The sequence below is a fragment of the Capsicum annuum genome, chromosome 8 (assembly GCF_002878395.1).
Source record: "Capsicum annuum cultivar UCD-10X-F1 chromosome 8, UCD10Xv1.1, whole genome shotgun sequence".
Classification (NCBI taxonomy): domain Eukaryota; kingdom Viridiplantae; phylum Streptophyta; class Magnoliopsida; order Solanales; family Solanaceae; genus Capsicum; species Capsicum annuum.
In genome coordinates, this window is record NC_061118.1 from 141,511,409 (window position 1) to 141,583,497 (window position 72,089).

Below are 72,089 nucleotides of genomic sequence, written 5' to 3' on the forward strand. Positions count from 1 at the left end.
TAGGTAGTTGTGGTATATAATTTATTCTAGTCATGTAATATTTACCAAAAGCTTAACTTTTTTCAATGAAGTGGAAAATCAATTTAATATGCTAAAACTTTTTTCAATGAAGTGGAAAATCAATTTAATAGAAAAACAAGAAGAATAAGAAGTGATATAGGACATGAATAAGGGTCTAATGAGTTCAATTCTTTTTTTAGATCATTAGGTAAAATTCATGAAACTACCCCTTCTTATTCTCCTACATCTAACGATGTAACGGAAAGAAAGAATAGAACTTTGATTGAGTTATTTAATGACATGTTAATTGAGTCAAGTTCTCCGATAAATTTTTAGGTGTTGCTCTTTTGAGTATTTATTATGTGTTGAATCGTGTGCCTCATAAAAAGTCAAAATTAACACTTTTTGGATTGTGAAAAAGTCATAAGTCAAATTTGAAATATCTAAGAGTTTGGGATTATTTAGCCTATGTAAGGTTAATAGATACTAAAATCACTAACTTAGGTAAAAAAAAGTTACTACTTGTTCTTTTCTTGGCTAAGCACTTTAAAACAAATTAGTGTGATAAGTGCATATATCATAAGTCACGGCATAATTCACATTTTTTTTATTGTCCTATATCTTGATGGTTTATTAGTTTTGGCTCTATTTTAAATATTATTGGGGAAACTAAAAATATTCTCAAAAGTCATTTTGATATGAAAGATCTTGATGAGGCAAATTTTATTCTAAAAATAAAAATTACTAGAACATGTGATGGAATTTTCTTTGACCCATCACATTATGTTGAGAAAATTATAAAAAATATAATTCTCTTGATTACAAGAATTTTGTAACTCTTTTTAATTTTAATGTTCATTTGTATCTTGTTGAAAGTGAAAAAATGATATTATAAATTAAAAGGAATATGCTAGCATAATTAAAAAATTTAGATATGTGACTGACTACACTAGGTTTGATAATGCATATGCAGTAAGAGTACGTAGCAGGTTTACTAGCAATTCGGGTAATGGACATTGACATGCCATAACAAGAGTTACAAAATATTTGATAGGAACAAAAATTTGTGGTTTGTTCTATAAAAAAGAATCATGTTGTACTTCAAGGCTTTTGTAATGTAGATTGGAATACCTTATATGTGATTTTTTTATGTACTACTACTTTTATATTTACTTTGGGAGATGAAATTATTTGTTGAAAATCTAAAAAGCAAGCTATTATTGCTTACACTACCATGAATGCTGAACTAATTGTTTTAGCTTCAGCTAGTGAGGTAGAGAATTGATTGAGAAATTTGTTATTTCAAATATCTTATTTTGAAAAACTAATTTCTCCTATTTTAATTCATTATGATAGCACTGCTGCAATTAGTAGTTTTCAAAATCGCTATTACAATGGTACATTTAGAACTAAAAGAAGAAAATATAGTAATGTGAGATCATATTTGATAAATAATATATTATTGTTGATTATGTCAATTCTTGTGATAATCTTGTAGATCCATTGACTAAGGCATTAGCAAGAGAAAAGATCTAGAGCACGTCAAGGAGAATGAGATTGAAACCTATAAATTCATGAGCCATATGTGAGGAAATCCAACCTGGGGACTAGAGATCCTCTAACTAGGTTCTATGGGAAGAACGAATCACATGATTACTTGTTGTAAAAAATGCGGTATCTTTATCCCTCCCGATGATGTGAGTGCATTTTTTTGTAATATTTTATGAGATTGAGTTTAAATAACTCGTAATGAAAATTTGTAGCTCATATGAGTGAGTGCTAAAATTACAGGAGCACTCTTGATAGATTTTACCTATGTAAGTGTGGAAGTGGTCCACTTCTTACGAGAACTAGGCTCATTGTCAAAGACATTCATAAAATCAGGATAGCTTTAGGTCGTAATGTACTAACTATAGCATTTATGTTAACACCTTGACTATTATGTGTAGTTTAGTGATATTTTATTTTTCTTAAGAAATCATAGTTCAAGTTTGAGACTACTACGATTCTAGAGTAAAAATTATTATTTTATTAAGTAAAGGTTCAATGCAGAGTATACCTTAATTATGCATAGTAATCCTTCTTTAACTAGTAGACTCGTTTATTAATATTAAAATGAGTGGAAATTGATGGGATAGCATTTTAATAATATTAATTTGCTTCATTTTGTTATTGCCAAAGTGTAATGGCTTATTCTTCTCCTTTTTCCATTGAGAATTTTGAGCTTCAAAAATCATTTTTTTAATGCATAAGTTACATCTTTCTTGGTGTTACAGTAACTAACCAATTTAGTGGCTGTAGGTTACTATTCTTCTCCTCCGTTGCGTTGCAACAATGGAAGCACTAACTCTTATTTATAGTTATGCATTTCTTAGCTTTTATTCTTATTTTTCTGGTGCAATTATTCTTATAGTTAGTGGTAAAAATGTAATTATAAGTTTTTTTTTGTAACTCTTATAACTTTTACTATAATTCTATCCCATTACTTTTATAACTTGTATCACATTTGTCTTTCCACTTAGTCTTCTTATTCATTTCATGAAAGACTTTCTCACCTATAAATAAAGGTGATCTTACATTATTTTTCTAAGTACAAGAAAATATAGAGTACATAAAATTTAGTCAAAAAAGAGAGTACATTAGTTGAAAGAAGGTGTTTCTTTTTGTGGTGCTTTGAACTAACTCTTATTCAGAGTTTGTTGAGTTGTACTTTGTGAGAAGGTTGTTGTACTCTGGAGGGACAAATCAAGAAGATTACTATTGAATCAATGAAAGCATTTTCTACGTTGGGCTCAAATCTCCTTAAAGTGAGCAAGATATCTGTGCATCAATCAAGAAGAAGATTGCTTTATTTTCTTTACTTTTATGTATTTTCAATTATAATATTTCACCAATAATTTTATGCTTTTATTTAAAAGAAATTTCTTTTTTCAACCAATACCTTAATTTTGTTAATACAATAACGAACTCAATGAGTTAAAAGAAGCAGAAGCATCTGTGACAACCCAACTAGGAAAATAGAAAGTCCATACTAACTTGTCTAACAATGTAAAAGAAATTTTTCTATATTATGCACTATCATATTCCAAGATCTAGGAATATATGTAATTGAAACTTTTTAAAACAACCTCATAAGCTTTCAGATATCTTCGCAGGTGGTATCTATCTCCCATAAAGCTACAGTCTTCTTTAGAATCATATCCACTACATTCTTTGCGTATGATAAAAGTTGTACCTTTGTTCATTCATTTTCTTGAGCATTTTTCAATGCAATCCGATTTTCTAGTGCTTCTACAATGATTATCTTCCAAACAACTTGAATTAGGCTATCAAGGGCTTGAAGCAAATTTCCAAAGCTATTCATAGTTGTCGTTCCAATGCTTTCTATATTCTTCTCCTTTTGTAAACTAGCATCTGAATACATAATCACAAGATCTTGTGCTACAATAACTATATTATTAGTAGTATGATCAGGAACCAATGTGAGAAAAAACATAGTGAGTTACTTTCATATTCCTAAAAATAAAAAAATGCCTTGTTTACAATATCACTTGATTCAGGGATCACACCATGCAGATTATAAAGTACATCTTATAAAGTCAATATCCTTTCTGAACTAAAACTCAACTTGACATCTCCCTTTTCAAGAACTTGAGTAGTGTGAGAATCACCAAGCATGATGATTTCGGACTCCTCAAAGGAATATATTTTTTAAATCAATTTTTGTCGTAACAGAGATGATGGTTTGAACCAGAATCAGCCCATCATCCACTAACATTCTTAATCATGTTTATGTCTATTATCACCGTCATAAATAATTCTTCTATAATATTTACCTGAGGTGTAGATCCACATTTTTTAAATTTTCAAAATCTAGGAATATGCCCACTCTTATCATAAATAAAGCATAGTCCTTTTTCTTGAACTCGTTGACTTTCTTCTTGGTTATTTCACAATTATTTTTCTTGAATTTTTTCTTCTTACGCTTCAAAAAAGTATTTTTATTAGTATCAGGTGCAACATTATTTGAAGTAGTTAAATTTATCTTCTGTGTAATGTTGTTCTCTTCTATTTGCAAAAGTGCATCTTGGCCCCTTGTATCTTTTTCCATGCGTATTCGCATTATCAACGTCTCAAGAGAAGTTCCTTTTTGTTTGTGGTGCATAGTTTTTTGAAATTTCTTCCAAGAAAATAAAAGTTTATCTATTATGCCATAAATAATAAGGTTATCTCCAATTTTGACTTCCTCGGACTTGAGCTCTCCAAATATCATTATAAAGTCCCGAGTTTAGTGCACCATTTATTTATTATCCACCATTTAAAAATGAAAAATCAGCTAGCAACATATTTTTCACTCCAGCCTCCTCGGATTCATACTTACTCTGCAATGTTTTTCAATTTTTTTTGCATTACAGTAAGTTATATCATAATAATCATAAAACTTATTAGATAGACAATTAAGTAGAAAATTACGAACACCTATAGGAGTTACCAACAAACTTTTCAACTTTCTTCTAACAAGAAATAAGTTCATCACCATTCATAGAAGAGTTATCTAGTTTATTTAAATTCTTTTCTCTTAACAAATATAAGAAACACAGAGCAGGCTTAAGTAGAAAAGTACTTTACTCTTATATCTCTTGAAATGAGTATTGTTGAATCAAAATGGCTTTTTAACATATCTCGTCTTGACTTCTGTAGATTTTTCAATTGTTGTCATTGAGGTATCAAATTAAGTTAAGTGCAACACCTTAACTCTTGCAGCTTTAGCCAATTACTACTTCTGTTACATTTCCACAATGTGTAAATGGGATACTACACATTAGTAGTTTAATTATGCATTATTGTTGGTTTTTAACTTTGAAATTTAAGAAATAATAGAGAATGACTTGGAGAGAAAAAAAATACTGCAATTGTATTGACAAAGAAAATTATTTTATTAATAACTCAAAACATATATTTATAGCTAAATTACTAACTAGAATTCAAGTCAAATTCAAATTCAAATAAAAAAACGATAACCAAGTCCTAAGTCTAAGCCACATAGAATTCTCATAATTTAAAACTACTAATAGTTATCTACTTCTACTTTATTTCTGAGACATAATTTCAACACTCCTCCTTGGATCAGAAATTGTAGATTGCAGGCTCAGATGAATTTGACCTGTTGAATAAATTTATCGATTTATTTTTGGTCTTGCAAGGCTTGTGTACATCTTCTGTTGAATTAAATAAGAAACTTTTGCTCTCATATCAACTTGTAAAATCTCATCATTAAGAATCAACGATTCGATAATATTTATCTCCAAATAATAATTTAAATCCTTCTTTCATTAGTTGGTCAATACTGAATAAACTTTTATCAATATCGAGCACGTAAAGGACATTTGAAATTATTTTTGTACCTGAAATAGCTTCGATTACAACATTCTCTTTTCCTTCTACTAGATATAATCACCATTTCCAATTCTGATTTTCTTATTTTTTAAAGGCAGAAACTCTTTAAAAAGAGTTTTGGCATATGTCATGTGGTTTGTACAACTACTGTCAATTATCTAAAAATCAGATTTCTTGGTTGAAGAATATGTTGCCACAAATAAGTGATCTTCTTATTTTTCTTTGATGACTTGGGCATCTGTTTTATATTTTTGAGATTTATTTTTACAAATCATAGCTTCATGGCCAAGCTGATTTCAGATCTTGCATTATGCATCTAGTCTCTTCCAACATTTAAATAGAGGATGACCTATTTTGCCACAGTGCTGTCAAGGTGGGTAGTTTTTTCTTGAATTATTACCCTTGCTTTGAGTCTTGTGGTTGGTTGTCAAATATCCGTCAACAATAACATCTTTCCTTATAAGCCTTCTTTACAGTTGTGCCCGCAATGCATATAACAATTCTGCTAAGGTAACCTTGGACAAGTCATTTTTGTTTTCCAAGATAGTTATTGATAATTTGTATTTTACAAGAATTGTAATAAGAATTTTTTTTAACAATTCTTGAATCTTTAAATTTTGTGTCAAACAATCATACCTTGTTAATAATGCCAAGAAGTCGGTCTGAGTACTCTTTGACGGTCTCGGATTCTTTCATCTTTTGCAATTCAAATTTTCTTATTAGATTCAATATCTTCATGCCTCGTATTATTTCATCTCCTATGTATTATTCCTTCAGATAATCCCAAATTTCTTTTGCTGATTTAAGGGCTATTATTCTCGTGAAAATTATTGGAGACACTAGCAAACAAAGTTGCTTTTGCCTTTGATTTTCTAATTTTTTTCTCCTTTTGACTTTTGATTAGGGACATCATGGGATTATCGGGCAGTGGAAGAACATCATAATCCTCCTCTACGACCTCCCAAAGATTTAAAACCTCAAGATAAGTCTCCATTCTTACTGCCAGAGTTGGTTATTCTCACCATCAAAGACAGGAGGAGCTATTTGCGAAAAGTTGTTTTCAGAATTCATCTCACCCATAGATCTCTCAAAAAAATTAGCTCTGATACCAATTGTTGGTTTTTAACTTTGAAATTTAAGAAATAACAGAGAAAAACTTGGATAGAAAAAAATATTGTAATTGAATTGTTAAAGGGAATTGTTTTATTAATAACTCAAAACATATATTTATAGCTAAATTTCTAACTAGACTTCAATTCAAATTCAAATTCAAATAACAAAGGAATAACTAATTCTTAAGTCTAAGCCACATAAAACTCTAATAATTTAAAACTACTAATAGTTATCTACTTCTACTTTATTTCTGAGATATAAAAGAAATAAGTCCATCATCATTAGTGGAAGAGTTATCTACTTTATTTGAATTCTTCTTTGTTAACACATAAGAAATATTGATAAGACTTAAGTAGAAAAGTATTTTACCCTTTCACCTCTTTAAATAAGTATCATTGAACCAAAATGATTTGTTAAGATCTATCATCTTGACATCTGCATATTTTTTAATTATTGCCATTGAATTATCAAATTAAGTTAAAAGAAGTGCAACACCTTAACTCAGAAATTAGCCAATTACTCTTTTTGCATTTCCACTATGTGTAAATATGATGTTGCATATTAGTGATGTTCCACTCTATGCATCCTTTATTTTCTCAACTTACCATTACTGTCATCCTTTTTATTGTCTTTAGTTGATTGCTTTGTCTAATGTCACACTACCCGAGATTCTCTATCCTAACATAGAGCTTGAGCTCACTGCCCCTTAATTATTTCCTCAAATAAAAACTTCTCATAGCAGGTTTGTTTTAACTCTTAAGTGCATACAATTGGAAGAATGTATGAACAAACTCAATATTAAGTTCAACAATGATAAATTTTGGTTAGTTACATACAAACTTTAGCCACAAATTCTTGGATATTGATTGCAGATGAGCCGCGTTCTGCCACGGCCTCCTTAGCTTTCTTCTTCCAATTAAGTGCGTTTTCTTTCATCTCCGTTACCATTGAATCATTGCTAATGGCTTTGCTTAAGTAGTTCTCGATATCTTCCCTTGTAATTATGTTACTCTCTATCACGCCTCCGCTTAATCTAATGGCCATTTTAAATACATCAACCAAATACTTCGCATTCGTGACTTGATCACCCCATTGAGGGAAAGCCACGTTGGGGATTCCACTTGAAATTGCCTCCATAGATGAATTCCAACCATGAGTGAGAAAAAAGGCAATAGAAGGGTGAGACAAGACTAGTTCTTGTAGACAGCATTTTACTATTTTTCCCTTGTCACCAGCTTTCTCCAAAAATCCTTCTGGTAACACAACAAGCTAAAAAATAGATCCTTCACGGGGTGGCTTCATAACCCACAAGAAAGATATCCCCGAATTTAATAGCCTGGATGCAATCTCATCTACTTGTTTTTGCTAAGGAACTACAATACTACCAAATGAAATGTAAACAACTGAAGATGGTGGTTTCGAGTTGAGTCACTCAATGCAATCCTTCTCAATTTTCATGCAATCACCACGGACATAAACATCCATGAGGCTAGCAATTTCAGGGTTATATCAAATAAAATGGGACCAATAGTTCTAATGGGGTAAAATTTTTACATATGAACTATCACCTCATCTTCAAGTTCTTGGAATGAGTCTACCAGTATGCAAAAATGTTTGGACAAGTTGTAGAATTGAGCCAAAATAATCCATTTGAACATTTTGAAAGGGCTTGATGAGAGTAGGACCATAGGCAGTTCATCTATTTCAAAACAGGCATGCTAGGTAGGACGATGTCCTTTTTAGGTTCGAATTCACTTGGGAAAGGCACCTCATTGAAATAATAATGATAATAAATTGATAAGCTCGCACATAATTGAACCCAAAGCTAGAGGTGTGCATCGGTCGGTTCAATTCGATTTTACGTGTTATTGGTTTGATTTATCGGTTTTCGATTTTTAAATATGTAAAATCAATAACCAACCAATAAGATATTTTCTTATCGGTTTTGGTTTATCAGTTTTTGGTCCTTAACGATTCGATTTTTGGTTTAACCAATAAAAAAATACTTATAAAATAAAAATAGTAACAACTAACATAAAAATGAAATCTTAATTACCGCCAAAACCTATGCAATGCATTTTAATTTACAAAAATCTTCAATCTTGAACTGAATGTTAGATAGGAAAAAAATTGAATCCTAATTGTAGGAAGATATAAATGCTTCAAACTTTTTATTATGATAATAGTCGAACTTTATATTGTGCCTTTGTTTCCATGAATAGGTTAATACTTTGTGAATCACTGAATTATGAGTTAGTAGTGCATATAATCTATATACATACACATCTCTCTCTATATATATATATAGATAGATAGATAGATAGATAGATAGATAGATAGATAGATAGATAGATAGGTAGGTAGGTAGGTAGAGATAGGTAGAGGTAGGTAGGTAGGTAGAGATAGGTAGAAGTAGGTAGGTAGGTAGTTAGAGATAAGTAGAGATAGGTAGAGGTAGGTAGAGGTAGGTAGGTAGGTAGAGATAGGTAGAGGTAGGTAGGTAGGTAGAGATAGGTAGAGGTAGGTAGAGGTAGATAGACTGACTGACTGATTGACTGACTGACTGACAGACAGATAGATGGGGATTTGGGCCACAGGTGACAAAAGAGTTTTAAAATGAGGTGTAGGTGACACAAGTCTTAATAATTGTGTAAGGGTGACAATTACTTAATTATGGTTTAAGAAAGTTTTAAAAATTTTAAAATAATCCACAAGTTTTTAAATTTGCACTTTGATCCAAATGTTAGTTAATATATAACAGGGAACGAAGGGAAAAAAGACACTTTTTTCTCTCTCCTCATTCGTTGTTATTTTCTCTCGCTTCGCGATATTTGTTGTTCATTGTTGTTGTTGCTTTTTTCATCATCTTCTGATTCATTATCATCATCTTACACTTCATTATCATCTTCATATTCTTCTTGTTGACCATTGTTGTTGTTGTTGTTGTTACCCCAACTACTACTCTTTGACCAAATTCTTATGTCAAATTTTATTTCGTCAATCACTTTCAACTTTGGAATTTACTTGAGAGGAGACTTTGGTAAGTCAGATTATGCTTTTTAGTTGAATCTGGGTAACTGCTAGTGTATTTTTTTTCAACAATAGCTTGCACGCGAACATGAATGCAATACAAGAGCAATCTATTTAAATAGATCCATTATATGCGGCACCAGATAAATGTTCTGTTGTAACAGTAGACTCATATTGGAATCATGTTTAAGGGTTCTAGGTGCCCATAATATGAATCGAACAGATGGATATTCTGTTGCACCAGATTTATAATCTGTTTCAGCAGATAAATAATCTGTTTCATCAGATTACTAATATGTTTCGAACAATAAAATACAGCTCCTGTCACACACAAAACCTAACAGATAACTCATATGTTCTTGCTATGGATACTGGAATCAAATTATTCCTTAATTGTAGACATGTCATTCGTTAAGAAAGAGAAATAGACAGTACAAAAATTAAATAAGAAATAAAAAGTCAAGTGCATCAAACATAATTTTTTATAAAACAAACAAAAAAAATACATAGATAAAAGAAAAAAAAAATCTTAATTATTATTATCATCATTGTTAACATCATTAATATTTGTATGACTAGCCGACCAATCTTCAACGGGCAGCAGCAGCTCCCTCCTCAGCCAGCGGATCTCCTGCAGCATCCTTACTCTGATGGCGGCCAACTCCCAATGCAAGTCATGAACCTCTTTCTGCAGTTTCCGCATCCCACACAGGAACAACCATATCTAGAAAATGCATAAGTTGACAAAACACACATAAAAACAAAAGTAAAGAAAAGAAAGAATTCAAATGTAATGTAATATACAATGAATATTTACACAAAAATCAAGAAAAAAACTTACTAGAGATATGAAAAATCTATCAAGTCCTTGAAGAGAAAGTAGTTGAAGGTGTAACAAGAGCAAGGACTAAATAGTGTGTAGTAGATCGAACGACTGAGTAAGGAGGGACCTATTTATAGAGGATTGAACTTGAATGAGTTAGGCAAAAAATAGAAAACTATTCACTTTCATTTATTAATGACATTCTTGATTACTATAAAAAGTTATGACTTAATTAAATTAATCAATATTATAATAAGTCATGACTTTTCAGCTTTATTATTAATAATAATTAGTTCTTTCTAGACACCATTTTTTAACACTGAGTTGGACAACAGATAACATATCTATTGCATCAAATAAATCATTTGTTACAACAGATATATCATCATTTGCAACAAATAGATAACATGTTGCATCAGATAATATATCTTTTGCAACATATAATATATATATTCTTTAAAAAAAAAATTATCTTCATGACATTCAAATTTTCTGAGATTTTAATTATATAAATTAATAAAGCAGATTTAAAGGCACAACTATTCACCTTCATTTATTAATGACATTCTTGATTACTATAAGAAGTTATGACTTAATTAAATTAAACAATATTGTGATAAGTCATGAATTTTCAGATTAATTATTATTAAAATAATTAGTTCTTTACAGGAACCATTTTTTATTTGCACTGAGTTGGACAACAAATTATATATCTATTGCATCAGAAAAATAATTTTTTACAACAGATATATCATCCATTGTAACAAATAGATAACCTGTTGCATAAGATAATATATCTATTGCAACATATAATATATAAAGTTTTTTTAAAAAATAAAATATCTTCATGACATCTAAATTTTTTGATTTTCTTAATTATATAAATTAATAAAGAAGATTTAAAGGCACAATTGTTCACCTCCATTTATTAATGACATTCTTGATTACTGTAAAAAGTTATGACTTAATTAAATTAATTAATATTGTGATAAGTTATGTCTTTTCAGCTTTATTATTATTAATAATTAGTTCTTTCCAGGAACCATTTTTTTACACTGAGTTGGATAACAGATAATATATCTGTTGTATCAGATAAATCATCTGTTACAACAGATATATCATCATTTGCAATAAATAGATAACCTGTTGCATCAGATAATATATCTGTTACAACATATAATATATATATTTTTTAAAAAAAAATTATCTTGGTGACATCTAAATATTTAAAATTTTTAATTATATAAATTAATAAAGCAGATTTAAAGGCACAACTGTTCACCTCTATTTATTAATGACATTCTTGATTACTGTAAAAATTTATGACTTAGTTAAATTAAGCAATATTGTGATAAGTCATGACTTTTCAGCTTTATAATTGTTAAAATAATTAGTTCTTTCTAGAAACCAATTTTTAACACTGAGTTGGACAATAGATTATATATCTGTTGTATCAGAAAAATCATTTGTTACAATAGATATATCATCCATTGCAACAAACAGTTAACCTGTTGTATCAGATAATATATCTGTTGCAACATATAATATATATATATTTTTTTAAAAAAAAATAAATTATCTTCATGACATCCAAATTTTCTGACTTTTTAATTATATAAATTTATAAAGAAGATTTAAAATCAAGAATATTTTTGGTGAGTTTTTTACGGTTTAAATTGTGTTTATCATTTATTTCCTTATTCTTTTCTGTGAAAAGAAATGACTTAATTAAATCAAGCTGGTGTGAGTTTTTTATTATTATGACAAGTCATGACTTTTTAGCTTATTAAATTTAAATAACCTTTTTCTCAATTTAAAAATTGAATACACCTGGTTTTCAATAACCGTTCTGTTTTTTAATAACCATTTTTATTAATTGAGTTATGGCAACAGATTGTATATCTGTTGCATCAGATAACCCATCTATTTCAACATATATACCATTTGTTTCTATAAATCGACCATCTGTTTAAGGAACTTTTTTGATTTCTTCTAACTGATTCATCAGTCGCAACAGATGAGGAATTTGATGCATCAAAAGCATTTTTTGTTTTTGTTGGTTGAATGTGTTTAGACAAAAGTCACAGTCATGACTATTTATTAACTTTTTTCTTAAAAATAATATCATCATATATATTAATTAAATTAATCCAATGTTGTGACTTTTTTTTATAAATTAAATAATCTTTCTTTTACGATTATAATATCATTTAGTTCCTTATTATTTATTAATGAACTATTTTTAGGAGAATTTCTCATCATGACGAATCCCTACCTCCAACCGCCGACATGTTGAGAATAGAGAATAAACAGAATGATAATTAAATATTGAATAATAATTAAAAATTTAAAGTCGACCAAACCAACCCAACCCAAACCAAATATATACATAGATTTTTTTGAATTCCTTATAGGTAGATTGAATATAAAAAAAGGAAACTACATACGCTAAAAGAAAGAAAAAACATAACCTAATTATTATTATTATTATTATTATTATTATTATTATTATTATTATTATTATTACTACTACTACTACTACTATTATTATTGTCAACCTGACAATTTTCATCTGGTAGCAGCTGGGCCCTCATCAGCCTTGCTCCGAAGTCGGCCAAATCGCTCTGGAGTTCATCAAACTGCCTTTGAAGTTCCTGTAAGGACTCGATATGAACCTTCTTGTACAAATTTGGACCAGAAAAATTAGTAGTGTAAGTATAGTAGAATGAACGAGTGAGTGAGAAGTGAGAGTGAGAGGAGGTTGGAGGGACCTATTTATAAAATGATTGAATTGGAAGGGACTGGACTTAGTCAAACAAAAAGCCACGACTGTTCATATCCCTTAATTAAATAAAAATGGTGACTTTATTAATATGTAAATAAAAAAATGAATCTAAATACAACATTTTATCATTTTGTTGTATTTCAGAAAGAGACAGATTGGTAATCTGTTGCAAAATATATTTCACCCGTCAAATAACTTACTACATATGGACAATCTATTGCAACAGATGGATATATCAGTTTGCTTTTCCATCAGCTGTGGCGTCTGATGCACTTTCTAGTCATCTTTTTATTTAATTTCATCGAGAGCAATCGATTTTTCTAAACACTTCTTGGGCAAACTCAATTTTCGTTCTTGGATTGCTTCTCTTTTTTTCTTTGCATCCTTCAACCAAACTAAATTTTTGCTATTGTATTGATGGCAAAAATTAAATTTAGAGGCCATCTTGAAGGATGCAAAGAAAGAAAGAGAAGCAATCCAAGAGCAAAAATTGAGTTTGGCCAGAAGTGTTTAGAAAAATCTATTGCTCTCGATGAAATTGAATAAACAGATGACTAACAAGTTGTAACAGACACCACAACTGATGGAAAAGCAAACTGATATATTCATCTGTTACAACAAATTGTCCATATGTTGTAAGTTATCTGATAGGTGGAATATATTTTGCAATAGATTACCAATCTGTCTCTTTCCGAAATATAGTAAAAAGATAAAATGTTGTATTTAGATCCAGTTTTTTTTAATTTACATATTTGAAAAGTCACCAGTTTTATTTAATTAAGGGATATGAACAGTTATGGCTTTTTGTTTGACTAAGTCAAATCACTATCACTTCCAATTCAATCATTTTGTCATTGTGGTCGTTAAGCTCAGTATAGAGCTCTTGATCTTTTGTGAGTTTGTCAATGAGGACCACTCACTTTATTTCTTGGAAGCTTTCTTATAATACTCATGTTTGTCCTTCTTAGCTCTACTCAAGGTCAAGGAGAAGTATGGAAGGTTCTCTTTGAGTTTTTCCAAGGCAAACACTCTCTTGGCTGATAAATCCTGTGTTGCAGGATATATGGATAGTGCAGCACTCAATGCAAAATAGTTTTCTGGTAGAAGCAAGTCTTGAGAAGACATAATCAGTAATCTATTGATATCAGCTTTCACTGTGTCAAGTAGTTCTATTGATATCTTGTCTTCTATAGAGACTATTGATCAGTAGAAAAACCAAGTAATTGAGATCGTTTAATCTGTTGACTAACTCGAGCAAAGACATCTTCTGGATTATCAAACTTCGCAGGGCAGTCTGCTGGTTCAATAACATTAGATGTCTTGTTTCCAGTATTAGCTAATGATGGGGAGATTCTGACTTCCTCACCATCCTAAAAATAAAAAGCACTCAAAATTAGATGGAGCATCTCTACATAACGAAACAAGATGAACTAAATCTAGCATTCAGTTTTTCGTTTCTATTCCCCTCCCCTTTTTATCTTCCCACCTTTGTCAGATCCAAAATTTTTCTTTTTTCGGATACTTAATAATGCCTTGGAAATTACTTTCTTTCTCCTCTTAACCTTAATATCTAATGGAGTAAATGAAACTAAAATCCTCTTTGATTGAATGACACTACTGTTAGATATCAATTCCTTTACATCAGCAGTTAATACATTAACAGTATTAATCACACCATCATGTTTTTCCTTGCACTCTTCACATTTGCATACACAAGATAAGTAAGGAGGGGCAAGATTGATCATTTTTCTACCATATAGAGGACAACATATCCATCATTCAAAAGTCTACACCGTTGCAAAAAATATTTGCCACAACAAAAGTCTGTAGAAGGCATGACAAATAAACATGAGCAATATCCGACATTAAATCTTAACAAGGTATAAGAACCATATTCATAGTCCTTCATCCTTATCAGTTCAGACCTACCAAACTTAACTATAAATTGCAAATATCTTGTTTGAATGATCTATGACTAATCTATAAAAACAACATTCACAAAATCAGTGTACTCTATGTGTGTTTCCACGATAACATTATCAATAATACATACCTCACACATATGAAGTGGTTCCATCTGTATTCAGCTTATTCCTCAGAATCTATATATACTGCAGCCTCTTGTGATAGTCAGGCAAAAGTTGATCAACTTTTAGTTCCTTTTGTATCTATAAAGAAGAAAGAAAAAATTTATGTCACAGAAAGAAAATTATCCTTCTGTTGCAACAGATGCAGAGTCTGTTGCGTTAGATATGGAGTCTGATGCAATATATATCGAGTCTGTTAGAATACATAACAGCCATGCTGGTGGTTTGATTTGTTCCAATAGTTGCTCCATTTGTTGCAGCATAAACCACAAACAACAAATAAAAAACATCAACAACAATATTTGTTCCAACAACATCATCAACAACAAAGAAGCATACATCTTATGTTCCAACACCATCAACAACCAGGGACAGACCCACATGGAGTCCTCCGGGTGCGCGAGCACAGACTGAAGTCGTATTAAACTTTATATATGTATATGGAAATTAAGAAAAAACATATATAATCTAATCAGTGAGCACCCATAGTAAGAGTTGTTTGGTTAGCCTAGTTGTTGTTTATGGGTTCTTAAGGCTATTTATTTCTTTTGGTTTTGAGTTCAATTCCCACTCAGCACATATTTTTTTAATTTTGGTAACCAAGTCTTCTCTCCTTATTCACTTTAAACTTTCTTTTATTTTTTTCTCCCTTACTCCTTGTGTTGATTGTTTTGACTCCACTATTTTTAAGCTAGGAAGCACCCACCGTCTAAAAAACCTGGATCTTCCACTGTCAACAACACCACTCCACAAGTTCTAACAACGTCAACCCCACCAAAAACATCAATAACAACATCAACAACAAAGAAATAAACAAAATACATAAAAAAATGATATTGCCAATAAGGCTTTGAAACTTCTCCTAACAGATGACTTTTTTTCACATCTTGTAATAAAAATTCTCGGTTCATTTATTCAACAATTAAAAGTTCCTTTAAATTTTTTAAATAAATATGATATGGGAAAATGGTAATTAAATAAAAAAAGATGTAAATAACTTGCAAGAAAAAGACGAGAATGAAAGAGCAATAGTGAATCATATCATACCTTAATGTCAAAAGGGGGTCAAAACAGCAATTTCAGTCGAAGAATCTAAGATATGAATATCAATCAATTTGGATCCGAATGAAAATTTATGAGACAGATGAGAGAAAAAGAGGTTGTGATAACTCTAAAGAGGATAGAAAGAAAAAAGATGAGAGATTTAGGGCTGAAGGAGAGGAGAACAGAGATGAGATAATTTTAATTTCTAGATGTACTACCCTTAATATTAAATGACTAAACAAAGTGTATTTATTCAAATTTATATTTTCAAAGCTAATTAATAAGGCTAATTCGGTAGTAAAATAAACCCCTAAGTAATATTTTCTTAATAGGTATTCCATGTCAATATGAAACGGAAGAAGTATTAGGGGTTTCAATATTCATTAATTAATATTCACTAATAATTTGAAGGGCACGAAGAAGAAAACGGCTGACATTGAAAAGACAGGACAAGACTACTCAATGAGATTTTTGAGTTATCCAAGAAATATTTTTTACCTTCTTTAGTAGTACTACTACTTTATCTACTCGGATAGTAGCTTGCTTTAAAATTAAAAGAAAAAAAAAGATTTTCAAACAAATATGTCATCTGTTGCAACAGATTTAAATATCTGTTTGAAAAATCCCAACAGCTCAGTCATCTATGACAACCGATGGAAATGTCCATTTGATAACTAAATCAGAAACATCATTTGTTACAAAGATATCAATATCTGTTTGAAAATTTCCAACAGCTCAGTTATCCATCATAATAAATGCAAATGTCTATTTGATAATTAAATCAGAAATGTTATCTGTTGCAATAGATATTGTTATCTATTTGAAATTCTCCAACATCTCAGTCGTTTGTTGTAACAGATTTCATTACAATTGATTTAGGTGGAACTAGGGATAAAAGAATGAGCTCCTTATTAACTTAATGTTAAGATAAATAATATTACCTACATCAATCTAGGTGGAACGAGGGATGAATGAATGAGCTCAAAAGGTCAACTACAAATCCAATTGAGTTGTTGAATTTGGATGGTGTTAGTATTGCATTCATCCCTACCTGAGTCGTCGATCGATCACTCTGAGTTGAAATGAGTTCCCATTAACTTAATGTTAAGATTAATAATAGTACCTACATTGATCTACGTGGAAATAGGGATGGATTAATGGGATCAAAGGGTCAACTACAACTTTTATTGAGTCTTTTGGCAATGGCATAATGAGATGGTACTGCATTCCTCCCGACAAGAGTCATCGATCGATCACTCTAAGATGAACCAATTCTTACTACCTCGTATGTTCAACTAATACCTTAATTGAATAATCTAGAACTAGGGGTGAGTTCTCATAGGGTCTACTACAACTTTAATTGAGTTTTTTGGCAAATGCATGATGAGACGGGACTGTGTTTCTCCCGACAAGAGTCGTCAATTGATCACTCTAAGACGAACCGATTCTTACTACCTCATATGTTCAACTAATACCTTAATTGATTAATCTAAGACTAGGGGTGAGTTATCATAATGTCAACTGCAAGAAATGACAGCGCCTATTTGATAATTTACAATAGATGGGTAATTTGTCGCAACAGATGACTTAAACTGTTTGATAGTTTACAACAGATTCGTGATCTATCACAACAAATGATGTAATCTGTTTGATAGTTTACAATAGATGCGTAATATATTGCAATAGATTACATAATCTGTTTGATTTGATCAAACATAAAAGACATCTATTACAACAGGTTAAACATTTATTTATATATAATTCAACTGAGTTCATATGTTAGACTAATACCTTAATTGAATGGGAGTTCTTATAGGTTCAACTATAACTTTAATTTAGTCTTTTAGTAATTGCATGATGAGACGGTACTGCATTCCTCCCGACCAGAGTCGTCGATAGATCACTCTGAGGCAAACCAATTCTTACTACCTCATATGTTAGACTAATACCTTAATTGATTAATCTAGGACCAGGGTACTAATACCTTAATTGAATAGTATAGGACTAGGGGTGAGTTCTCATAGGGTCAACTACAACTTTAATTGAGTGTTTTGGCAATTGCATGATGAGATGGTACTGCGTTCCTCCAAACCAGAGTCATTGATCGATCACTCTAAGCTGAACCGATTCTTACTACCTCATATGTTAGACTAATACCTTAATTCATTAATCTAGGACTAGGGTACTAATACCTTTATTGAATAATATGGGACTAGGGGTGAGTTCTCATAGGATAAACTATCGATTAATCTAGGACTAAGGGTGAGGTCTCATAGGATCAGCCACAACAGATGGCAGCGCCTATTTGATAATTTACAACATATGGGTAATCTATTATGATATATGACAATACATTTGATAATTTACAACAGATGGGTAATCTGTCATAATAGATGACTTAATCTATTTGATAATTTACATCAGATTAGTAATCTATTGTTACCTAATCTAATTAATAATTTACAACAGATGAGAAATCTGATGCAACATGTTTAACATTTGTTTTTTACAATTTCAATTGAGTTCATATGTTAGACTAATAGTACCTAAATTGATTAATCTATGACCAGGGATGAGTTTTCGTAGGGTCACCTCCTAGAGTACTCGATCAACTTCAACTTCAATTATTTTTATACAATTTCAATTGAATTATCCTTTTGGCAATTGCATGATGAAAGGGTTAAAAATTATGCATATATTTGATGATTTTAAAAATAATTAAGATCCATTCGGACCAAATTAACATTTTCAAAACTACTTGTCATTCTTTTCCAAAATACAAATCAACCCATACAAAATGTTTTATCATTTCAAATCACGAGGTCTCACTCTTTCTCTCTCATTCTCACTCCATAATATAGTACAGACAATAACTACTTAATAAATTTGTTCAACCCTCCATAAGAGATCGATTTTCTTCTCATTTTCGACCACATAGGTGTTATTTTTTACTTCATTCTTGCTTGTATTAGTCGTTTTCTTTGTCTTCATAGGCAATAGAGTTCGAGAAGAGCTCTATATTTGTTATTTTTTTCTAAAAAATAAGGGCTTTTAAGTTAATGATGAAAAATAAAACTTTTAGTTGTATTATGTTTAAGAATGGGTTTACAATTTTGAGTTTTAATGGTAAAATTGAAGGAAGAACTTGAGAAATCCCTAATTTCCATCGTAGTGTTCCATTGACTGTCGTGGTATTGTTGGATAGTATTGGTGGTAGTGGTAGTGGTGGTGTTTGTGGTCATCGTTGTGGCACTGGTGGTGGCATTGGTTGGTGGTGTTTGTGGTGGCTGTCGGTGGTGTCGATATTCGTGATGTTTGTTTGTTTATTGGCATTGGTTGGTGGTGTTTGTGGTGGTGGCTGTTGTTGTATCGGTATTCGTGGTGCTTGTAATGTATTTTTAAAATCTATGCATACATCAATTGTAATGTAATTTTTGTTTTTCTTTGTCTGTAGGTAAAACATGTCTCCCAAAAGAAAAGAAAGTGAAAGTGGATCAGCGTCTGACCACTCAAAAAAAAGCTACAGTACAGAGGGATTCGGAGGAGCTTCCTGAACCATCTCAGTCAGGGGAAAGTAAAGCTAAGGAAAGATGTGAAAACAATATTGAGGGAGGTGAATAAAGGTCTGTAGATGGTGATGAAGAAAATAAAAGTGAGAAAGAGGAGGAATTGGAGAGTGAGAAAGAGAAAGAGGATGATCATCAACATGATGATAATGGATCACCAATGGGGCATGAGTTAATATCGACATACCAGCATGATTCTATCAAAACTTTTAGTATTGACAGGTTTCAAGTTGCGATGCCGATAAATTACCTAGAAGGAAAACAACTAACTTGCCAAATTGTACTTAAATGTCAGATGGGGAAAAATTTTGAACATTTTATGAAAATTATGAAGAACGAAAACATAGGCAGACCTTTTAAGAAGAGCTTCTTTGGATGCTTTCTTGAGCTGTCTAAGGACCCCTCTACCCATATCTATTTCTTTATGACGATAGTATATGATCTTCTCAAGCGCAGGATCAAGTACGCGGGGGATGATAAAGATCCGGAGGAGGGGGGCAAAAAGAAGATGAATGAAATCTGGATCGACTACTGTGGCATGCCTGTTTGTTTTGGCTTGTAAGAGTTTTCCATAGTGACGGGATTGAGATGCCATTGTCCAAAAGGACCACCACCCTGCAAAAGTTCCAAGGCAAGAAAATGCAAGGAAAAAATAGATGGGTTATTTGACATTGCTCGACGTGGCTATAAAGCATCAGATTTGCTGACAGATCTCGAGGATAATACCATACCAGAGCAGTACAGGGAGCAATTGTGCTTAGTTTGGTTTGCCCATTCGGTTATATTGGCAAGAGACGTCAACAAGGTCATAGAAGATGATTTGTTAGCGCGTCCTGAGGATTTTGATAAATTCAACAATTATCCCTGAGGATATGATAACTTCTACTTGACTGTCCAATATTTACTGACAAAGCTATCCTCAGGGACGACCATATTATACGGCTTTCCTTGGGCTTTCATGGTAAAATTAATCACTAATTTTACTCTTCCATTAATTTATATTGAATATAGTTATTATGATTTTTTTTCGCTTGCTTTCTGTTTACATTTTTTAGGCTTGAGAATTTGAAGTCATTTCCCCCCTACGAAAGTAGTTAATAGATTACCCGGATGAGGTTTATCATCCAAGGATGTTTAGGTGGATGGCTGCAAAGAGAAACACCAATATTAAGGATGCTGATCTCTTTAACCCTCCGGATAATGAAGTACATCTTCTTCAAGTAAAATAATTCTACTTAAAGATAAGAAAGATATTGAACAGATGTTATATCTAGTGCAACAGATGTTATATCTGATGCACCAGATGGGACATCTGTTGCAATAGGGTATATCTTGTATTAAATTACCCATTTGTTGCTTTGGTTCTCTGAACCCGACTCCGAAAAGATTAACCATCTACTGTAAATTATGCAACAGATGTTTAATCTGAAAACATATTGTTCATCTATTGTGATGTATAGATCATCTGTTGCATAATAGATTACCCGTCTTGTACAACTGTTGCAATAGATAATTGATATTTTGCATCAGATTATCCATGTGTTTCTCTGTTTCTCTGAACCAGACTCAAACGGATTTTAACCATACATTGCAAACTATACAATAGATGGATATTTTTTTTTAAATATAGCCCAACTGTGAAAATTATTATATTATATGACTTAAATATATCTGTCTTTTTTCTCTTTTTTATAGGTTGTGCATCCGTGGATCGTGCCTACTGAGGAGGAGTCGGTGATAACTTCTTATACTACTCTAGGTTATGTTAATACTATAGTAGACCCAATGGTAGAGTTAATAAAGAATGAATTGGCTGGAGCAACAACCATAAGAAGAGTAGTTAGGCAAGGTCAGCCTACTGTTGAAACTTTTCATGACCAACCTTTTACTAAGACAGATCTGGGTGCTTCTTCTGGTGGAGTCATTGGTGTTAGTGGCAGGCATGCTGATGCTGATACCACTCATGATAATGAGTATGCTGATGCTCAAGAAAGAATAAATATGTTTGAAAACACCCCTTTTCGCCCTTACACAGGTCCCTCTCACCCTTCTTCACCCTCGTGTTCTCATTGTGAATGCGATGAGTGCAAGGACAGACAAGACAAACTCTTTGAAAAAGTAAAGTCTATCTCTAAATCTATCGAGGAATTTAAATCCAAGAGGTATGTCATACCATCCATGAAGGTGAGGGAGCTACACACTCCTACAGTGTTGGTTAGGAGAAATAAAAGAGCAATTAGAGATGTACTCTCTGCTCGGAAATCAAAAGATATTGCAATTCCTCTCTCTCTAAAAGCTATTGAAGTTTAGAGGCCAGCTAAGAAGGTGGACATATATGTGGAACATGGCACTGAAAAGAAAAGGGATCTGCGATAGGCCAAGAATTCCAAGCCAGGCGCACCAGATTACCCCATGACTCTTCACCTCCCCCCCCCAAGACTTCTAGACTATGACTGATATGTGTATGCCGTACGAGGAAAAGTGTAACGCCCCAATTTTGTAAACTGGAATGCTACACGGTGCTTATGACCTCGAAGGAACAAAAGCTAACCCATGACTGATATTTGTACCTGTGCACTACAATATATAATGTAATAATGCAGAAATTATGAACATGTAGGCCATAAGGTTCAAATGAATAAAGAATCTGTAAAATAGTAACATCCGTGTGGGTGAAAGATACCCAAAACAACTGAAAACTGAATCAAATTTGAACTAAATCTAAAAGCCTCTAAATACTATCTGAATAAGGAGTTGAAGGAACATGTCTCCAACTAATTCCGTCTAGAAAAACTGAGTTGAAATAATAAATGAAATAAAATAATATCATATCATTCTCGAATGAAGAGGACTCACTGTAACTCTGTATACTAGAATACAGCTACTACTGCTGGTCTGGAACTCATGTCTCTGAACCTATGGTGTATCATGAAAAGAAAGCACCATAGCACAAATCCGTCAGTACAACTGGAGTACTGCATATACGAGTGAGGTAAGCTAATGCAAAGGGTTTACATGCGTGAATTATGCTAACTGAATGACTGATATGAATGTAAGAGTACAAACATAAATACATAGTAACTGACATCCTGAGTACGTGATAGCTAAATCTGTACGCTAATACATAGTGTACTGATAACTGACATGGCTGAAATTGTAGTTCTGATAGTATGGGCGACTGTGTCTAACCGTCTTGAATCTGATGGAACTTTCTGATTCCCATGCTATAACTGAATTTGACTGTATCTAACAGTCCTGGTATACTGATATCTAAAGAACTATTTGAGTTCTTTTACTAAGACTGAGTCTGAAACTGTGGGAGGTAGTTGTTTAACTGACATGCCCCATGTGTGCCATTATGGCTAAGCTGGGGTCTAATCTCTACCCCGACTGGAGGGGTGTCAATACCGCACCACAGGTAAGGATAGTTGTGAGTGACCCTTACTGGAAAGTACTCGAAACGAGAGAAGTGGGAACCCTGAACTGACAGGTTAAGCCACCTTATCAAGCCTAATCTGACAGGTTAAGATGTCTCAACCAATGCTGGCTACATAGTTCTGGAACGCAAGGATGACTACTAAAAATCACACCCTAAATTGGTAGGTGAGTTCCCATCCTTGAGTTTACTCAGTGCAAACTTCTACTCTCATATGAAGAGACTGAATATGATTCAACTGACTGTACATGGACTGATTAACTGACTTCCGTTGACTGACGGAATAGTACTACTATCTGAGAGTTAACTGAGATTATGAGATTTCTGAGGTTTCCTGAGTCACATGACTGATTGAGTTCTATAGATTATAGCTTGACTGAGATTACCGGGACAACATGACATGGCTCTAGGTACACAACTATATTTTTTGGGTACGAACTCGATAGAAGGAAACTAATACACATGACATGACTTGATCACAAGATTGGAGTCCACAATTCATAATATCATAAGTAGGGGATCTTATACTTCATGTAGTTATTCAACATCTTAAACATTGTAGGGATTTCATGGATATATTTCATTTACATATTATACATATCCATTATCATACATGCTTCATACCACAACAATAGCAACACATCAATAGCATGGAATTCATATTTAAGTATATAGCTAACACAGACTTGTCATTTAGATATCATGGAACCATGTAAACATAAATTCCTAACATCCCAAGCATTTTATCAAACACCTAGCATGCATTATTTAAGCCATAGGTGTGTTTCATAACTTGCACTATGTTACACCACCTAAAGGTCATAGTTTTCAACTAACAACCATATATATTCCATGAAAACACCTTTCGATATCATCTTAAAACTTAAACAATAATCATCAACATGTACATTCTTATATCACCACAAAAAGTTCAAAAAATAGTATTTAAAACATGGTTCTTGAGCTCTATGAATGGATTAGATCCATAGATGAACACTACGCATACCTTAGATTAATGATCCGTAAAGATAGTAGTGAAATAAGCTTGGAATTTGAAACCCCCAATTGAACCCTAGACTTGTTCTTGGTTGTTCTTGAGTGAATTTTGATAAAAAGTAATGTAAAGAGATGATTTGGGGTCTCAATCCCGTGTTTGGGACTTATATAAGGGGGGAAAGATGACCCAAATACCCCTCTAGATACGTCATTTAATTTCTATGAAAATGACCCAATTTGGGCCCCCGGCGCGATGCGGAGACATCGCGCTTCCACCTGTTTATGACCTGGAAACTCACCACGACACGCTGGAACAACGGAGAGACACTGGAAATTGACGAATGTCATTTTGGCTTACGGCGCAACATGCCACTGACTGAAATGACGCTACTGAAAGTTTAAATCACCATAACTTCTTCACCGGGTGTCCATTTTAGGTGAATTTGGTATCGATGGAAAGCTTATTCAATTATCTAAAATTTGGAGATTATACATCTGCCAAAATACCACCTAAAAACCAAGTTATTATCATTCAAGGATGAGCTATGTGAAATCATACACAAAAACTTGGTGGATTCAAAAGTTCTTAGCTTGGCTTAATCTAAGTAACTCTTATAAACATGCTTAACACATCATAAGATCTATTATCAGTAGGATAATCATCCTAATTCATGTACTCAAATATGAATCATAGGATAGGAGGTTTCATGTGTAGGAACAATGGTTCATTTTCTAGCTTAGAAATATACGGGGTATTACAATATCTCCCCTTTGAAAACATTCATCCTCGAATGAGACTGAATGAAATGAGGAGAGATAATAAACTAGAGTATGTAAAAGACATACACTACTGGAACATGATCTCATGACGGACATGACTGATAAGTTAAGCATATTATACTGGACATGCATATCTGATGCATGAGTAACTGATTCATGAATGCATAAATGAGACATCTGATAATTGAGTTCTCCTAATGAGAATGCATATTTGATGCATGATTATACACTAGAATGATACATAAATGCATGACTGAATATGCAATGATAATAGATACCAAGTTTACGATGGGAACATGAACATGAAACTGAGTACGCTTAAGGAGAACTGTTACCTTGAGCTTGATCTGAATTGGTGGAGAAGAGGTGAGGATACTTGGTACTTATATCTGCTTCTACTTCCCAAGTAGCTCCCTCATGAGACTGATTTTACCAAAGAACCTTGACTAGAGGGACTTTTTTGTTCCTCAATCTACGAGCCTGATAGTCTAAGATTTTGACTGGTATCTCTTCATAAGAAAGATTATTCTGAATATCAATGCTCTGAATAGGGACTACAACTGCTGGGTCACCAATGCATTTCTTGAGCAAAGAGACATAGAAGACTGGATGAACTGAGGCTAGATCTAAAGAAAATTCGAGCTCTTAAGCTACCTTGCCGAAGCAACTGAGAATCCTGAAGGGACCGACATATCGAGGACTGAGTTTCCCTTTCTTGTCGAACCTCTTCACTCTCTTCATGGGAGAGATCTTGAGGTAGACATAATCATTGACCTCAAACTCGAGATCCTTTCTACGAACATCTACATAAGACTTCTGTCAGCTCTGAGCAGCCCAGAGTCTCTCTTGTATCAATTGAATTTTCTCTCATGTGTCGAATACTAAGTCAGGACCTATAACTGAGGCCTCACGAACTGCAAACCAACCGATTGGATATTACATCTCCTACCATAGAGAGCTTCGAATAGAGCCATCTGAATACTGGAATAATAGCTATTGTTGTATACAAACTCAATCAAAGGAAAGTGGTCATCCTAACTTTCCTTGAAAGCAATTACACACGCCCTTAGCATATCTTCTTCTAGAGTCTGAATGGTCCTTTCTTATTAACCATTTGTCTGAGGATGAAGTGATGTACTGAGATAACTTGGGTACCAAGACCCTTTTGGAATACTTTCTAGAAGTGAGAGGTGAAATGGGTACCTTTGTCTGAAATAATAGATAGTGGAATACCGTGTAATCTGACCAACTCTCTAATATAGAGTTTGGCATAATCCTCGGCTGAATAAGAAGTACAAACAGGAAGAAAAAATGACCTGACTTGGTTATTCTGTCTACAATGACCTAGACTGGATCATGTTGATGACGAGTTCTAGGCAAACCCATCACGAAGTCCATGTTCACTTCTTCCCACTTCTAAGTAGGAATGGTAAACTCCGGCATGGAACCACTAGGTTTTTTATGCTCTATCTTAACATGCTGACATATAGAGCACTTAGACACAAACTCTATAATATCTCTCTTCATCCCACTCCACCAATAGATCTCCCGCAAGTCGCGGTACATCTTAGTGGCTCCTGGATAAATAGTGTATCGTGCACCATATGCTTCTGCAAGAATTCGCTGCCTCAAGCCATCTATACCTGGAACACACAAACAATTCTAACAACGAAGAACACCATCTCCCTCTTAGGAGAAAACCTTAAATTTTTTATTCTGAACTGACTCTTTTAGCTTGATAAGGCTAGGATCCCTATCTTGCTTTTCTTTTACCTCGGAAACTAGAGATGACTCTGAACTACTCTAAACACATGCACCACCCTCGGAAGAGTCGACTAAGCGAACGCCTAGTCTGGCCAGCTGATTGATTTCCTGAGCGATTTTCTTCTTGTTATCCTCAACGTGAGAAACACTACCCATGGAGAGTCTACTGAGAGAGTTGGACACAACATTGGCCTTTCCCAGATAATAAAGGACGCTCATGTCATAATCTTTCAAGAGCTCTAACCACCTTCTCTGATTAAGATTGAGATCTTTCCGAGAAAAGACATACTGGAGACTCTTATGATCTGTAAAGATATCTACATGAACTTCGTAAAGATAATGCCTCCAAATCTTCAAAGCAAATACTACGACTGCTAACTCAAGATCATGAGTAGGATAATTCCTCTCATGGGGCTTTAGCTGTCTGGAGGCATAGGCTATGACCTTACCATGATGTATGAGGACACAACCTAAACCCACTCTGGATGCATCACAATAGACTATGAAACCGCCTGAGCCATCTGGAAGAGCTAGAACTGGAGCTGAGGTGAGTCGAGTTTTCAACTCTTGAAAACTCTTCTCACATGAATCTGACTATTGAAACTTAACCTTCTTATGAGTTAATATGGACATAGGATATGTATAGAAGAAAATCCCTTGATAAACCATCTATAATAGCCGGCCAAACCCTAGAAACTCCTGATATCTGTAGAGATATAGGGCAAGGCCAGTTTCTTACCGCTTTGGTTTTCTGAGGATCTACTCTAATGCCATCATCGAAAACAATATGACCGAGGAATTCTACTGATCTTAGCCAAAATTTTCACTTACTAAACTTGGCGAATAACTAATGATCCCTGAGAGTCTGAAGAACAATTTTGAGATGGTCTAAATAATCATGCTCTGTGCGAGAATAGACCAGGATATCATCCATGAAGACTATGGCAAATATTTCCAAGTACTGCTTGAACACCCAGTTCATCAAGTCTATAAAATCTGTAGGGGCATTGATAAGACCAAAGGACAAGACAAGAAATTCGAAGTGACCATACCGAGTATAGAAAGCTATTTTTGGGATGTCACATTCTCTAACTCTGAGCTGATGATAGCCTGATCTGAGGTCTATCTTAGAGAATTAACTGGCACCCTGAAGTTGGTCAAACAAGTCATCTATTCTAGGAAGTAGATACTTGTTCTTGATCGTAACTTTGTTGAGTTAACGGTAATCCATACACATCCTGTGAGAATCGTCTTTCTTGCGCACAAATAAGACTGGTGCACCCCATGGGGATATACTGGGCCTAATGAATCCTTTATCTAAGAGATCCTTCAACTGATCTTTTAGTTCCTTTTGTTCTGCTGGGGCTATTCTGTATGGTGAAATAAAAATAGGCTGAGTATCTGGGAGAAGGTCTATGCCGAAGTCTATTTCCCTTTCGAGAGGAATACCTGGAAGATCTTCGGGAAATATATCTAAATATTCATTATCCACTAGGACTGATTCGAGACTAGGAGATCCAAAACTGGAATCCTTAACATGCACGAGATGATACACATACCTCTTAGAAATTATTTTCCTTGCCCGAAGGTAGGAAACAAGCTGACCCCTGAACGCTGAGGTACTACCCTTCCACTCTAGGATGGGATCATTCGGGAACTGAAAATAAACTATCCTGTTTCTACAGACTACTGTGGTATAACAAGAATGAAACCAATTCATGCCGAGAATAAAATCAAAGTCATTCATCTCTAACTCAACTAAATTTGCTGATGTGTATTTCTAAAATATCATAATCGGGCAGTTCTTGTATACCTGCCGAGCTATAATGGTTTTACCCACTAGGGTAGAGACTGAAAAGGGCTCTGCTAAAATTTTGGGACTGATTTCAAAATTGTCTGCTATGTATAGAGTGACGAAAGACAAGGGTGCACCTGGGTCTAGCAAAGCATAAAAATGAACATGGAAAATCTATAATGTACCAGTAATGACATCAGGAGAATTTTTTTGATCCTGTCGGGTCTGAAGAGCATAGAGTCTGTTTGGGCGTTGTCTACTAGTAGCACTGGAAGTGGCACCCTGCTGGTTCGTGTGACCGAACAGAGATGTGGAACGGTTTTGCTGACCCTAATGACCTGACTGAGGACACTCTCTAATCCTGTGGCCTAGCTTACCACAACCAAAATAGACATCACTACCGACTCTACAAATACCCTTGTAGTTCTTACCATAAGTCTGACATAGGGGATTTGTTCAGGCAATACTAACACTGCCCTGAGATTTAGAGCCTGATGCTCTATCCCTATTTTCATCTCTGAATTTTGGCATTAGAGAACCGGTGGAGGAAGGAGCTAGAATACTGGTAGAACAATAAGCTAGAGCTGATGCCTTGGGAAGAAACTGTGAATGGTTTCCTCCCTCTGATTTGGGTTGAGCAAAAATAAAACTGCCTAACCTTGCTCTCTTGTTCTGTCTCTCCCTAGTCCTAACCTTATGCTCTTCTATTTTCTGAGCATGGGTCATGAGCTTGGCTAAAGTCATATCATTGTTCAGCATCGCAGATCTACCATCATTTACCACACTATCATTCACCCCTGACACAAACTTGCTCATCTTAGCCCTGTTGTCTGCAACTACAAGAAGGGCGTATCTGGCTAGCTAAGTAAATCTAAGAGAATACTCCTTAACTGGCATATTTCCCTACCTGAGGTTGATGAACTCAAGAACTTTGGCTTCTCTTAGCTCATGGGGAAAGAATCTATCTAAGAAAGCTGTGACAAATTCCTCCCACTCAATAGGACCTGCATCGTCTACCCTCTCTAACTTCCACTGTTTGTACCAAGTATGAGAGACATCCTGTAATTGGTATGTGGCTAACTCAGCACTCTGAACAGAAGTGAATCCCATGATATTAATGACCTTCTAGACTTGGTCAGTGAATTCCTGAGGGTCTTTATTAGACTTAGACCTGAAGAAAGATAGAGGGCTCATTCGGGTGAAGTTCTGAATCCTAGCTGCTGTGGAATTGGCCACTGGATTGGCCAAAATAACTGGTGGGCATTCATTTTGGGCAGCCATAGACTGAGCAAGTGTGGTGAATGCGGCTCTAAACTCCCCATGAGAGACATATTCTCCCAAAGGATCTTCGGGCTGAGGAGCTGGATGGTTTCTTCTCTTTGGGGCCATATTCTGAAATAAGATAAGAATGGATTAGACTGAGATTTTAACTTGAGACTATCCTCACTAGCACGTTATGTATACTGAAAGAAGGAAAACTGTTCCTAAAACATCTCATAGACTCCTGTACATAAATGTGGCGTGCAACACACCCATGCAAAAGACTCTACTAGATGTGGCTTTCAGACTTCCTAGGACTCTATTGAACCTTAGGCTCTGATACTAAGTTTGTAACACCCTGATTTTCTGAATCGGAATGCTACACGGTGCTTATGACCCCGAAGAACCATAAGCAAACCCATGACTGATATCTGTACCTGTGCACTACAATATATAATGTAATAATATGGAAAATATGAACATATAGGCCATAAGGTTCAACTAAATAAAGAATCTGTAAAAGAGTAACATCCGTGTGGGTGAAAGATACCCAAAATAATTGAAAACTAAATCCAATCTAAACTAAATCTGAAAGCCTCTAAATACTATCTGAATAAAGAGTTGAAGGAACATGTCTCCAACTAACTCCGTCTAGCAAAACAGAGCTGAAATAATAAATGGAATAAAATAATATTGTATCATCCTCGAATGAAAAGGACTTACTGCAACTCTATATACTGGAATGCAGCTACTACTGCTGGTCTAGAACTCGTGTCTCTAAACCTATGGTGTATCATGAAAAGAAAGCACCATAGCACAAATGCGTCAGTACAACTGGAGCACTGAGTATACGAGTGAGGTAGTCTAATACAAAGGGTTTACATGCATGAATAATGCTAACTGACTGACTGATATGAACGTAAGAGTACAAACATACATACATAGTTACTGAGATTGTGAGTACGTGATAGCTAAATCTATACGCTAATACATGGTTTACTGATAACTTACATGGCTGAAACTGTAGTTCTAATAGCATGGGTGACTGTGTCTGATAGTCTTGAATCTAATGGAACTTTCTGAGTCCCGTGCTATAACTGAATTTGACTGTTTCTAATAGTCCTAGTATACTGATATATGAAGAACTGTCTGAGTTTTTTTACTGAGACTGAGTCTAAAACTGTGGGAGGCAGTTGTTTAACCGACATGCCCTATGTGTGCCATTATGGCTAAGATGGGGTCCAATCTCTACCCCGACTGGAAAGGTGTCAATACCGTGCCACTGGTAGGATAGTTGTGAGTGACCCTTAGCTGGCAGGTACTCGAAACGAGAGCGGTGGGAACCCTGAACTAATAGGTTAAGCCACCTCATCAACCCTAATCTGACAGGTTAAGATGTCTCAACCTATGCTGGCTATATAGTTCTGGAATGCAAGAATGACTGCTAAGAATCACACCCTAAACTGGTAGGTAAGTTCCCATCCTTGGGTTCACTCGGTGCTAACTTCTACTCCCATCTAAAGAGACTGAACATGATTCAAATGACTATACATAGACTGATTAACTGACTTCCGTTGACTGACGGAATAGTACTACTATCTAAGAGTTAACTGAGATCATGAGATTTTTGAGGTTTCCTAAGTCACATAGCTGACTGAGTTCTATAGATTATAGCTTGATTGAGATTATCGAGACAAAATGACATGGATCTAGCCACACAACTATATTTTTCGGGTACAAATACCCCCAGGACTCGATAGAAGGAAACTAATACACATGACATGACTTGATCACAAGATTGGAGTCCACAATTCATAATATCATAAGTAGGGGATCTTATACTTCATGTAGTTATTCAACATCTTAAATATTGTAGGGATTTCATGGATATATTTCGTGTACATATTATATATATCCATTATCATACATGCTTCATACCACAACAATAACAACATATCAATAGCATGGAATTTATATTTAAGTATATAGCTAACACAGACTTGTCATTTAGATATCATGGAACCATGTAAACATAAATTCGTAACATCCCAAGCATTTTATCAAACACCTAGCATGCATTATTTAAGGCATAGGTGTGTTTCATAACTTGCACCATATTACACCACCTAAAGTTCATAGTTTTCAACAAATAACCTGTATATTCCATGAAAACACCTTTAGATATCATGTTAAAACATAAACAAAAATCATTAACATGTACATGCTCATATTACCATAAAAAGTTGACAAAATAGTATTTAAAACATGGTTCTTGAGCTCTATGAACTGATTGGATCCATATATGAACACTACGCATACCTTAGATTAATGATCCGTGAAGATAGTAGTGAAATAAACTTGGAATTTGAAACCCCCAATTGAACCCTAGACTTGTTCTTGGTTGTTCTTGAGTGAATTTTGATAAAAGGTAATGTAAAGAGCTGATTTGGATCTTAAATCCCATGTTTGGGACTTATATGGGGGGGGGGGGGGGGGGAGATAACCCAAATAGCCCTCTAGATGCGTCATTTAATTTCTATGAAAATTACCTGATTTGGGCCCCTGACGCGATGCGGAGACATTGCGTTTCCACCTGTTTGTGACCTGGAAACTCACAGTGATGTGCTGGAATTGTGGAGAGACACTAAAAATTGATGAACGTCATTTTCGCTTACGGCGCGACGCGCTACTGACTGAAACGACGCTGCTGAAACTTTAAATTGCCATAACTTCTTCACCGGGTGTCCGATTTAGGCAAATTTGGTATCGACGAAAAGCTTATTCAATTCTCTACAATTTAGAGGGTATAAATATGCCAAAAAACCACGTATAAACCAAGTTATACTTGTTCAAAGATGAGCTATGTGAAATCACGTATGAAAACTTGGTGGATTCAAAAATTCTTATGTTGGCTTACTCTAAGTGACTCTGATGAACATGCTTAACACATCATAAGCTCTATTATCAATAGGATACTCATCCTAATTCAAGTACTCAAATATGAATCATAGGATAAGAGGTTTCATGTGTAGGAACAATGGTTCATTTTCTAGCTTAGAAATATACGGAGTATTACAATAAGGCAAGTTTACTTTTCCTAACCTAGCCATTCTAATCTACCCCATGAAGAAGAATCTACGTAACAAATTTTATATTTGTTGCAACAGCTGGTTATACTGGTGCAACTGGTAGTGGTTTTGTTGCAACTTATTATCCATTTGTTGCATAAGTTGCCTTGGATTATTAATTCATAAAACCCTATGCAATAGATGGATCGTCTGTTGCATCTTTAAAATTACTAACCTATTTAAAAATTAAATTTTTATCTCACAACATGTTGACATAATTCTCTTCCTCATGAGAAAAAGACAATTAACGTACCGAGAAGCTTATAACGCTGCCGATAGGATAACGGACCTCGACTTCTACAAGAAACTCAAGATAGGTACGATCAACTCAATGGAGAGGCGTCATCCCTTGGTGTGGGACTTGATTTCCTAGTTCCTACGTTGGTCTTGGAAATATTAAAATATGTTAGAGGGGACAGGCCAAATCCACACAGCAAGAGCTGGAACGAGACAAAAAGGATTCTTGCAGTCATTAGTGTGAATGACATGTATTATCTTGCTGTTGAGATACTACTCGAAGAGGGAAAGATAAATGTTTATGACTTCAATGTACCTCCCAGCGATGATTTCAATCTTTTCTCCTCGTGGAGCCACTAATGATGCTGCTTCCCATCTTGTTGAGGGAGAGTAAACTGATGAATCATTTGCCAAAGGAACTGTTGATGAATAAATCGTGGGATTTTAAAGTTCAAAATAGGGGAATGATCCTTCCAAAAGATGATGCTGCTAAAGCGAGCGGCTCGCACCCTTGCACACATCGAATATTTGCTGACCGGCACAAAAATGGCTGAGCCAATAACTTTTCTGTGCGACAATGCTGTGGTAAACGTGCAAGAGGTCTGGGCTTATGGGGTACTAACTGGATGCTTAAAGCCTGTGTATATAGAAGAGCCTGTGAAATAGAAATTTTCAATTTCAATTCACCCTTCACTTTATTACATGTACATGTAGTGGAAATAATTTTTTTCTAATGAAAGTTGAGTTTTTATAATGCAATAGATTAGATTGTCAATCTATTGTAAAATATATTTAATCCCTTCTAGCAGATAGTTTATTTATTGTAATAGGTTGGTCAACTATTGCATTACGCCAATGTTGGTTCTATGAATAATCTAATAATCTAAGTCTAATCTGTTGCAACAGTGGGAAAACTTGATTGATAATTTTCAACAGATAACCTAAATTTTACAACATATGCCTAAATTTTTTTGATATTTTTCAATAGTTACGCTTGAATATCCATGTGCTCGATAACACCAAAACACTAGCAAATACACACACCACCATGAAAATTTCAGCAATTAGGCTTGAATATTCATGTGCCCAACAACACCAAACCAGTAGCAATAACGGCAACAATGTAGTATCTTCTTGCTTGATTTTGTTTCTTTTCAGAAGCCTTGACTTTGGTCAACAAACCCCAAATTACACAATTTGCTTGTGAAGGGTGTCGTTCTTCATACCAATCAAAGTAATCGCATCCACCCAATTTCCATAGAAAAATGGAACACAATTACAAAACAATTACAAGTCAATAATTAATCAACTAATTAAATAAAAAATATATTACCTTTGAAATCTTAGAAGTAAAAAACCTACGACCCGCGTTTTGTTGAGTCCAAGAAGTCTTTAACAGAGCTTCACAACTGCACTTACAATATCAAAAATCTTTATCACAAAAAATAGTGGAAGATGTGGTCAACATTGTCAAGCTCAGTTGGAAAAAATGAAAGAAATAATTTGAAAAATTTAGATAGATAAAAGAAGATGACGATGAAGAAGAAGATTTGGGAATTTAGGGTTAAATTTTAGGAGGAAGATGAATATATAAGAAAATGGTGGGAAAAAATGACCGTTGGGGGCCAAGTGATTGCAAGTCAGCGAAATGTGTCAGACTGACACTGACACATTTGATGCCTATTTTATTTTACGTGTTTAAAATGAACAGTGTCTACTTGATGCCTATTTTATTTTAGGTGTTTGAACTGAACACCATCGATGGGTTGCGCCTTTTTTATTTCAATTCAATTCACTTTAACCTTTTTACACGTAGTGGCAATTTTTTATGTCCAACAAAAGTTGAATTTTTATAATGCAACAGATTCTCCATCTGCTGTAACAGTTATCCTACCTGTTCTGACGTATAGTTTATCTGTTGCAATAGGTTGGTCATCTGTTCCATTATATCGATGTTTTTATCTAAAGTCTATCTATTGCAACAGTGGGAAGACCTATTTAATAAATTCCAATAGATCACCTACCTATTGCAACATATGTCTAAATTTGTTTGATTTTTCCAATAGATATGTCTTCTGTAGCAACAGATATATAATCTGTTGTAATATTTAAATCTTGTATTCCTTTTCAATTAATAAGTTCAAATCTAAGGAACAAATAAATTTTGTAGACAAAATAAAATAAATCGAAACCTTCATAAATTAGTTGAAATAAGTGAACGAATAAATGAAATGTGAAAAAATTGTTATGGGTATAGATCTCAACAAATACATCAACAACGATTTAAGTATACTGCCAAGGATTGCTTTGATAGGATCAAGCTATAAAGATCTACTCAGTATGGACAAGTTGTTCTTCATTCGGTGTTATGGAATTCGACTTTGCTCGTCGTGGATCTTTATTGTCGCTTATGTACAGTTTTTGCGCTTTCTGTTCTCTGTATTTCCATAAAAAGAGTAGCATATTGTCAATGTTATTCAGTAGTAGCTTCTTCTACATCCACCTAGAAAGCCAGAATTGGTCAATGCTAATCACGGAGATACAACCAAATGGAAAAGAATAATTCATTTCTTCTAGCAAATCAAATAGGTCTTCCTCTCATTTTAAATTATCCCAAACAGATTATACTATTGGGGCAAATTTCTACATGAGAAAGACCCTGTGTGACAATTTCCAATAGATGAACCATCCGTTGTAACATATTAATCATCTATTGCAGTAGATAGGTCGTTTGTTGGTACAAATAAAAGCAGTACGAAGAGTTGTTTGATTTGCTAAAACAGACGAGATATATGTTACACCAGATAAAGTATCTGGTGCAATAGGTTAGTCAACTGTTGCAACAGATGTTTATATTTGTTTGATAATTTTCAGCAGATATGTCATTTGTTGAAATATATATGTGTCTGTTTGTTTTTTTAGTTGGAAGACATAAAATATATTCACCTTCTTTAGCTCGTGCTGCTCTTTTTTGGACATTGTACATTGCTCATTGCAATACACAGACAGAGGCGTTGCAATTTAGCTTTTTTGGATGCTTGATAATGCCCTGAAAATCACTCTCCTTCTCCTCTTAGCCCTAATCTCTAATGGAGCAGATGAAAATAAAATCCTCTCTGATGGAATGAGACCCCTCTTAGATGTCAATTCCCTTATAGAAGTAGTTAATACATTAATAGCATTAATCACTACATCATGTTTCGCCCTGCAGTCTTGACATTTGGATGCAGAACATTCGCTAGGAAAGGCAAAATTTGTATAACCAGTATGATCATACTCATAATGATTTTCTTTAAATACTGTACAAAGAGCATCATTAACACCAACAGCAGCACCACTACCAGCACCAACAGCTCCATCACCACTAAGACCATCAATAATAACAAGCCCACCCTCCAAAATTATTTTTCCTATAATGGTTGTTGCTCCAAACAATTCCATTTTTATTCTGTCGATGACCTTAGGGTCCGATAAAGTTTGCACAGACCGTAAAGTAAGAAAAAATGGCATCTTCAACTCTCGATTGATCGAAACTAGCGATGGATACACGATCTAACATAAATTATTACATATATTAGAATGATGATTAGATCATTCAAAAAAAAGCATTAATTAAAAGAAAAAATTAATTATAATTATACTTACTGCATCCTTCGGAGGGTTGAAGAAATCAAGAAATTTTACATTTTTATCAGTTTTGGCCTACAACCATCTCAAGATTCTTGGACAGAAAACTCCTTCTGGGTAGTTCACTTGTTGTCTCAAATAAGGAATGGCTTCAAACGCCCAAGCCTATATAACGCCACTAATTCAAAACCATTATTGAGAGAAAAAAATGAATGATATCATAATAGAAGAAAGAAACATTTACCATAAAATCCCATGGGAAGCCATATAAGTTGACTGTTTTTGGCGCTAACGGAGTCAACAAATATTTGATAGTCATTTTGAAGATTTCATATCCTCAAGGATAGTTGTTAAACACCTCAAGATCCTCGGAGAGCTTTATTAAACCAACGTTTATGTTGTTGTTAATGTCTCTCGCCCAAAAAATATTATGTACAAACCAAACCAAGCACAATGACTACTTGTGCTTCTTTGAAAGTCATTTACCTTTCAACACTTCTATCAAATTTTTATTTTTGAAGCTTGGACCAACAATGGATGCCAGGTCATCACGATCACATGACTTGCCTTTGTCTTTATTAGGTGTGCGGGGTGCTTTTTTTGGGTTAGAATAGGTATAACTTGAGAAGGAGGATAATATTTTAGTCCAGTAACTATGACAAACTCCTTCCAACCAAAACAAACAGACATGCCACAGTAATTTATCCACACCTCATCCATCTTATCTTTGTTTTCATACATAAACCTACGGTTGAGAAGTTTATATACCATTTTCATTTGAAAATGACCATTGTTCTCCTCCTGCAAATCAAGATATTTCCCAAAGAAGCTTTCCCTGAAATAAGCATTCAACAATTGTTCTCGAAGTATTTTTCTGAAGGCGTCGAAAGATTTTCCCATGGCTGACTTAACTACGAAATCACCCGTTAAATCTGCGGCACCATTGCACTGTATTCTTACAGGATAACAATCAATGCTGAAGGCTTTGAATAGCTCTTCAGTGGAAGGGCTATTAGCATCTGCATCATCTCTTTTGAAATATCCCTCCTCCCCATATTCATCATATTCTACTCCCAATTGAGATAACGCTTGTAAAGCAAGCTCATAGAGTGGTGGATATAGCCTAGCTGCTTTACTTGTTCCTTTACTTGGACTTGATTCGGTTTATGTTCTTTTGGGAACCATATTATCTAAAATTAACAGGAACATAAAATAATATATTATTTTTGATTAATGCATCATTAAAAAAGAATAACAGTAAATCAGATAAGTAAAACAGTAAAATAACAGTTGCAATAGATCGCCGATCTGTTACACCAGGTAGTATATCTATTGCAGCATATAACCAAACTATTGCAGTAGGTGAGTAATCTGTTGCAACAATACAAAACATATCACTCATCTTTTAAGATAGATGAATGGTCTGTTCAATAGATCATACAACTGTTGTGACATTATCTGTTGTAATATATGAGTGATATGTTAGAACAATTAAATAATCTATTGCAATAATACAAAATATATCACTCATCTGCTAAGAAAGATGAATAGTTTGTGCAACAGATCACACATTTGTTGTAATATATGAGTGAACTGTCAGAGCAGTTAACTAACCTGCAGCAACGGCTGAGTAATCTGTTGCGATAATACAAAACATATCACTCATCTGTTGAGAAAGATGAATGGTCTGTGCAATAGGTCACACATCTATTGCAACACATGAGTGATCTATTGGAACAGTTATCAACGGTCAATATTATTTAGATTTCTTCTAACATAAGATCGTCTATCGCGGTAGATGAATGATCAGTTGGAAAAATCAAGTCTTGGACATTTCCTGTAGAAAGAGTTGATAGGATTTTGTCCAACAAGAGGTTCATCGGTTGTATCAGATCATTAATCTGATGGTTCTTTCATTGCACCAGATGGTTAATTAGTTGCATCAGATTTTTTATCTGATGCTTAATCTGTTGCAACATATGGTCAAGCTGTTGCATCAGATAGTTAATCTGTTGTATCAGATTATTAATTTGTTGCATCAGAATTATAATTTGATGGTTCCCCTGGTGCATTAGATGGTTGATCTGTTGCATCATATGATAAATCTATTACATTAGATGGTTAATATGTTGCACCAGATGGGTAATCTATCGGAGGAAACGAAAAATAGTAGCACAATTTTGTTCAACAAAAAAAAAGTAATTTAACCATTTGTACCAAGAACAAAAACAGAACAAATCAAACCAAATTGTCGTTTTGTTTTTATAAACACAAACAATAAAAATCAAACTTTAAAAAAATGCAACAAACAACAAAATATCATAATTCACTTTGAAAAGAAAAGAGAACAAATGCCAGAAATTAGGATTTTATTCAGACTGCATTTCAAATTAGTGCAACAAATATTGAAATTGTTAACCAATACTATAAGAGAAGTTGGCTCAAGTTCCTCGTTTTCTTCAAAACTAAAAAGGCCATAAATTTTTACCTGTGAAAAAAGAAAAGGAATGATGAAGAATTCGAAGTTGTTGTGGTCGGAGAGCAAGGTTGTCACGTCGATTGAAGGTTGAAGTTGAAAAGGAACTCGAAGCCCAACTATTTGTAGTCGGATGTTAAAGTTGCGGAGGATTGAAATGAGAAATTTGCAGAACAGTTGGTTGGGAGAGAGTTGAGAGAAACTGTCGAGAGAGGGATGAGAGACAGGTTGATTGAATTGAAGAGGGGAACTCAAAGCCCAACTATTTATCGCCGGAGGTAGAAGTCGCTGGGGGTTGAAGGGAGAAAAGAGAGGAACTCGAAGCCTAACTATTTGTCGCTGGAGGTAGAAGTCGTCGGGGGTTGAAGGGAGAAATTTTGTAGAACTATTGGTTGGGAGAGAGGAGAGAGTGGTTGATTTGGATTTAAGAGGGCTGTGGGTTGGGTTGATTTGTATTTTTGAAAAGATTAGAAAGTTTTGTAAATATTAATCAAGTCCACAATTAACTTAATCAATTTTCCTAATGATGTTTGACCCTATCTGTAGGTCAATGTCACCAATCCTTCATTCAACACTTAAAGGACGCATTTCCTTCAATTTTCTCTAGATAGATAGATAGATAAAGAGAGAGAGATTTAAACATATAACATAAATAAGGATAAAACAATAACTTAGTGTATCTTTATTGGGTTATCGGTTTAACCAATAACCCAATAAGCTAAAACCGATACCGAATCATTTACCCAATAAATTTTTTTATAAAACCAATAAAAAACCATTAACCCGATAACCCAATATCAATAACCCAATAACGTTTTTATCGGTTCGATTTATCGATCTATTCGGTTTTTGCACAACCCTACCCAAAGCAACGCGTTAGGTATTACAAGACTCTCAGCAATTTCTCATACCCATGGTCTAAATGGACTGTTGACTACACAAGAAACAGGGTGGCCTTCCTTCTCCTGCTTCTTCAGAATTTTAGGCAAGTTCCTTCGTCCGGCTTGCTCAAGAATTTCCATCTCCAAGTTAACATCAACTATTTTGGACTGATCTAAATAGTCCGCAGATCCATCCTCATAGAATTCAAATCTGATCATACCCTTTCCATAAGGAGTTGGTTGATCAGTGATCAAATTCTCACTGACAGCTCTCATCTCTTTGCCAAACTCGTTAGGTTGCAGAGAAATGACCAGCATGCCCTTGCTAGCAAGACGCTTCGCTAGTCTAAGAAGAGGGTTGACAATGCCTTGACCCGGAAATGAGACGAGAAAGACATGGACAAGACTATGGTTGGTGTTTCGTGATGCAGAAGCCATTTTTAGTCAAAGACGGTTTGAAGATCAATCTTCTCTTAATATAACTTCTAGTTGCAACACTTTTCCTAAAATTACTTATTTGTATCAACAAAATTTGTAGTCAAAGTTGTTCAACAACATTTGTACTCAAAGTGTTGTGAATTTGAAATAATGGTTTCGCTTACATGAAACATAATACTTCCTAAATTCACATCAACATGTAAAGATAGTCCAACATCACGTTTCCTGTTTGTAAACCTGTATCAACAAAATTTGTAGTCAAAGTTGTTCAACAACATTTGTAGTCAAAGTGTTGTGAATTTGAAATAATGGTTTCGCTTACATGAAACATAATACTTCCTAAATTCACATCAACATGTAAAAAGATAGTCCAACAACACGTTTCCTGTTTGTAAACCTAATGGATAATTTACTTATTTATATCCATTTTGCCCTTAGTTATTAATCATACTCATTAATCAAATTAGTTATTAATTATACTCATTAATCAATATATATTTTTCAAAATATTGAATTTATTATATTCAAAGGTTGGTATATAATAACCCTATTGTAATATTATTTATTAAATAATACATAAATATGCCATTTAATTTGACATCAAATTACATGTATGACCTCCAACTTTGGATATGCACAAGTAGCCACTTAAACTTGTATAGAGTTGAACAAGTAAATACACATGTCCTATGTGGCATAGTACACATAGGACGCCATGTAGGACAGGAATTTTCCACGTAGGATGCCACATAGGACACATGTGTCTATTTGTTAATCTTTATTCAAGTTAAAGTATCTGCTTGTACACACCCGAAGTTGAAGGTCATACATATAATTTGAGATCAAGTTGAAGGGCATATTTATGTGTTATGTCATTATTTGTTATTTTTTTAAGTATGTACAAGTTATTAGTGAACAAGTAGAAATAGGGGAGGGAATAAAGTCATTAATTGGTATACATGGATCTTGAATATTACACAAGATTCATGAATTTCTCGTTGTCCCTTAATATTTTTTCAAAGTCAGATAAGCTGACTCAGCTTAGCACAGTAAATTTCTTAAACATAAAGGAAATAAAATTGCAGAAGTAAAAGTCTCTACCAACCCCCACCAATTTCTTTTTCCAATCATATTCTCTAAAAATATTATTCTTTTTTGTCCTCAAAAGTTGTTATGCCTCTGGATTGTGGACTATGATTCTCCAGAAATTCTTGTTCGTCATCTTAAGATTTTCAAAACCCATATTTCTTGAAGAAATCCTTGTTCATCATCTTGGCTGAGTTGAAAGAGCTTATATGATTAAGAAGTTTTTAAAAAAAAATCGTAGTTGTTATTTTGTGAAACATAGCATCTTAAAAAGACTGAAACAAATTAGTGCATGCCACTTATTGCAACGAGCACACGGTATTCTTTAGTAAAAGGCCAAACAATAGTTCTCTTTGTGCTCACTGCGCCGTTGTGTGACTCTTTTGCAGCACTTGTGATAGCATTTTATATATAACAAGAAGTTTGGGCTTCCTCTTTGTATGTTGATGTGGAAGACACCATATTTTTCTTATGTCAAGTCCTATTAATCATTGTTAGCATCAAAGTATAGGTCTGCTTCTCCTATTGAACTCTATGTTTGAATAAGACGTTTCAATAGGACGTTTAGGCTATTCCAAGTGCGCAAGTATTTGGATACCAAAACTAAGATGTTTTACACCTCAGGGAACTAGTTTGTATGCATATGCGTTGTGTGAGTATATGCACAAAAATATCACTAATTAAAACTCGAAAAAAAAACTGGAGGGTGAGCATTTATCAGTTTAAATTCCAGGAATTATTTAGAAGTAAGGTTATTAGCCCAATTATCAGCTGGTTTAAAAGGAGTCTAAGGGTTAGAAGGAAGCGGTTTATGATTATTGTGATGTTTAGTGTTCCATCTCTCATCCGGTTATCAGAGGCGGAGCCAGACTTTAAAGTCTGAGAGTTCGGAACACTATTCACTATTTCACTTCATCCACATCTTGAAACATCGACGATGAACATTATTCACTTCACCCACATGTTTTTTAAGTCTTTCTATACCTTTGTTCCAACTTCAAAAACCTTCCGTTGTGAAAGATTCACTCACTTTTTTTCCATATCGACGATGAACACTACTGCGTTGCAATCACAATTCATAAAATAGGAAAAATATATGTTGCAACAGAATTACAGAAACAATGCATACTAAAACACTTCAACCCAAAATCTAAAGCAAAATTGAAAATCTAATCACAATTTATTGGTCGTGACTAATGAATTCCGATGCAAAACTATGAAACTAGCAATAAGCAATCTAGCATCTGCGAAAACTGAAAGAGAAATGAAAACCACATTACATACCTTGGAAGAGCAGCAAAAGTGCAATTTGAAAAAATAATAACCCGTTTGACGTTTCTTATTCGAAGAGACGAAGAGGCAAGAGCCTAATTGACCAAAGTGAGAAGGTTTTTGACCGTTGTAAAAGGCTAAGAGAAAGCCTAATAATACTTATTTTTTTTTTGTTTTTTTATTTTGTTTTTATAAAAAAGTGTAAAAGTGTGTGAATGTTTACTTAGCACAATGTGATTAGTGGAGTTTGAACCATCTTCGACCTGGGAAGCTGATACACCTATCACTGGACCAACAGACTACATTGTATATGGGTTCCGACATATATAATTATATACGTTTTTCGAATTTTTTATTTACAAATATAGGATCTGTGCAAAAGCTAGTGGGTTCGGCTGAACCCCCATACAACACACTAGCTCCGCCCTTGCCGGTTATGTATCTGATTTCCTCACTTCCTTCTCTATCAGGCTAATTCTCACCTCCTCCTCATCAGTTTTCCAGGTCAATTCCATTGATAAACAACAACATACCCAGTGAAATTCCACAAGTAAGGTCTGGGGAGGATAGAGCGTACGCAAGTCTTACCACTACCTTGTGGAGGTAGAGAGGTTGTTTTCAAAAGACCCTCAGCTCATGTGTAGCAATTCCATGTACAAATTAGAAGAAAACGGTGACAAAACATATAACAACTAACAAGGTAAATAGTGCAAAGTCTACAAGAAGGAAACAAGAACAACAATAAAATAATGTGACAATCACAACAAACAACAGATTATAATTTATATCACAAGTAAAGACTACATTACTACAACTAGTACCACGATAAAGATCGAAAAGCTTAAGCCCTCAAAATGCGCTCCAACACTCCTATCCTTCTAATCGTCTACCCTAATATGCGTCCTCCACACCCTCCTATCCAAGGTCATGTCCTCGGTAACTGCACCATGTTCTGTCTAATCACCTATCCCAATACTTCCATTGATATTTCTCAAAATCATTCGCAAGTTGAATATTATAGGTATTTCCATTACTAGAACTTCAACTACATATATATACTACATAATAATACACTTCAGTGTGGCTGTATGCATATAGATAAGACCAAAAGAACAAAAACTTTAACTGCACGCGTTCAAGCTCCTTATTGGTCAGCCGCGTTGTTTAAGCACCTTGTTCCTCGTATCAAGAAGAGCACACGATCACTTTGATATTGAAAATAACACAAAACAAGGCACCCAAATTAACAACATATCAGTTTCAGTTCACATACAGATATGAATAGTTTAAATTAATGTGAACTAATACAACGTGAAGAAAAAGCACAAAGACTAGTGATATTATTGAACTGGGTTAAACACATGATGTTTGAATATTTCTTCTTTCTTTCACTTCAAATAATAAGGATAGATTTACATTATATACCCAACTAGTCTCATGTTTCTGAAAGCGATCCCAGATTTTTACTAGTTCGAGTACAATAGAATTTGCCAGACTCCAAATATCACCTAGAGAAGAACTATAAACAACAGATTTGGAAACAAACTAATTGTTGATCCTACTCTTAAAGCGCACACAAAACAAGAACCTTGATTTAATAGTGGAATTACTAAAATTTTCAAGTAGGACCCCTCCCTACAAGTTCGACAAATATAAGGCAATATTAATATCCATCAATTTAAACCAATACACTGGATTAAGACAGAAAACGCGGAAACCAAAAAAAATTAACCCAGTTCCCCATCTCCTCGATATCTACGTAGTCACAAAAAAACACAGAGTCCTTCTGACATGTCCGACAAATAGGTAACTCTACATTTTAAGGAAACAATTTGCTTGGAAACAACACAGAAAGTTAAAGATTACGTTTTTACACCTTACCCTGTACAGAGGAAATGTCATGAATCATGATAACAAGAGGTTCACTACTAAAACCAAAGCTTCGTTGTGGCAAAATGAATAAGGATAGTGCCAATGTGCCATTGCTCTTTATTCCACAGACAATTCCAAGAAAATACTACAATCTTGGAACCAAAACTAGGGTGCAAGCAAGAAACTCCCTGTCAAGTTATTTGATGATAGATTCAGAAAAGGAAAGTCTTAACTGCATGCAGTGATAAAATTGTTGGTGAAAAGAGGCTAACAAACTCGGGACTTTGAGCTAAAATTGATAAAAGAGTTTGAAAATGAGGTGTAGCAAACTCAAGTCTTGAGTGGAGGTGAATGGAGGTGACAATTATGGATTAAGAAAGTTGGGTAAGTTTGAGAATAACCCACAAGTTTTTAAATTTATAATTTGATCCAAATGTTTACCTATTATAACGGAAAACGGAGAGAAAAAAAGACATGTTTCTCTCTTTTCTTATCCATTGTTGTTTTCTCTCTCTTAACAATTTTTGTTGTTCATTGTTGCTGTTGTTTTATTTATCATCTTCTGCTTCATATGATCATCTTCTACTTCATTATCATCTTCATCTTCTTCTTGTTGACCATTGTTCTTATTGTTGTTACCGACTGTTGCTATTTGATCAATTTCTTAGGTCAAATTTTGTTTCGTATATCACTTTCCACTTTGACATTACTTCATAGGAGACTTTGGTAAGTTAAATTATGATTTTTAGTTGAATTTGTCATCTGGGTAACTGCTATTATGTTGTTTTTCTACAATAGATAGCACGCGAACATAAATGCAATGTAAGAGTCATCTGTTTAAATAGATCAATCATCTGTTGCGGCAAATGTTGGATTCATGTTTATGGTTCTATAGTACCGTAACATGAACCGAACAGATAGGTCATCTGTTGCAACATATGACCCATCTGTTGCAATAGATTAGTTATCTAGTGCAATATGATAAATATCTGTTGCAACTGATTAGTAACTTGTTGCAACAGAACCTGAACTCGATTCTAACAAACGTGTCGTTTGTTGCAATAGGGTAAGTATCTGTTGCAACAGATTAGTAACCTGTTGCAATAAAACCTGAACTTGATTCCAATAGACGTGTCACCTGTTGCAACAGATAAGTCATCTACTGCAACAGGTTAATTATCTGTTGCAACATGTCACTCATCTGTTAGAATCAACTTCAAAGGTGTCTTAGTACTATAATATCTATCCCAATAGGTGCTTTATCTGTTGCAACATATTTATAGTCTGTTGCAATATATGATTCACCTATTACAATAGATTACACGTCTATTGAAATCAGCTTTAGAAGAGTAACATGAATCCTAACAGGTAAGTAATCTGTTACGACTAATCTCTTATGTAAGACCCCGCAAAATTCTAAGCTTAACTCAGTCCGTTAAAGCTTGAAAAGAGGTCCCAGACATAGAAATTTTAGCTAAGTATTAATACTTAGAAGTATTTTAACATTCGTAAGTTGGAGATCCTATTTCACGACCTTTATGACCTTAAAATATCAATTATTAGGTTGATTTATGATCGGAAATATCAGTAGGTCACTATGGGTGAGTTTTGGATTTTTCGAACCTCGTTTGAACCATGTTTAGGTGACCAAAATAGTGGGTCGATACGATCTCGAAGCATCGCGACACCCATTGCATTGACAGTTAAATTTCTCCCCCAGCTTTCAGTGCAATTTAGTGAACCAACACAAACTCTATGCGGCGCGTTGGTCATTGCGTTAATGCCATCAACACAATACATCGGTTTGTGCATCACTGAACATGTTTTCAATCATTAAAAGCCCGCATCCAGAGGGGTATTTGGGTCATTGTTCCACTTATTTTCAGCCCCAAAACATAAAATCAGATGACCTTAGAGGCTAAATTGCTCACTTTCTCTCAAATCCTCATAAGAACTGTAACACCCCAAAAATAGGTCCCGGAGCGTCACACGATGCTTGAGGCTACGAGTAGCCCCAAGCTAACCCTTGGAGCCATTTTCATTCAGTTCAACATGAATCAGTGGGGTTTCCATAAATAACCCTCAAATATCAACAGAGTAATCATCATCAAAGAATAAAAGAATTTCAGAAAGATAACAAAATACGACTTATTAGTCAACTGCCAACATCTATACTAGTCTGAAAAGCCTCTAAGAAAATCAATAAAACTAGTGAGCCATTGAGACATGCCCCAACTGACTCATACTCAGTTATCAAATGTAAACAATTCCATGAAACTAATATCAGACATCACGTCCTCGGAACATGAGGACTCACCACAACAAAGGATGTAGAATAGCGTGCCCGAAGAATCACTGTCGAACCTGGAACTGAGCACCTGAACCTACATTCCAAGAAAATGCAACCCACATCTGAAGAAATGGGTTAGTACCATGGAAATGAACTGAGTATATGGGGGTGTATGCAGTTTTATAAACATCATCATCATAAATATTTATAAGAAATATGCAGGATGTATGAAAGACTCACATAGCTCGAAGAAAATCATCATAATCATGAGAAGATGAAATAAGTATAATAACACATGTGAGTCATCATATAATTTGTCAATCATTTTCAGTTCATCAAGAATATCAATTCTCATAATGTAAATATCATTTAAATCTTTCGAAAGAATAACTTTCACAATTCTACTTTCAAATCACTTCACCGTTCACCATAGACACAAGGAAACACACACACATTAGGAGATCCTATAACTAACATAAACTATGTGAGCTACATGGAGTCCAACGTACAACCCGAATTGGGGAGAGCCGTCCTATCCCTGCCATCGGAGTAGTACTATCGATATCAAATCCATACAAACTAGTGATCACTATATAAATCAGCCTCAGGCTCACTCCTACGAGGGCACGTAGTTCTAGGAAAGTAAGGTCGCTTTATACCTTTCACTCGGTGCTAAAGATTTCTCTCAGACTTAGCTCAGATCATTTCAAAGACAATCCACAAGAAAACAATTTCAGTAATATATAAATATACATCGGGAGCCATCATACTTCCCATCTATCAAAATTAATCACGTTGTGGATTTCTTTCACACTCGAGTTCAAAACAACTCCATTAAGACCAAAAGGTCAAATCATTCAAAATATCTTAAATATTCAACATCAACGTGCTTATAACACACACTTTCTTAAAAAAACACAATTTCCAATAGGGATTCACGACCCAAATATCAAAATCATGATAAATATCATTTAGGATTCATGCTGTATATCTCCACATATGTAAATTCATCTTTCAAAATCATAAACATCAATATTTCATAATAATAATCATAAGATATGGGTTCATGCTTCAAATTCATAAAAGTCAAATAAAAATCATGCCTTGGTAAAGAAAATTACTTTTGGGTACAAGAACGAAAGAGAGTTCTTGTTGAAAACCCCCACATACCTTGAATGATGAACTTTAGATCGATACTCATTTTTGAGATGTTAATCGTGCCTTTGAATGATGGTTCTTGGAGTTCTTGAACTAGGAACTTGGAATCTTGAATAAATTTGCAGAATTAATGGTGAATTTTGGAGGTTCTTGAAGTTCTTGAACTAGGAAATTGGAATCTTGAATAACCCTAACCTATCAAAGTCAAGATCAAGATTCAAGGAATTCACCATTAATCTTTAGAAATTCAAGCAACAAGGTATGTTAGGTATTGATCCAAGGGTTTCCTTCCATCCTTGAAGTTCAAGAAACTCTTTTAAACTACAAGTTAATTGATTTCATGAATTCTATGTGGGATTTGAGTGTACTAATGGTTATGATGTTAATTGTCTTTAAATCCATGATTTATTTCAAGTTTCATGTGAAATTATTTATCATGTGAATTCATGTTAAAATCCCTTGATCTGCAAAGTGGGATTCAAAAGTATGATGCTTACATGTTGCCTAGTATCATGTGGATAGATTTTGATCCCCAAGTTCTTGCTAAATTGCTCATATGAGTTAAAGGTGAAAATCATGCCAAATTATTATATGTGCAAGCTTATATCTCACAAGTATTTGATGAAATATCTCTATGAATAAATTATGAACAAGTGTGCATCATTGTGCTATTCAAGTTTATGCTATGTTTTGCTTTTATGCTATCGAGTCCTGGGGGTATTCAATAACTAAAAATCTAGCTATTTACCTAGAGCTAAAATAGTTATAGAACAGTCTCAGTAGTGTCATAAATAGTAATACTCAGAAGCTAATCCCGATCTCAGTTCAGTAATCAGTTCAGAATTCAGTAAATTCAGTTAGCTAACAGAACTCAGTAGTACTCCGTCAGTTAACGAAACCCAGTAAAATCAGTTTAGTTTAGTTAGTTAACATGATCAGTAATAGTTCGGTCCTACCTAGAACAGTTTAGAAATCAGTTTAGAGTCTATTCAGTTGGGAGTAGGATTCAGCACCGAGTGATCCCAGGGATGGGGACTCACCTGCCAGTAAAGGGTGTGATCCTTAGAAGCATTCCTTGTATTCCAGAACTACATAGATATCATAGGTTGAGATATCAACCTAAAAATTGAGGTTTTATGAGTAATTTTAACCTGCCAGTTGAGGGCACCACCGTTCTTATTAGACTACCTTCTAGATGAGGGTAACTCTTCTGCTTGTCTTTACCCTTGGCACGGTACTGACACCCTTCCAACTGGGGTTATAAGTTGGACCCTAATCAGTTCAGATAGGATAATGTTGGTTAGATGATTACCTCCCACATTTTTAGTCTCAGTATCAGTATAGAACTTAGTTCAATTCTCTAGAAATTAGGACTGTCAGACTGTAATGCCCCGTATTTTCATGCTAGAATTCGAACCGTCATTTCTACGCATTTAAACTCTAATCCAAATGACTCTCATGTGAATATAGTTTTCATGATCATTATCCTAGTCTATGAAGTATCTTTGAGGTGAAAAATATTCATAGCAATGACTTAGAACAAAGTTGAGCGAAGACCAATTGATTCGTCCAAAGTTTGACATTCAATTCTATAAAGGTCTACTTCAAACGAGTATAACTATTTATATACATAGAATTTTTCATCCTAAGAACTATCAAATTGTATATAATTTAATTAGCTTTCCAACGATACCAATTTCATAAAAATTTGATACCCGAGCGAAAAGTTACAACCCTTTTAGTGAAGAGCTATAAGCCAGGGCGATTAGGCCCGCGCCGCGCGCAGATTGCACGCCAACACTATTTCAGACGCGAATTTCAGTTTTTTTTATGGGTTTAGGGGCGTTTTGGTCATTTTTTTATGGGTTTAGGGGTGTTTTGGTCATTCTCCCTCACCTAAAATCCATCCAAATCTTATATTAAAGCCTATTAGAAGCATTATATATTATATTTCATCAAATTCCCTCAAAAAAAAAAAAAACCTAAGCTCCTACATCCAACTTCAAGAACCTCCAAAGTTCACCATTAATTCTGCAAATTTATTCAAGATTCCAAGTTTCTAGTTCAAGAACTCCAAGAACCATCATTCAAAGGCACGATTAACATCTCAAAAACGAGTATTGATCTAAAGTTCATCATTCAAGGTATGTGGGATTTTTCAACAAGAACTCTCTTTCGTTCTTGTGGCCAAATTGATTTTTCTTTTATGAATATACATGATTTTACATATTTTGATATGAATTTGAAGCATGAATTTATACCCTATATGATTTTACATGAGATTATGATACTCTCTATGTTTTGAAAGTTAAATTGAATGAGAATGATGACATTTTTGTACATAAAGCTGAATTTTCCAGATTTTAAAGTTATATATATTTATGATGAAAAGCATGAATCTTGACAAAATTTACTATGATTTTGATGTATGAGACCTTGAGTCCTAATTGGAATTGTACTTTGAGAAATTATGTGCTATAAGCACAATGAGATTTGAATCCCAAAGCTAATTTTCTTTACCAAGATGTATGATTATAAAACTGCAATTTTAAGTTTTAAGTGATTATTTTTGTGCTTATGTCATAAAGTATGAAACTTTGGAAGGTTTTGTGGTGATATTGATGTATGAATTTTTTGAACCCTATTTGAGATTATTATTTTGAGAAAATCATATGTTATAAACACCTTAAGTTTAAATAGTTTGAGATGTTTTGAATGATTTGACCTTTTGGTCTTAATGGAGTTGTTTTGAACTCGAGTGTGAAAGAAATCCACAACGTGATTGATTTTGATAAATGGGAAGCATGATGGCTCCCGATGTATATTTATATATTACTGAAATTGTTTTGTTGTGGATTGTCTTTGAAATGATCTGAGCTAAGTCCAGGAGAAATCTTTAGCACCGAGTGAGAGGTATAAAGTGACCTTACTTCCCTAGAACTACGTGCCCCCATAGGAGTGAGCCTGAGGCTGATTTATATAGTGATCATTAGTTTGTGTGAATTTGATAAAGATAGTCCTACTCTGATGGCAAGGATAGGACGGCCCTCCTCAATGTGGGTTGTACGTTGGACTCCATGTAGCTCACATGGTTTATGTCGGTTATAGGATCTCCCAATGTGTGTGCGTGTACTCTTCTATCTGAGATGAAAATATATTTGCTTAAAAGGCTGAGTTTGAGAAAGTCATTATTCTTAAAAGATTTAAGGAATATATTCTAATGAGAATTGACATGAGATTTGATTGTTTTGATGATTTGAAATTGAGATGAAAGTGAATTGAGAATGTATTAAATGACTCACTTGTTTTACTTTACATGTATTATTCATCCATGATTTTGATGATTTAATTCGAGCTAAGTGAGTCATCTATATTAACATGCATAATTTTATAAACTGTGATGATATTAAGATATTATTTTATATATGCATTGCACCCCTATATGCTCGGTATTTTTCCATGGTACTGACCTACATATTCATATGTGGGCTACATTTTCTCGGAATGTAGGTACAAGGTATAGTTGTACCTTACGATCCAGTCAGTTCATGGTATCCAGTCAGCAGGTGATGAGTCCTTTTGATTTAAGGGCTTGGGTTAGTTATACAGAGTTTATAGTGTTGTATTTTCTTTATTCAGTCGTATTGAGTTGGGGTAGTCGGGAGTCATGACCCGGCTACGTACAGTCAGTACTAGTAAAGGCTTCATAGACAGTCAGTAGAAGTTGATGTATTTTGTTTCAATTTTGGTTGTAAAGGCAGAATTATAATCCTATAAAATTCCATTTTTGTATCGATCAGATTCAGAAAAGAGTTAATTTTTGCTGATTTGTATGGATTTGTATTTTTATTCAGTTGCTTATGAGTTATGCTAGTAGAAGGGTTAGCTTGGGGTCACTTGTGACCCTAAGCACTGTGTGACATCTCGGGACCCGATTTTGGGGCATTACACAGACACAGTCACCCATCTTAGAATAGAACTCTGTTCAGTTCTACAAAATCAGGACTGTTAAAAATAGTCACCTAGTTATCAGTAATACAGTTATCAGTAAACTAAGATATTAGTTATTCAGTTATCAGAACTCAGTATCCAGTAATACTATGATCTCAAACACAGTATATGTAGATATGTGCATAGTATTGCATAATCAGTGTTTCATCAATTTTAGTTATACATATATTCTCAGTCAGTTATATTCAAGTTACTCAGTCAGTTATTAGTCATGTATATGAACCCATACATATCAGCCTACCTCATCTAGCATTCCAGTACATTCCACGTACTGCATACTCCTTCTTTGTGCTATGATGTCTCATGTCATAGGTTCGGACACTTAGGTTTCTAATCATGCATAGACAGATTTTGTTATTAATGACAACTTCAGTAGTGAGTCCTCTTCTATTGAGGGCATGCTTTTATTTTAGTTATCAATTATCAATAGTTCAGTAGTTGGAGTTAGTTGGGGGCTTGTCATATCAACTCCACATTCAGATAGTTCAGTTAGAGGCTTTTAAGACTAGACTAGTTAAACTGTATTCAGATTTCAGATATTTATCAGATATTATTATTTTCCAGTATTTTAGAACTTGAACCTTATGGCATTTTAACCTATTTTTTGTATCTATTACAGTATTATTATTCAGTGCTCACAAAAGATATCAGTCATGGGTTAGCTTGTGGTCCTTCGGGGTCGTAAGAATCGTGTAGGGTTTGAGGTACAGACTCGGGGCGTTACAACTTACCTGTTGCAACTTATTTTTCATATATTGCAATAGATTACACATCTACTGAGATTCACGTCTGATACTATGAAATCACTATTAAACTTTTTTTAACAAATGACTTTATTTAGGTACCACTAATAGAGGGATCAATAACAATAGGGGTGGATGGTCATGTTCAATGGATCGAGAAGAGCAATCGATATGTATGACATTAGAAAGAGGGTGAAGTGCTAGAGACGATAGCTATAACAGTCCAAAGTGATATTTCGTATGATAATTTTATAAACTTAATTATCAGCTATTGTGGACTGAATTATCAACCGAAGAACTCGTCATCAACTACATGCATAGCTCCTTTGAAAATTAGAGGGTACTATCTTTCAAGATAACCGATCAGGATCGGTTGCGTACTTATCTTAGTGATTCATCCAGGCCGGTGTTAAGGGTGTACGTGGTTGAAAAGATGAGAGAGAATGAGAAAAAGAATATAGAAGAACAACAACAAGACAATTTTGATGATAGGTTGGATGATCTAGACTTGAATATTCCACATGATGATCAAATACCTACGCCCTTTGATGCGACTAATACAGTGGGCAGTTTTTCTCGATCGACATAGTCTGGCAATCTTCAAGATGATAGGACTATCTTTTTCAATGGAATGTAATTCAAGGAAAATAAAGAACTATCTACCACTTTATTTATTTCTTTCTTGAAAAAAGATTTTAGAATAAAGAAGGTGATTAATTCGAGCAGTGTCTTTTGCTACAAATGTGCTAATCCGAACTGCAAGTGGTGGTTGAGAGTAGTGAAGTACATAAGTTCTGACAGATTCATCATTCATAAACATGAAATGTATCACACATGTGTTTTGGAGCATATTTCGGGCCAAAATCCTCACGCCACGTCAAATATCCTCGGTGAATATTTCAAGAATAGCTTCCCCGATCGCAAAGGCCCTTCTACAAGGGTTATGGTAAATCAACTCCTTATGGAATTGGGTGTCCTTGTCAGTTATTTGAAGATATATATGGTCATGGGGATTTCCAAGGACTTGGTTATGGGGACACAAGAGCATGGGTATGAAGTCCTGGATGCCTACCGTTACATGATTGCGTCCACAAATCCCGAAAGTAAGACGACATTTCATGTTGATGAAAATGAAAGATTCAAGTATCTTTTTGTATCTTATGATGCTTGGATTCAAGTTTTTTGACATTTGATAATAGGCATAGCCGTCAACGGTACCTTCTTGAGAAGCAAGTATAATGGAGTTCTGCTAGTGGTAGTGGAACAGGATGCGAAGCATCATATCTTTCCTATCACTTTTTGTGTAGCAGAAAAGGAATGGAATACCTCTTATGGATTTTTTTTTTATAAACTGCGAAGCTGCATTGAAGATACCAAAGAGTTATGTTTTGTTTCGGATAGGTATCTAAGTATTCAAAAGATGGGTTCAATTTTCTTCACTTCAGCATACTTTGGTTGTTGCATCAGGCATCTTGGAGAGAACATTTGGACCAACTATCATAATGAAAGGATCGTAACCCTTTTTTATAAAGCAGCTAAAGCATATAATAGAGAGAAGTTTTTAGACCATTTCAATCAAATAGCGGATATGCATCCCAAGGCAGCAGAACATCTAGTACGTGTCAGTTTTGAGAGATGGAACCGGGCATTCTGTCCGACAGATAGGTATATTCTTATGACAGAAAATGCTTGTATATTACCCAAAGGTTACAAGGACTTAAATACAAGTAAAGAAAAGGTTAACTAAGGTAACTGGATATCAAAATCCCTAGAAATCAGCTAGATTACTATATACAAGGAAATATATAATGGACTATAATTCTCCAACACTCTCTTTCTCTGGAGAATAGAGACTGATTATGTGTATTCTGTTACAAAGGTAATCAACCTCAGTTCATTCAACGCTTTTGTGAACAAGTTGGCTAATTGCAATCCTATCTTCATGTATCTAATGGAAATAAGATTTTCCTAAATCTTCTCACCAATAAAATGACAATCAACCTCAATATGCTTAGTTCTTTCATGATACACTATATTTGAGGCAATATGGAGAGTTGATTGATTACCGTACTAGAGTTTTGTTGGTGTATGATACTTTATCCCAATTTCAGTTAAAAAATAATGTATGCACATAATCTCAAAAGTAGACTGTGATATAGCTCTGTACTCAAATTTTGCACTGGATCAAATACAAGACCTTGCTTCTTACTCATCCATGATACTAGTTTCCCTCCAACAAAGTCACAGTAGCCTATAGTTGATCTTCTATCAATTTTTTATCAAGCCTAGTCAGCATCTGCAAAACACTCCACACGAGTATGACCATGATTGTTATATAATATGTCGAGTCTAGGAGCTCCTTTCAAGTAACACAAAATCTATCCTAAAGCTTCCCAATGTTTGACCATAGGTGCAGACATGAACTGGCTAACAATACTAACCTCAAAAGCAATATTTGGATGAGTCACAATAAGATAGTTTAACTTGCCAATAGCCTTCCATATATCTCTGAGTCATCAAAAGAATAACTATCATCTTTCATAAGGTGTAAAGAATGGATCTTGGGCCTAAATCAACCTCAAAAGCTAGCTCATAAGGGAAAAATTGTCCAAGTCTATATAAGAAGACCATTTGCCCATTCTTTTTCTGATATGGGATACTTAACACTCTTCTGCACACCCAGGCCTCATTAAACGGAATGTGGATAGTATAATATGGGGTCCATCATCAGTTTATAATGATTTGGGATGGGCCTGACTCTGATGCCATGTAAAGAATGGATCTTGGACCTAACTCAACCTCAATATCTAGCTCATGTGGGGAGGATTGTCCAAGTCCATATAAGGAGACCAATCACCCATTTCTTTTTTGATTAGGATACTTAACAACATGCATATTGGGAACCATCAAAGTATTACAGGGTTCGGCTACCAGCTTTCCAAAGTCTGCAAGCAGGTCAAGAATATATTTTCTCTGAAATAGACAAATTCCCTTCTTACTTTTGTTAACTTCTAATCCCAAAAATAATTTTAACTTTCCCAAGTTATGTATGTAAGCTATATAAAGGAAAGACTTGAGGGAAGAGATCCTCGCATAATCACTTGCACTTTCTGTGACAACAATGTTATCAACAATTACAACAAGAAGTATAATGTCAGTTATTGATTGCCGGTAGAAAACTAAGTGATCATATTTGCTCATTTTCAACCAAAAATCTTAAACCACCTCACTAAACTTTCTAAACCAATCCCGAGGACACTATTTCAAGCCATATAAAGACTTTTTCAAATGACAAACTTTTCCATACTCCCCTTGATTAAAGAAATTGAGTAGTTGCTCTATATACACTTCCTTTTGAAAATTACCATAAAGAAACACATTCTTGACATCTAAATAATGTAAATTCCAATTCTTAGAAGCATCTAGAGAAATTAAAAAAAAAAGGTAGAAGTGAATTTGGCAACCGAAAAAAAGGTGTCTAGATAATCCACCCCATTAGTTTGAGAATACCCTTTCAGGACAAGCCTGGCCTTAAGTCTTGCCATAAACCCATCTGGATTAACTTTGATTATGAACACTCACTAATATCCCACTAGTTTCTTCTCATGGTTTAAACCCATCAAATCCCATGTATGGTTTTCATTTAAGGAATGTATTTTCTCAAGCATTACTTTTGACCATCCAGGACTATTTAAAGTCTTCTTCATGATTTTGGGTACACTAATAGAGTCTAGCTAGAGAAGTAATCACGGATCTAGTTGTAGAAGATAAGTGATCATAGAGAAAAAAAGTTAGCAATAGAATATACGGATTTGCAAGTCCATGTACCTTTGTGAACATCAATAGGGAGGTCAAGATTTTCTAGAAGAGGATCTGATCACAAAAGGACTGGTGTAGGAGATGTATCATCCATCCCTCATTTCCTCGAGTAAACATGAAAAATTGGAGGTCTTACTATTATAGGTAGAGTAGGTGTTTATGGTACAATAATTGATTAGCCCTCAGTAGAAGAATTGGGAGATAGAGAGACAATATCTAATTTTTCTATCAAAACATAGGTAACCTGATAGACTAACCAATCATCTTCTTCCTCCTGACTTATAGAAATAGGAGATGTATAAAAGAACAGTGTAGCCTCTAAATATGCCACATCAGTTGAAACAAAAAATTTGCTAAGTTTAAAAGAATAACATTGATACCTAGAAGGCGAGAGTAGCCTAGAAACATGCACTTTAATGTTTTGGGATCCAACTTGGAACCTTTATTGGAATAAAAGTGCTTGAGTTGTCTCAAGTAGATTTCTATTCTTCCTCTAAACAACACCATTTTGAGAAGGTGTATCAACACAAGAAGACTGATGGAGAATACTGTATTATTTTATATATGACTGAAATAATGCTGACATATACTCTTCAGCATTATCACTCCTTAAAATACATACCAAACAATGAATTGAGTTTTGACTTTAATACAAAAGGGACAAGAGAAAGTAAATACTTCAGAGCGACTCTACATATAATAAATCCAACTCTACATATAATAAATCAAATTAATTTGAGAGAAATAATCTACAAAGAAGACCAAATACTTATGTCCAATTTAGGAAACAACAAAACATGGCCTCCAAACATTAGAATGAACTAATTCAAAAGTTAACTCAGCTAGATTGTTAACCTTTGGACTAATCAAGATGAGATGGTATTTTGTAAATCAACATGATTCACAATCCAATGAAAAAATATTTTGAAATTAAGGACAAAGCTTCTTCTATAGAGGTAGAGAAGGATGTCCTAAATGATAATATGCTTCAAATAGGGACACGGCACCATAGCAAACAATAGACTGAGGTTCTTATTCATCAAGGATGTAGAGGTCATCGTATACATATCCCTTACCAATAACCTGATTTATCATAAGATCATAAAATAAGCAATATTCGAGATAAAAAAAAGATATAACAATTAAGTTCTTTGGTAAGTTTACAGACAAAAATCAAATTTAAGGCCAATTTTTATGGACTTAATACAAATGACTGGGTAATAGAGAAGGTTGATTTAATAGAAAACACTATTACAAGTCAATCTAACAGCTACAAAATTAGAGATGGTGCTTTGTTTGACTGAAATCTAGAAAAAATATTAGGATTACCTGTTATGTGATTTGTAGCACCTGAATCAATCACCCATTTATTTGAATAAGTAACAAGCCATTTTTTTCCAAACTCAACAAGAGTAGTAACCAAATTGGATTTCTTAAGGGATTCTTAATATAGAGAATTTCGCAAGTTCATCTGCTAAAACCATAATAATTTCATTAGAAGATGGACTTTCTATTTAACTAACAAACCTAGTGATAACAAAATGAACTAACAAAGAAATATACAAAGCTCTAACAAAAAGACCCCAATAAATCTTTGTGACCTAAACAAGATTAGCAAGTCATCTTGTCTGACTCGACCAAAACTAGTGATTTCAGCACCAATAGAGAACCAGCAGGCACCAAGCTATAAAGATAGTCTGATAGTATACCAATGTCAAGGTATTTTTAGAGAGTATATAAATTACTAGATATTGTGTCATATATACATAGTCCAATATTGTAGGTAGAAGGCATGATCTTAGGAATCTTCTCTTAACTTTTTATGCCTAGCTTTATGTATATATTTTAGGTGTAATCTATCATTTTTTTGTAAGAACTGAAATAGAATTACATCATTAATATGGTATTAGCCTCCTTTTATCTTTGTAGAGGCTCAAGTTGCTTTTCCAATGGCTATTCTAATAAATTTCCCAATAATTATTCTGTCATCTTTCTTTACTAGTAGCACTTCCTGTTGTTTGTACCGACCATTTTAAACTTTCATTCTAAGTTTGTGAGGATCAATCATTCATTCTAATCTTACCCATTACTCCTATAATTTTCAGCAATTAGAAAAGTTTTTTTGGCAAAAGCAGTCATCTTCATCAATTGTTTCTTTCTTTTTTTTTTCTAGTAAATTTCTTGTTTAGTTTAAATCTAAATAGTTTTTACCAAATCGGCAGTCATAAAGAGGAACCTTGTTCTTCCCTTTCCTCTAGTTCGAATTCTTTTAACCAATAACTTTTATTTTTATAACTCATTTCTTATATTTGTCTTCCTTTTATTCTTTGGTTAAAAAAACACTCATTGTTGGTATTTTATTCAGTTGTTAAAGTGATTGTGTCAGAGAAAGGTGAATCTCTAACTGATATCTCAGAGAAATTGGATCTTTAGGTGAGGTCAAATACATTTTTTCCTTTATTTCAAGTTCTCTTGTTATAACTACCATGAAATTGGAAGATAGTAATAATTGCACACCATGGTCTTCATCTGTTGAGATATGGTTTATGGGATAAGGATACGAGTATCATTTAGTTAAAAATACTAGTGATATTCTTACTAGTGAAAGGACTAAGTGGGCTCAAATGGATGCTCAATTATGCAATCTCTTATGGAACTCTTTGGATCCTAAATTACTCTATCTATTTCAATCTTGACTAAATCTAAGACTTTGTTTACGAATGACATACAATGTATATACAAGGTTGTTTCATACTTAGTCCAACTTTTGTAGAATAATCAAGATATGGTAACTTATTTAGGACAAAATAATACCTTAAAAGACCAATTTGACTCTCTCGTGCCACTTTTTGAAAGTGTCACCACACAAGAGCAACAAAGAGATAAGTTTTCTATGGTTCTAGCACTAAAAGGTATTTGATCTGAGTCCTATAAGAGATCAAATCTTGGTAAGTTCACTAGTTCCTTCCTTAATCGATATTTCAGCTCGATTAGTATTTATTGGTTCAAATTTAAATGATAACAATAATGTTGAGACATCTATATTAGCTGTGAAAAATAACAATCCACCGGAACAAAATGTCCAGCAAAAGGGGAAACATTAGAAACTCAAGACCTTATTGAAACTATTGCATCAAGCTGGGCTATACTCGACAAACATGTTGGAAATTGCATGGTCAACCACCACGTACTAGCAATTGTAGTACAACTTACATGGTTCAGACCCGTAAAGATAAAGATGGTTAACTGTCCAATTCGATTACTTTGTCTGGAGTAGATTATAGTGATTATTTGTAGTATCAAGCAGCTATACGACAGTCACCTTTTATCTGGCACCCCACAAACTGGTAATTCCTTTAATTGTCTAACCAGGTCTTCACTCACTTGTCCATGATATTGGATTCTAGTGCATCTGACCATATCTCTGGTAATTAAAATCTTTTCTTAAATCTTATTCATTCCGCAACCCTCTCTGTAATTACCCTTGCTAATGGATCACGAACCATAATAAAAAGAATAGGGAACGTGTAACTTCTTCCCTCTATTTCCTTAAACTTAGTTTTATTTGCTCCTGAATGTCCATTAATTTGATTTCTATAAGCAAATTAGCCAAACACCTCAATTGTGGTGTCACTTTTTTGGCTGACTCTATTGTTGTATAGAACCCGATAATGACGAAGATAATTGGAACAGGATATGAGTCAAAGGCACTATATCACATGTCAAAATCACCACCACCAATTGCCTTTAGTTCCGCTACCTCATTCGATCTTCTTTACGGTCGTTATGCTCACCCCAGTCTCGAAAAGCTTCAGAAATTAATTCCTAGTTTTTCCATGTTATATTTTTTAAAATGTGAGTATTATCAACTTGGGAAACATAGTCACACTTTATTTCCCAAAAGAGTCAATAACAAAGCCATATATATGTTTGACATTGTTCACTCTGATGTATGGGGTCCTAGTCATGTCATTTCAAGTTTAAGATTTCAGTATTTTGTTACCTTCATTAATGACTTTTCCCTTTGCACATGGGTATATTTAATTAAAAATTATTCTTAAGTATTCTTTATTTTAAAAAAAATTTGTGCTGAGATAAAAAATCAATTTGGTGTTGCAATAAAGGTATTATGCAGTGATAATGCTAAGGAGTACTTATCTTCTCCCTTTGCGAGTTTCATGTCATCTCAGGAATCACTCATTAGACTTCTTGTGTGTATAGTCCTCAACAAAATAGAGTCACCGAACGTAAAAATTGATATCTTATAAAAATTGCTCATAATTTACTGATACACCATCACTTTCCTCTTCATTTTTAGGGGGATGATGTTTTCGTTGCTTATTATTTGATCGATAGAATGCCCTCCACTGAGTTGCTACAACAAAGTCCTCACTCAATTTTCTTTCTAGGTCAAAATCCTTATCATCTACCTTTGAGAGTGTTTGGATGTACTTGCTTTGTCCATGATCAACGTACTAGAAATGAAAACTCCAACCAAAATCAATTAAGTATATCTTTCTAGGATACCCTAGTCCTCAAAAGGAACAAGTGCTATGATCTAAAAATAAATAAATGTTTTATAAATGCAGATGTGACATTTTTTGAAACATCTCATTCCTCAATTTTTACAAGTACTTATACTTCCTCTACAACATGACAAGGTTTTAAAAAAACCTCAAACGACTGTTTAAACAACTCTTCCTCTTCTCCAAGTATAAAGCTGACGTGCTCATCCTCTTAACAATGATAATAATAGAACTACTCCTAGTCCTGATACATTGGTAGCTCCTGATGATTCATCTCTTGCTTCTTCATCACCCACTCCAGTGATGCCTTCATCAGATACATTAAGCCCACCAATTGCCATATTCAAAAGTATACATACTACTCAAAATCAACAACCAGAGAGATATAATTGTTTAAGATATCACCAGTTGTTCCTATTATATTATACCTTTGTATCTACTATATCTAATGTACCCATTGTAACACCTCGAGTCTGTACCTCGGACGCTACATGATGCTCATAATCCCAGAGGACCATAAGCTGACCCATGTCTGGTACCTACTGCAATAACTGAATAATAATACTATAAATATGTGGAAAGTAGGTAGAAACTATCCATAAGGTTCAACACTATAAATAAAACTGAATACGGTATAACAATACTAAAACTGAAATATCTTTCTAAAAATACTCTAGTCTGAAAAGCCTCTAAATTGTTTGAATTGTGGAGTTGATGGGACAAGCCCCTAACTAACTCAAACTACTGAAATTGAACTGATAACTAAAATACTAAAAGAAAACCACCATCTCTTTGAACTATGAGGACTCACCGCTAACTCTGACTGCTGAAAGTCTAAATTGCTAAGGATGATAGGGAGCCCATGCATCTAAACTTATGATATAAGACATCATAGCACAAAATAAAGGCATGTATAAGTACTTTGAATGTAATGGAATGCTCAGTGAGAAAGGCTAAAATGCATGGGTTCATATGCATGAACAATACTAACTGAAATCATGAATATGACTGAATAAGAGTATATGCATGAATACGTATACTGTAACTAAAATCATGATAATACTGGATACTGAATATGAATAGTGATTAACTGATATCTGTGTATACTGATACTGAATTACTGATAACTAAATGACTGTATTTGATAGTCTAGAATTTATGGAAATGTACTGAGTTTTAAACTAAACTGAGTGACTGTATCTACTAGCCTTGTATCTGTAGAACTGAACTGAGTACTATATTGAGACTAAATCCTAGACTGACACTGTGGAAAGTAATTATCTAACTGATATACCCCTTCTCTAATTAATTTAGGATCTAACCAGTAACCTCAGTTAGAAGGGTGTCAATACCGTGCCACGGGTAAGGACAAGCTATGAGTTAGCCCACTCTGATAGGAAGCTCTTTCATCAACCCTCGTTTGTAGGAAAAATCAAATCAAATATATCAACCTTAGTATTATAGGGAGATATCTCAACCTACGATGGCTACGTAGTTCCAAAATGCAAAGATTTCTTCCAAGGACCATACTCTCCACTGGAAGGTGAGCCCCCATCCTTGTGTTTACTCGGTGTCGAATCCTACTCCAAACTGAATAGACACTGAACTAATTCCTGGATTGTACTGAGCTTGACTGAACAGTTATTGATTGTACTGTTTGACTGAACTAAATTGAGTTCACAGAGTTCCGTGGACTGACAGAAAACTACTGAATTCTATTAACTAACTGAGTACCACTGAGTTCTGAATTGAATATTATGACTGACTTATAAATACTACTGAGATTTTTCTGAGTTCTGTAACTGACTAAAGCTCTAGGTAAACAACTAAGTTTTCTGGTATTGAATACCCCCAAGACTCGATAGCATGAAAGGTGAATCATAGCATAAGCATGAAAAGCATAAACATGTGCACTTGTTCATAACTCATTCATGGAAATATTTTATCAAACACTGGTATGATACAACTTGTACATAAGCAAACATGACATGATCTCTTTCCCTTATTAGTGCACATGAGTAATTCATCAAGCACTTGGTGAGCATATATATGAACATAACACTAAACAATAAGTAGTCATCATAATTCAAATCCCTATTGATAATTTCAAGGGTTTTACATGGATCGTCATGATATTACATATATATTAATTAACCTCACATAAAACGTATCATAAAACATGGATTAGAATCCCAATTAATCATTATAAATATGGATATAATCAAACCCAACATGGAATTCATAAAATTCATAAACTTGAAGTTTAAAAATAGTTTCTTGGACTCTAAAGGTGGAGGGGACGCTTGGATAAACACTTCACATACCTTGATTACTACTTTCAAGAAGATTAAAGGGATTTCTTGAGACTTGAATTCTTGAACATGATGAGGCTAGGGCTTGCTCTTGAGAGAATTTATGAGTAAAGAATGAGATTTTTCCCTATAGGCTGATTAATTTTGTGTTAATGCTGAATAAGGGAGGGGAAAATGACCCATTTGTCCCCATAACCCGAATAAAAATAATGCTGAATAGGGTTTTTCTCGCATCGTGACCCCTGCTTGGGTCAAGTAGCGATTGTGGAGCGATCCCTACTCGGGTCAAGTAGCCATCGCTGAACGACCCTTACTTGGGTTGATTGGCCCTCGTGACACAGGGCTATCATAACCCTTCACTATTTTGGGCATCAAAACTTGCCCTTACGCTAGTCTGAAAATCTAAAACTCGCCTGAGATGATCTACAAGTGACCCTAATCATGAATTAATATAAAATCAACTCACTAAGGCCAGGAATGTCGAAAATATAATCCTCCAAATTTGGAAGGCTAAAATAATTCCAAGTCTTGATACTTAGCTAAAATTTTTCTCAAGTCTGGGACCCCCTTAACAAGCTTAAAGGACTGAGTTAGGCTAAGAATTTTGCAGGGTCTTACAATATCTCCCCCTTGGGAACATTCGTCCTCGAACTAGACTAACTAAGATGGGAGAACTGACAGACTTGAAGTATGTATTGGACATACACAACTGAGACATGGTTTCATGGCTGAGACTACTTTTACACTGGAATTTCATACTGAACATGCATATCTAATGCATGATTTTATAACTGATATTACTGATAAGCTGAGTTTATATATATAATGAACATGCATGTCTGATGCATGAGTACATGACTGAACACGATTCATGAATGCATAACTGAATATACAACAATAACTAATACCAAGTTTGCGGGGAATATCTGAGCATGGAACTGAGTAAGTTTTTAAGGAAAACCGTTACCTTGAGATGAGTTTGAGTTTGCAAAAAAGAGGTGAGGATACTTGGTCAGCATATCTGCTTCTACTTCCCAAGTAGCTCCCTCAACGGACTGATTCCGCCAAAGAACTTTGACTAGAGAGACTTCTTTGTTTCTCAGTCTGCGAATCTGATAGTCAAGGATTTTGGATGGAACCTCTTCTTAAGAGAGACTATTTTGGATATCTACACCCTCTATTAGGACTACGACTACTAGGTCACCTATACATTTCTAAAGCAAGGAGATGTGGAACACTGGATGTACTGAAGCTAAGTCTGAAGGTAACTCGAGCTCGTAATCTACCTTTCCAAAATGACTGAGAATTCGGTTAGGACCGGCATATTGGGGGTTGATCTTCCCCCTTCTTGCCAACATATTAACTCTTTTTATAGGAGATATTCTCAAGAATACCAAATCACCAATCCTGAACTCGAGATTATTTACTGAATACGCATGAATGGGAACATGAGAACATAATTAAGCCTGAAATATGATACAGGAATTGATTATCATGAATAAAACTGAGCCCTGCATATATGGCTTATGGATGAGATTGGAACTTGAGGGTCTACCTATGAGTACCCACTACTCCAAACTAGATTCGTTATGTGAAGAGAAGATGGTCTTCCCCTTGGGAAATTATGTCCCTTGAAGAATGTTGACTTGGCTGAGATATTGAGAAAAAACTGAGACTATACACAGGGCACCTACGAACTGAATCATGATTGCATATAGGGGATCTGAAACTGAGGCATGACACCCAGAATGAGCTAAACTCACAACCATAGGGTTGCTCAATTTTGGAATGGTTACTTTCATGAGACTTCAAATAGTGCGACTAGATGGAAAGATGGAAAACCACACCATATGAATTTGTTTGTCTGACTGCTAAACTAAATTACTGTCTTTACAGACTAACTCATACTGAAAACTTATTCTCAATTGGATCTGTTTTCTCTGACACTCTTTTTATTAAGTTGCCAGCAACTTCAGAGAGAACAGAAAGCTTGGCATTGTCTGAATAAGACATCATAATGTGGCTATATTTCTGTAATATGAGGCGTGAATCATCATCCAAGATAGAGTGACTAAGACTTATTCACTGCAACTACAAATTTTCAGGCTTAGACATATCCCTTAAATACTCTATCAACTATACTCTCCACCTTAGTACGATACTTCACTTGGGACTACTGAAAAATATTTGCATGGGTGCTGCACACAAATGCATAAGCATACTAACTTATCTGATTAACCGAATAACTGATAGCTTAATACTGGGTCTATAAGACTGAATTGTACTTAGTCTAAATAACTGGATTGAAACTGTAGAGTATTATGTATACGAGGTAAAGGACTGACTAGGTAATATAAGATAACTGAGCATGAATTTATGAAATGTGTATTATTTGAGAATGTAATACCAAGAGTATAACATGGTTCTAAAAAATAAGGTATTGAAATACTAATAACTGAGTAACTGATAACTGTACGCTAGGGTCAAGCAAACCTGAAACTGAACTGAGTTCCTCATCTGATTACTGGAACGGGACTGACACTATAACTAAGACTGTAACTGAGACTATGATTCAAATGGTAGCTAGGACTAAACACACTGTAAGGCATGAGTGCAGAAGTCATGAGCTGCATGACCTGAGTTTTGGAGTTTTCGTGTTCATGAAACATGATTCATACTACTGAGTGAACTAGAACTCCTCATACTAAGAACTGGAAAGCATACATAGGTATCGTGATGACTGAAGTACAAAACTTTAAACTAAGATAAAGACAGGTTGGGCATCATTCCCACCCATTACTTTTCTACACATACTAATATTACTACTGAAATCTGGAAGCCTGACTTCCTGAGATATCATAAAAAGATAGTTCCTTTATACCTGCTAGGCTATGATAGACTGACCAACTGGGGTTGAGGCTATGAAAGGTTTTATTAATATTTGGTTTGACTTTAATGTAAACTTCTATGCAAAGAGTTATGAAAGACAAAGAAGCTCCTGGATCTGATGAGACATAAGCATATAAATGGGAGGTCTATAACGTACCAGTGACCGCATCAGGGGAACTTTTCCGATCTTTCCTATACTAAAGTGCATAAAATCTATTTAGGTTTGGGCACTGCCTACTGGCGGCATTGAAAGTGGCACCCTGCTGATTCAGGTGATCGAACTGAGCTAAAGGATGACTGTGCTAACTTTGTAGACCAGCCTTAGGACAGTCTCAGACTCTGTGACCTGACTCACCATATCCAAAACACATATCACTGTCGGCTCTACACATACCCTTATAATTCTTACTATATTCTTTACAAAGCAAATTAGAACGAGCACCGCTTGCAATACTCTTGGTTTTGGGGCCTGGCACCACATCCTGCCTGTTATTCCTAAACCTTGGTACTGGTGTACTAGCTGAAAATAGAACTGGAGCTGAAAAGTTCTGACTAAACCGAGAATGGTTACCGCCCTCTGACCTTGGCTGGGCAAAACTAAAGCTACCCATTCTAGCTCTCTTATTTTTTATCTCCCTCTTCTTAAGTTTTTATTCCTCAATCTATTGAGCATGGACCATAATCCTAGATATGCCTATCTCCCAAATCAACATCTTAGTCCTGCACTCCTTAACTACTCTACTCGATACCCCAGACATAAAATTTCTCATTCTAGATCTATTGTCTACTACTACATGGAGAGCATACATGGTTAACTAAGTAAACTTGAGGGAATACTCTTTCACACTCATACTTCCTTTCCTGAGATTGATGAACTCTAACACCTTGGCTTCTTCAGCTCTAAGGGAAAGAATCTATCTAAGAAGGTCGTAGCAAACTCTTCCCATTCTATTGGCTCTGCATCTATACCCCTTTCTACCTTCTACTTCCTAAACCACGTATGGGATATATCTTGTAATTGATAGGTGTCTAACTCAGCACTCTCACTAGAAGTTAATCCCATGATATCTATGACTTTTTGAACCTAATCGAGGAACTCCTGTGGATCCTCTTTAAACTTAGAACTTGAGAATAAGGGAGGATTCATTCGGGTGAAATACTGAATCCTAGCTATAGCAGTATTGGCCACTAGGTTGGCCGAAACAGTAGCTGGCCATTCATTCTGAGTTACAACTTAATTGGCTAGAGTAGTAAATGCAGTCCTAAATTCTGCATGAGAGACATGCTCATCCAGGGAATCTGCCTAAACGAGATGAGGTGCTGACTGGTTTCTAGTTCTTCTTTGGTTAGTCCTTTTGGGAGGCATGTTCTATAAGCAAAAGGAAGAAGCAGATTAGATAGAGAGTTTTACTGGAGCTCATGCTTACTCACATGACATGAATGCTGAAAGATGGGAAACTTTTCCTAAAACAACTCGTAGCCTCTCTTCTATAAGTGTGGAACGCTACATACCCATGCATATGACTCTACTAGAAGTGGCTTCATACTTCCTAGGACTCTGTTGAACCTTAGGCTCTGATACCAAGTTTATAATGCCCTAAGTCTATACCCCAGATGCTATACGGTTCTCATAATCCCGGAGGACCACAAGCTAACCCATGTCTGGTACCTACTATAATAACTGATAATACTATTATAAATATGCAAAAAGTAGGCAAAAACCAGCCATAAGGTTAAACACTATAAATAAAATTGAATACAGTATAACAATACCAAAACTGAAATATCTATATAAAAATACTCTAGTCTGAAGATCCTCTAAACTATCTGAACTGTGGAGTAAATGGGACAAGCCCCCAACTAAATCCAACTACTGAAAGTGAATTGACAACTAAAATACTAAAAGATAACAATCATGTCCTCAAACTATGATGACTCACTGCTAACTTTGACTACTGAGAGTCTGAACCTATAATATAAGACATCATAGCGCAAAATAAAGGCATGCATCAGTACTTTGAATGTACTAGTATGCTCAGTAAGGTAGGATGAAATGCATGGATCCATATGCATGAACAATACTAACTAAATATCATGAATATGACTGAATGAGAGTACATGCATGAATAATATACTGTAACTGAAATCATGATAACACTGGATATTGAATTTGAATACTAATTAACTGATATCTAAGTATACTAATAGTAAATTAATGATAACTGAATGACTGTATGAATTATGGAACTATATTGAGTTCTAAACTAAACTGAGTGACTGTATCTGATAGTCCTGAATCTGTAGAACTAAACTAAGTTCTAAATTGATACTGAATCTGAGACTGAGACTATGGGAATAAATCATCTAATCGACATAACCCTTCTCTAACTGATTTGGGGTCCAACCTAAAACCCTAGTTGGAAGGGTGTCAATACCGTGCCACGAGTAAGGACAAGCTGTGAGTTAGCCTTTTCAAACAGGAAGCTCTTTCGTCAACCCTCGTTGGTAGGAAAACTTAAATGAGATATATTAACCCTAGTCTTGTAGGGAGATATCTACATATATTCTATCTACGTAGTTCAAGAACGTAAGGATTGCTTTTAAGGACTACACCTCCACTGGCAGGTGAGACCCCATCCTTGGGTTCACTCGATGCTGAATCCTACTCCTAACTAAATAGACACTGAAATGATTACTAGAATGTACTGAGCTTGACTGAACAGTTGCTGATTGTTCTATTTGACTTAACTGAACTGAGTTAACAAAGTTTCATGGACTGACAAAATACTACTGAATTCTGTTAACTGATTGAGTACCACTGAGTTCTAAACTGAATATTGTGACTGAATTATTAATACTACTGAGATTTTCCTAAGTTTTGTAACTGACTGATGCTCTAGGTAAACAACTAAGTTTTCGGGTATTAAATACCTCCAAGACTCGATAGCATTAAAGAGGAATCATAGTATAAGCTTGAAAAGCATAATCATGTGCACTTGTTCATAACTCATTCATGGGAATATTTTATCAAATGCTGGCACAATACAACTTGCACATAAGCTAAAAAATAGGATCTCTTTCCCTTATAAGTTCACATGAGTAATTCATCAAGAACTTGGTGAGCATACATATGCATATAATACTAAACAACAAGTACTCATCACAATTCAAATCCTCATTGATAATTTCAAGGGTTTTATGTGGATCCTCATGATATTACATACATATCAATTAAACTCACATGAAACATATCATAAAACATGGGTTAGAATCCCAATTAATCATTATAATTATGGATATAATCAAGCCCAGTATGGAATTCATGAAATCCATAAACTTGAAGTTTAAAAATAGTTTGTTGGACTCCAAGGGTGGAAGGGACCCTTGAATGAACACTTCACATACCTTGATTACTACTTTTGAGAAAATTGAAGTGAGTTCCTGAGACTTGAATTCTTTAACTTGATGAGGCTAGGGCTTTCTCTTGAGAAATTTTATGAGTAAAGAATGAGATTTTTCCCTATAGGTTAATTAATTTCGTGTTAAGGCTGAATAAGGGTGGGGAAAATAACCCATTTTCCCCCATAACCACTATTAAAATAGTGTTGAACAGGGATGACCTCGCTTCGCAACCCCTGCTTGGGTCAAGTAGCCATCGCGCCGTGATCCCTACTTAGGTAAAGTAGCCATTGCAGTGCGACCCTTACTTGGGTTGACTATCCCTCGTGACGCGGGGCTGTCACGACCCTTCACTATTTTGGGCATCCAAACTCGCCCTTCCGCTTGTCCAAAAAATCCAAAACTTTCCTGAGATGATCTACAAGTGACCATGATCATGAATCAATTTAAAAATCGACTAACTAAGGACAGTAAGGTCAGAAATAAAATCCTCCAAATTTGGAAGGCTAAAATAATTGTAAGTCTTGATACTTAGCTAAAAAAAAATTCTAAGTCTGGGAGCCCCTTAACAAGCTTAAAGGACTAAGTTAAGCTAAGAATTTTGCGAGGTCTTACACCTATACCAAAGACTGTTAGTGAAGAATTGGAACATCTAAGATGGAGAGATATTGTAATCGAACAAATGAATACTTTACAGAGCAATAACACTTGGGAATTGGACCAGTCACCAAAGGGGAATTTACTGTTGGAAGTCGATGCATCTATACAGTAGAAGTTGATTTGGATGGAACCGTTGATCGACTAAAATCTCACCTTGTTGCAAAATGATACACCCAGATATATGGTCTTGACTATGGTGACGTGTTCTCTCCAATTTTCAAAATTGCAAATGTCCCTCTACTTATCTCCTTGGCGGAAATGCATCATTGGACGTTTTATTAACTAGATATTAAGAATGACTTTTTACATAGAGAATTTGTTAAGGAAGTTTACGTGGAGAAACCTCCTAGATTTTTTGCTTAGGGGGGATTAGACTTATTTTGTCGTCTCTATTTTTCTTTATTTGACCTCAAACAGTCTCCAAGAACATGATTTGGCAGATGTAGTTTTAATGTCCAACAATTTGGATGTCTCAAAGTAAAGCAGACCACTTGTTTTCTATCAACATAGTGGTCCAAAAAAGAACATTTATCCAATCATTTTTGTTTATGACATTGTCATAACTGGAAATCATCCAAAAGGAGTATCTCAATTCAAGCAATATTTGTTCAGTCACTTTCAAACTAAAGATTTGGGGAAGTTAAAGTATTTTTCTGGAATTGAGGTAGCACAATTGTCATGACCCGAGGCTACACCCTTGTCACAACAATGGTGCTTACAGCCACAAGTGACCAAAAGCTAACCCATGAGTTGGTACTTTCTATGAGCAGTGAATAAAATAACAAAATACACATATGCGGAAATAATTGAATAATTCCATAAGGTTTTAAGTACTGAAAGAATGACTAAGCCACAATATTGAACGTTTGAAACATACTAAAAATACTGATAAAATAATTGATAAGCTGACTACTATTTAACTAACTATCTGAAGTGTCTGAAAGCCTCTAAACTAACTAACTATGGAGTTGATAGGACAAACCCCTAACTAACTCCATAATGACTAAGTAAAGAGAATACTTAAATAACTAAAAGGAACATAATAGGTCCTCGAAACATGAGGACTTACCACTACTGCTGCTGATAAGATGAAATATCTAAGGGTGGTTAGGAAACTGAGCATCTGAACCAATGATATTAAACTTCATAGCGTAAGAAACAAGTATGCGATTAGTACATTGAATGTCTTGGTCTATGAGATGAGGTTAGGCTAGAATGCATGGGTTTATATGCATGAAGTAAAGATTGACTAAATAACATGAGGTAACTGAATATGAGTGCATAAAAACTACAATACTAAGAATGCAAGACCAAGAATACAATATGTTTGAAATAATTTGTAAAATTGAAAAACTAAAATCTGGTAACTAAATTACTGATAAATTATAT

At 34.5% G+C, this 72,089-nt stretch overlaps 2 pseudogenes; both read right to left on the reverse strand.

Annotated features, from left to right (window-relative positions):
- Nucleotides 1-2,161: 2,161 nt before the first annotated feature.
- LOC107879211 lies at nt 2,162-40,663 on the reverse strand (annotated as a pseudogene).
- Nucleotides 40,664-42,011: 1,348 nt separating this feature from the next.
- On the reverse strand, nt 42,012-42,121 carry LOC124886932 (annotated as a pseudogene).
- Nucleotides 42,122-72,089: the final 29,968 nt, after the last annotated feature.